The sequence below is a fragment of the Bactrocera tryoni genome, unplaced genomic scaffold (genome assembly GCF_016617805.1).
Source record: "Bactrocera tryoni isolate S06 unplaced genomic scaffold, CSIRO_BtryS06_freeze2 scaffold_120, whole genome shotgun sequence".
In the NCBI taxonomy this organism is placed as follows: domain Eukaryota; kingdom Metazoa; phylum Arthropoda; class Insecta; order Diptera; family Tephritidae; genus Bactrocera; species Bactrocera tryoni.
The window spans coordinates 1,547,208-1,619,296 of NW_024395835.1; the positions used below are offsets into that span (position 1 = coordinate 1,547,208).

The window sequence follows — 72,089 nt, forward strand, 5'->3', positions numbered from 1 at the left end:
GTGGAACAGTGAACTCAAAAATTTGAGAACACAACTAAGGAAGGCTTTCAATGAGAGTTTTAGAACCAAAATCTGGCAGCCATATAAAGACAGTATGAAAGAATACAAAAAAGCAGTCAGGAAAGCTAACAAGGACTCATGGCGATCTTTCTGCACATCGATAGAAAGTTGCACAGAAGCCGCCAGGCTGAGTAAAATGCAATCCAAAGATCATATTAATACTGCCTACAGTAGGGCGGAGGGAAGTGATTGGACCTCCTCGGCAAAAGAGTCTCTTGAGGTACTAATCACAACGCACTTCCCCAGGAGTCAGCAAACACCTTCAACGAGGGTTCAACCAGAACCACCGCTGAACGCAGCTGACTATCGAAGCCAAATAGTAGGCAAAAAAAAATCAAATACGCCATAAATAGTTTTGCATCATATAAAGCGGCAGGTCCTGACGGGATTATGCCCATAATGCTGCAAAAACTGGTAGAACCAATGGTTCTAAGGGTAGAAAATATATACAAAGCTAGCATACAACTATCTTACATCCCAAGAAGTTGGAAAAGAAGTAAAGTTGTGTTCCTCCCAAAACCAGGCAGAAGAACACACGAGAATGCCAAGGATTTTAGACCTATAAGCCTTACCTCCTTTATGCTGAAGGTACTAGAAAGGCTAATAGATCTACACGTAAGAACAATAATGGCGGAGAAGTTATCGAAGTCCCAACATGCGTACATGAAGGGCCGATCAACCGAAACCGCCCTTCACGAGGTGATAAGTGTAATTGAAAAATCACTACATCACAAACAATACACAATGGCTGCTTTTCTAGACATAGAGGGCGCCTTCAACAACATAGAATTAAATGCGATAATTAATTCTCTGGCACATGGTGGCATAGATGACACTGTGTGCAGATGGATACTAGCGATGCTTGAGAATAGGAAGATTATAGCTTCAAACGGCGCTGCAACACAAACAAGCTATGTGAGTAGAGGAACGCCTCAAGGGAGGGTCCTCTCTCCGCTTCTATGGGTTGCAGCGCTGAACGAAATACTACTCCAACTAAACGGTGGAGGAGCGAAAGCAGTAGCGTATGCAGGCGATATAGTGTTGTTGCTTTCAGGCATGTTTCCTTCAACAGTCAGCGAGATTATGGAAAGAGCACTTTGTAGGTTAAACCTATGGGCTAAAAACAATGGTCTAGGAGTTAACCCGAACAAAACAGAACTGATGCTATTCACTAGCAGAACCAAAATATCTCAGTTTCAACTTCCGGTACTAAACGGTACAACACTCACTCTATCCCCCACAGCTAAATACTTGGGGGTGGAGATTGACACCAAACCGTCCTGGAAAATAAATATAGAAAAAATAATAAACAAAGCATACATGGCCTACTATACTTGTAAGAAAATCGTCAACAAGAATTGGGGCCCTAAACAAAGTATAATCATGTGAATGTATACGGCTGTCATAAGACCTATACTTACATATGGAGCTGTGGTATGGTGGCCAGCGCTAAACAAACAATACAATATTAGAAAATTAAATGGAATACAAAGAGCAGCATGTGCGGGTGTTTCTGGTGCAATCAGGTCATGTCCGACTGATGCGCTCAATGTGATACTGCATCAACTACCAATGGACTTTTTTATTCACAAAACAGCAGCTATTGCGGCGACAAGAATAAAAGAATTGGGAGGTTGGAACCAGCAGAACTACGGACATATGTAATTCTAAACAAGTTCACTATTAACAAATCAGACTACATTCTCCCAAAGCTGGATTTCAATAGACACTTCCAGGTGAGGATACCACCTAAACGAGAATGGAGAAGAGGTTCAATGGTAGAGGAAGATACCACCTCAGTCTATACCGACGGGTCCAAAATGGACTGCGGAGTAGGCACGGGGGTATTCTCCGCTGATCTAGACATATCTCTCTATACGTCTACCGAACTAGAAAAAGCCTGCGAAGTTCTATTAGAAAACCACGGGAATATACATAAAGCAACTATATTTACGGACAGCCAGGCGGCGCTCCTGGTTTTGTCTTCACCCATGACAAATTCCAGCGTAGTTAACAACTGCAAGGGGGCACTAAGCTCAATAAAAGACAAGCTCCAACTAAACTTGATTTGGGTTCCCGGCCACAGGAACATTTTCGGTAACGAAAAAGCAGACGAGTTGAAAAAGGCAGGAGCTTTCCTCAACGAATCCGAGGCGGAGCTAATACCAAGCCTGCTATGATCGATCAAAGGAGAGATCAATAGACAATTTCAACAAGTTGCAAATAACAGGTGGAAAAACATTACAAAATGCGTCATAACTAAACAATTATGGCCAACATATGACAGGAAAAGAACCAACGACTTACTAAACAGGTCAGCTACCACAACAGGGCACTGACCATTTGGGGAACATGCGTCCAAAATGGGATTGCCCTACAACGACATCTGCCGTGGCTGCGGAGTAGCAGGGAACAAGGAAACAATCTTCCACTTTCTCTGCGAATGCCCAGCTCTAGCACAGATCCGACACAAAACACTTGGAATCCACCAAGCACCAAACCTTGAATGGATTTCCACCAAAAGCATATCGGACATAAGTAGTTTCATCGAAACCTCAAAATGGTTTGAGAGAGAAGGTGAAACGTTATAGCAGATACAGGAGGTTTTACGAATAGTGTATCAAAATGGCACATCAAGTGCTAATTGAGCCCGATAGGGCTGCACTTCTACCTACCTACCTAATGTTTTATCAAAATATATTGCATATAAATTATTTACATACCTTTCTCCAGCATCTTTAACTGGTGGTCCCACGGCATTAAGCTGCTTTGCCAGTTCCTCCCATTATTTATTGGACGCAATTCTTCCTTGCGCAGAATTTGGAAAGATATTTTTTGCCAAGCATGGATGGCTTGACATGAATTCCGCCATTACATCTTTTTGTATAGGATTTAGTTTATTATAATTTGTCCTAAAATAAATTTATTATTAAAATTTTTCTAAAATAATAAATTATTTACATTCTACTCACATTTTTAAATAAATTGGTCTGTTACGATCGGTAGTTTGTGTTCGAATGACGGTTCGAACGAACGGATACGTTTATATACTCGCTCACGTATGTCATCATACCAGATTACGATATAAACGTTACGATAACGTATATAAGCGCTACGATCACGTATGTCATAATACGAAATACAGACTTTTACGTGACGAGTGATACGTTCACGGATGTAACGATTCGACCCTTGGATAGATTAGCTTACGGGAGAGCTTTCGCTATTACACCAAAGTAGTGCGCAAGCACAAAAGTGGTAGCGGTGGTGGGGAAACGCTGGAGGAGCTTTTTTTCAGATACGATTTTTTGGGAGTTTGCATGAAGAAATGTCATTTTTGCCAAATATATCACACAAAAGAAAGTAAGTCTATTAAATATTATTTTAAAATTTCATGAATTTTTGTTGTGCTTTCGCAGAACTTTCACAATACCAACATTTGCAGATTTTGATTCATCTTCCCCCATAAATATAGCAAATGTTGAGGTGTTAAGTGTTCCGCAATATGATTATGTAAGTGAATATAATGTGCATGTTTTATTTTTTGTTTGTGTATTTTGCAGAATCCAACACCCACCACAAGTATTCGGACGTTTAGCGGAAGCCAAAATGACGAGGAATGGAATCAATTCAACATTTTAAAAAGCAAGAAAATTTGGCAGTAGCTGAGAACAACTCACCATATGCACAAGTCCTTGCTAGTTTTGACTGGTTCTTGAATAAACTTCCACGGTCAGTTGGTGATGATATGTGTATGGAATTTAACAATATGCTGTTACTGAAGGTTAATGAACTTAAATCAAACAAGGAAAAACGTTAACTTCGACTGCACCGAAGCTAATATACCCTTCACAGGTGTATTTCTTTTAGTGACTATGTGTCCACTTTGCATGGAAGCTATATGCTATAGTAATCCGATCTGAACAAGTTTTTCGGAGATTATGTTATTACCTTAAGAAGTAATCCATGTCAAATTTCGTGAAGATGCCACGTCAAATGCGAAAGTTTTCCATACAAGCCCTTGATTCCGATCGTTCGGTTTGTATGGCAGCTATATGCCATAGTTAACCGATCTATACAATTTCTTCGTATGTTACATAATTATCTTAGAAAATGCTAACTTTTGTGAAGAAACGTTGTCAAATGTGAAGGTTTTCCATGCAAGCCCTTGATTCCGATCGTTCGGTTTGTATGGCAGCTATATGCCATAGTTAACCGATCTGAACAATTTCTTCGTATATTACATTATTATCTTAGAAGATGCCAACTTTTGTGAAGAAACGTTGGTAAATGTGAAGGTTTTCCATACAAGAACTTGATTCCGATCATTCAGTTTGTAAGGCAGCTTTATGTACAATGATATACATAAAATAAATAGTAATTATTGTTTTTATAAAGAAACATAAATATTGGAAAATTCCAAGAAATGCTGCATTAGTTTGTCATGGAACAGATCGAGATGTATAATTTACATTATATTTTAATCATATTTTCCATAATCTGATGCTCTTCCCCAGTAGGCACCTAAATCATTTTAAACCTTCTTGTTGTTGTATAGTTTCCCATTCTCCTGATTCCCAGAGTCCGTCGATGCCCTCGAATCTAGAATCCGCTCGCTTAAATAGCTTTTTTGGTTGATTAGTTTTTCACCTGACCACCCGAAAAATAAATAATAATAATTAATCATGATATTTTTGAATAAATTTAAGTATACAGAATGGGAAGCTTACCAATTACTCTTGCTTAAATATCCTTTCTGTTTGATTCGTTTTTCACACTCTTCTTCTTCTTATGTTTAACATTCACGGTGCGATATGAAATGTCAAAATTTCTTGCTAACTACTATTTCACACAAAAGAAATAATACTGATAATTTCTTGAGCATTTACTGGAGAGCTGGAACCTAATCTTTACACACACAAGTATATTTTCTTTCTTTATTTTCTCTTGCTCTTCTAATGTGCATCATTCACAATGCGTAACCTGCTGTCAATTTTACTTGGCTACAGCTCAAGAAATAAGGAATTCTTTTCTTGAGGATTTACTGGAGAGCTGGAACCTAACCTTTAGTTCGAAATATTAAAATAACTAGATTTCCGAGTTAACAACAGCTCGCCAGTCGTTTCTTCTTTTCGCTACGTGGCGCCAATTGGATAATCCAAGCGAAGCCAGGTCCTTCTCCACTTGATCCTTCCAACGGAGTGGATGTCTTCCTTTTCCTCTGCTTCCCCCGGCGGGAATACAATAAGCATTGCATTAAAAAGCGATATATGGGCGACTTTCCCCACCGAGCATTGAAATCCTCCCTCTGCAAGAACATTATGAATAATGCTCTGATAATCAGCTTTATTTATCCTGTAAAGTGTAGTTTCCAACTCTCAAGAAATGTAAAAACTTCATATAAAAAAAACGCTTAAGAAACGGTCAAGAAAATTTCCTGCCGTTAATTTTATTTTGTTTTGTTTGCTCTAAGAAAATCTAGTACTAATTTTGCGAAAAGAAACATGAAATCAACAATTGTTTCTTGAAGGAAATTCAAATTAATCGTTAAATTCATCCTAAATTAGTTAAAATCATTATTATGATGTATATGTAGTTCATTTTGAAATGTTGTATAAAGCTTATCAATCATCGAACTTTTTCATGCACTTCCCATTCTTTCTGCCTCGATAAATATACAGCAATCAAAAATACGCTCAATTTATTTAATTCTTTGAAAGAAAATTTATTTTTAATTTCTTAATCAACCTCACAATACAAAATCGGTTTTGTTTGTTTTGATAATTTCAATATTTTTAAAGAAATTTGCAATTATTTTATTGAAATAGAATGGAGGAACTATTCTTCCAAAGGCGTTATCTATTATAAATGTAAGTATTTGCCTATTACAATAAATATGTAACTTACGGTGTTTGCACATTTTACTTCCTTCCAAGTGTGAATAAAAAGGCATATACATATAATTGTTTAAATAATTTGCACAAAATTTTATTTGTATATATGTATGTATTTAATACATGTGCTGATACAGATATTTATGTTGAAATAATACTCTGTACTGCTGCAGCTGCTCCTGAGTTGTTCTTTCTAAATCCTAAACTGAAATGAAACTACTATGTTTATATGCACCAAATTTAATAGATTTGCAGAATTACTCACTTTTCTTGGTTGTTAATGTCTTTATTTTGTCTTATTTGTTTTTTGTAAAATAGCTGGTTCACAGCAAAGTGCTTTTCGCCTCTTGTGGTGCGTGTTTTGTGCTTTATTCTTGTGAAGTTTGAGCAAGAATAACCGCACAAAATACACCTCACACAAACCAGTTGCTTTCTCAGAATAGTGCTGAAAGACGCATTTCTAATGGTGTTAATGCCATAGAACCACATTTAAAGCCCGGTTTATTGCATTTCGCAAATCCCTTTATGATGCCTGGATTTTTTTCCAAAAACTCAATTATCATGGTATTTTGTATTGTGTTCTTATGTTTTGCCCTATAAAAATAAAGTTAATTAATTCGTAACAATAAAATAAATAATGAGAGAGTTTTGCATCAGGGGACTCGAAAATAGCATGACTGGGCATTTTCAATGTTAAATGAGAAAAATAATGATGATTCCAATGTTAAGAAATGTACGCTTACAGATTCTCTTATTTACTATGCGCAAACGACTCTGCATATAATTTATTGATCGGTATTCATATATTTGTTATGAAAGCACATAAGTATGCACTTTAAAATGTAGGTATTTTACGATGTATTCCATAAAACCTTTTTAAATATATAATAGTCGAGTACGATTTGCATTACTACCTAACTGTGCGATTCTGTAATGTGATACAGTTAGAGAGTTAGAGATAATTTTTGAGACTAGAGAGGATTTTGCTATTCTGTAATTGACAGTCACAAAATCTATTACATTTCATTATTCAGAGATGTATGTATTATAAATATGTCGATAACAAATATTAAATTTTCTATAACATAGTCAAAAAACACAATTATCAATAAAAATAAAAATAAAAATATATGTTGACTTTGTTTCATAATATTTACTAAATTTATGTAAAAATTCATTTATTTTTAATCTTTTCGTGTTTGAGCTGCTTACAAAATATAAAAAACGACAATCGATTAATATCTATGATGATCTCTATTCAGTATATTCAAAATGGCAGACAAGAACTCTTTTTAGTTTTGTGACCTTCTAACAATCACGTCTCAAATTTGAGGCAATGTTTTGGGCCTAACGTTAGTGACTGTTTAGTGAATAGTAACTAGTCACAAATTGAGACTTTGCCTCAAAATGTCTCAAATAGAGACTGGTTACAGAATACCGCTATAAATATACACCTATATATATAAAAAGAAGTTACATTTCCTTGGTAATCTTATAACTCAAGAACCGCCGAATCGATTGACACAAAAATTTTAGAGTTCGTTCCTATCTATAAGGAGGTGGTTTGTGTGAAGTTTGTTTGGAATCGGTGCAGCCGTTCCTAAGTTTGACATTTTTTGTGAGTAAATACACTGTACCAAAATCAAGTATTTTATCAATTTTACATCGTGCTCTCATTGCGTACAGAATATTAATTTGCTGTCATTGGAATTCAGTTGACAGTTTTCTTATGTGCTTTGAGTTCTTTTATATCTTGCTCTCATTTTGAACAAACATACTTTTGGTGAGTGTTAACCATGTGTTTCTTTTTAATTGTATTTTAATTGCTTCATTTTTATATATATAGTTCAATTGCCAAGCGTTACTTAATTTTCACAATTTTAATTTGATATCGGTGAGTGTTTTCTTTATTTGCACAATTGAGGTTATGTCCAGTGTGAGTGTATGTGAATTCATATTTCCACGCACACACATTGAAGTTTGAATTAAATGTATAATTTTTTCTAGAAATAATTTTCAATGTATTTCTTTTACATTCAATTAGTCATACACTGTACTGAAAGAATGCCACGTTCAAGACGACCAAACATTGCAGACGTTCACGTCAGTCAAATGCTACAGCGTTAAATCGATGATCACAAAGTGAAGAAGATCGTGTTCGACGAAATGAAATGGAAACACAACGACACAGACGGAGAACTCACTTGGATAAGAGTGAAGCACCAAGAAACCGTCGTGGGCGTACGTCCGTTTATGATATACGTCAAATGGAACACGCGGCTTTCAATTACGATGCCACCATTGATTACAGCATGTATGCCTACATTGGCCAGATGAATATAGAATGTACATATACATTGCAAAGCATTTAAATTCATAAACGAAACGCCTGGCATGTGTTGTGCTGGTGGAAAAGTCAAATTACCGGTGCTAGGACTTCCGCCAGAACCTTTGCATTCATTGGTTTTTGGTAATTCGCCAACGTCAAAGCATTTCCTCTTAAATATTCAAAAATACAATTCATGCTTTCAAATGACATCTTTTGGAGCTACAAATATCATAAAAGATGGATTTATGCCGACGTTTAAGGTGATTTCTTCGTGTGGAATTAGCAATATCATTTTTAATTTTATGTGCCGTCCCTGTGTTCGATGTTTTTAGAAATTAAGATCCGTTATCATCTATATATATTTCTCGACCGTTACCGATTCAAGGTCAATTATACCATGAGGCTGGGTCTTTGCTACCATTCCCAGATGATGATCATAAATTTTTGCAAATATATTTCATTGATGGTGAGAATCGTGAATTAAATAAGCGCTGTGCAATTTCGACGAATACGAGAAGATCAATCGTGAATGAATTGCAAACATTTTTTCATCAACACAATGATTTGGTGAAATTGTTTAAAGTGGCACTCGAACGGATGCCCTCCGATGGCCACAAAATCATAATAAAAGCCGATAAAACACCAATTGGGGAGCACACCAGACGATTCAATGCACCAACGATTGATGAAGTAGCCATTGTTGTGGTTGGCGAACAGTTTCAGTCACGAGGCATTGTTTTGTATCGTAGAAATGAGAATTTACAACGTATTTCAGAACTCCATCGCTGTTATGATGCATTGCAATACCCCATTTTGTTTTGGAGAGGGGACGATGGCTATCACATCAACATACCAATGATAAATCCAACAACTGGTACATATACATTTTATTTTGTTTAACACGTTCGCGTTCATTTGAATTTAGCGGGTGGCTGCCAGATAATCACTTAATTTTTCCATACAAAATTGAAGAGCGGGAATTCCCGCTTTTTTTCTACAGGTTAATTTTTTTAAATAGTCTGAACAAATTAGGGAATTCCCGCCATTACCACATGAATTTCCTATGCACTTTTGTCGGGATTTCCCGCATTTTGTTTTATTGAAACTTCCCCTCAACAAACCCCAAATGACTGGCACGTTAACCTTGAATGGGGATTCCCCAAATTAAATTTGTTTGAATTGCGGTTGGCCTGTTCACGACTTTACCAACACTAAAAATGTGAAGTGATAAGAAGTGAACCATTTTTGACGGTAGAAAAGCCTATCAATAGCTATTCAAATAGCGCGGGAATTCCCGCAATTGTTTTATTGAAGGAAACATGAATGACGGGAATTCCCGCAATTTACGCGAATGTGCTAAATATGATTTATAAATCATTTTCATTCGCTACTTAATTTTTGCAATACAGGTCAAGAATCAACAGAAAAAGTCAGTGCGATGAATTTTTATTCGTACCGATTGATGATTCGCCCTCAGAAACAAATTTTATTTTGCGATGCAATCAACTTTCGCATCAATATATCATCGATATGTACGCCAAAATTGAAAGTGAGCGATTAAATTTCATCCGTTACAATCAAGCCCGCGATTAAGATCAGAGGAATACATATATTTGCGTGACGCAATAATCAATGATGTAAAATGTGAATGATATCGGCCGTTTAACAATTTTACCATAATCATATGTTGGTAGCCCACGTCATATGCATGAACATGTACGAAATTATGGACGACCGGATCTATTCATAACATTTACGTGCAACCCGAAGTGGGTCGATGTGTCTGATTGTTTACTTGATGGTCAGGTGCCAAAAGATCGGCATGACATAACTGCCCGTGTATTCCAACAAAATTGAAAAAATTAATGGATCTGATTGTCAAACTCCGTGTATTTGGAGAAGTGCGGTGCTTTATGTATACCATAGAGTGGCAAAAAAGAGGCTTACCTCAGGCACATATTTTGATTTGGTGCGTAAGCAAAATAACCCATGATATGATTGATACCGTCATATCGGCCGAAATTCCAGATCAAACCATCGCCAGGATTATTCGAAGTTGTCACAAAAAATATGATTCACGGTCTCTGTGGTGATATTAATCGAAATCTACTTTGTATGATTGATGGTAAATGTTCGAAACGTTTTCCAAAGCAATTGATTGCTGAAACAATTACAGGAGATGATGGATATCAGTATCACAGTATCGTCGACGATCAACTGAAGACAACGGTAAATCAACTGTAATTAAAATTAAAAATCAAGATGTTGAAATCGATAACCGGTGGATAGTTCCGTACTCACCGATGCTGTCAAAAATGTTCAACGCTCACAACAATGTAGAATATTGCAATTCTGTAAAATCAATCAAATATATTTGCAAGTATGTGAATAAGGGCAGCAATATGGCTGTTTTTGGAGTGGCTCCTGAGAATAATCTCGACGAAATTTTGCAGTACCAAATGGGGCGCTATATTAGTACGAATGAAGCTGTATGGCGTATTTTATCGTTTCCAATTCATGACAGACATCCGGTTGTTGTACATTTGGCAGTTCATCTTGAAAACGACCAACGTGTTTACTACACCTCGCTGCAAAAGCCGAACAAAGAGTAGTAGAGCCACCAGTAACTACACTGACAGCTTATTTCCAGTTATGTGAAACTGATGAATTTTCCAGGACTTTACTATATTCGGAAGTGTTCTACTATTTCACATGGAATGCATCAACAAAAATTTCAACATCGCAAACAAGGCACAACTCGTTGATGGTTATCCAGGTATTTTTCGAACAGATGCTTTGGGACGCATTTTTACAGTTAGTCCAGCTAATGTTGAATGTTTTTACTTGCGAATTTTGTTGGTGAACGTACATGGACCTCAATCATTCCAACATTTACGAACTGTTACTAGTCAATTGTGCGCAACATACCGTGAAGCATGTCAACACTTGCATTTGCTGGAAGATGATACGCATTGGGATGCTACGCTTCGTGATGCATCAATTGTTTCTCCACCAATTCAAACTCGTATGTTATTTGTGATCATAATATCAACATGTTTTTCCATCAAATCTACTGGAATTGTGGAATAAATACAAAGATTTCATGGCTGAAGACATTTTGATTCGACTTTCGACATCGTTCCAATGATCCTGCATTGCTGCTGACATTGGAAATGTATAATGAAGCCTTGATAATGATCGAAGATTTGTGCCTTACGATTGCAAATAAGGCATTAGGGCAATTAGGATTGACTCCACCGAATCGTCCAATGCATGATTTATTTGAACGAGAATTGCAACGCGAACTCATTGATCGCGTTTTTCCAAATATTGCTCAAAATTATAATAACCATGATTGGTTATGAGAACGTGCAATTTTAGCACCAAAAAATGTCAATGTCAATGAAATCAATTTCCACATCCAGGAAAAAAAAAATTGTCAGTAATTCGGAAACGTATAAACTTTTGATACTGCTATGAATGATGAAGACGCAGTCAATTATCCGGTTGAATTTTTAAATCTTTGGAACCACCAGGCATGCCACCGCATAATTTGAAGTTGAAAGTTGGTTCATCGATTATACTTCTTCGAAATCTTAATGCACCGAAACTTTGTAATGGGACGAGACTTTCAGTGAAGAAATTGATGCCAAATTTAATTCAAGCAACAATTCTCACTGGCAAAGCAAAAGGTGAAATTGTACTAATACCGCGCATCCCATTAATACCAACGGACATGCCATCTCGAATTTAAACGTCTTCAACTTCCTGTTCGGCTATCTTTTGCTATGACCGTCAACAAAGCTCAAGGGCAAACGCTCCAGGTGTGTGGAGTTAATTTAGAGGAAGCTTGCTTTTCTCACGGTCAACTGTACGTTGCATTCGAGAGTTGGAGCCACGAAAAATTTGTTTATTTATGCACCACAAAATAAAACAAAAAATGTTGTGTATACAATTGTATTAAATTGAACATTGCTTTGCTTTTTCATTATTGTGTTAAGAAATCATCTTTTAAGCAATCAATTTTTTGCGTAGAGAAGCGCGCCGGGTAACGCTAGTATAAGTATATTTTGAAATATCTATATTACTCTAAACGGTATTTCGGCTTTTACCGTGTTTGGTAAAATTATATTATCTTTGGGCATATATCAATTAAATAAAGGACATAATACCCTCACTGCGTTTTCCCATAAGGGGTTTTTTGGATAATATGGCTGTATATGTACATACATATATGTATGTGCATTTAGTAAAATGCCTTTGCTCCTCTGTTGTTGGTTTGCCTGTTCGCCTTGTTCTAATTCCTGTTCTCCGCCTGGCCACCTGCTTGCGCTGTTAGGTTGTTTGTATGTTTGTATATTTGTTTTAGTTCGCGCCCGTTTGTTTCGTTTCGTGTTTGTTTTATTGTTTAAGTATTTTTGCTTTTCGCGCCCGGTTTATTTTATTGCTTTTTGTTTCTTTCGCCCGATGTGTGGGTTTTTGTTTGTTTAAATCTTTCAAATTATTTCTGAGGTATGTTTATACATACATATGTATGTATATGCGTTAGGCCGGGTCGATTTGTGGGGAGGCAAAAAAATCGCCCATTGCTCTATGAAAATCATATTCTAGGGATCAAAATAAGATACTTTGCTGAAGGAACCATTCCTCTGAAACGAATTTTGATGTTCCCCAATTTGGGTCGAACCTTTGGGTAGGAGCAAATTCTGAAAAATCCCACTTTGACCCATTTAGACTGCTCCAATCGAGTCCAAATGTATGACCGACCCCCACTAACTTTGGACAGCCGATCCACCCATGCCAGTGGCACACCCCCTGGAACTCCCCTGGGGGGTTCCCCATACAATCATTTCAAAAAACATGAAAAAATCAGGTAAATTGCTATGTTTTTTCTGTATTTTTATTTATTTATTTATAATAATATCTATTTTTTCTCTTAAGAAATTTATTTAGTCAGAACATATGTAAATGAAAAAAATTAATTTAAGTGATGATCTTAAACTAACAATAGACAATTGTGTTTGCTCTTGAGATCGCAAATGATCCTAAACTAACAATAGACAAGAAACAATTGTGTTTGCCCTTGAAAACACTTATGCTTAAGATATGTGTACATACTGTCGGTATGTACAGTAGATTAGTGTTAAGATGTGTGTATGCACTCAGCATGTGGTGCATACATAAATTAGGATAAGGAATGCTATAAATAAACCAACCAACCAGGGCAACCAGAGCTGAGTTCTATTTAACAACCGAAACCCTACGCGTCTTACTTTACAATTACCATTTCATTCTTATTACCTCAAAAAGATTATAGAAAAAGAAAATAAATAAAGAAAAAACATAGCAATTTAGCTGATTTTTTCATGTAAATCACCAAAAATGGTGATTTTTTTGAAATGATTGTATGGTGAACCCCTCCAGGAGAGTTCCAGGGGGTGTGCCACTGGCATGGGTGGATCGGCCGTCCAAAGTTAGTGGGGGTCTGTCATACATTTGGACTCGATTGGATAACTCTAAATGGGTCAAAGTGGGATTTTTCAAAATTTCCCCCTACCCAAAGGTTCGACTCAAATTGGGGGACATCAAAATTCGTTTTAGAGGTATGGTTCCTTCGGCAAAGTATCTTATTTTGATCCCTAGAATATGATTATCATAGAGCAATGGGCGATTTTTAAATCGACCCGCCCTAATATGCGTATATATTGTCACTGCATTTTTGTTTTTTTTTTTAGATTTTTGATATTGTTTTGTTAGGTTCACTGCACTTTTTTAGTGATTTAAACTTTCTCGTTTCTGTAGTATTTCGTCTCCACTTTTGGTTATGTAATACATATATGTTTATCTAAGAATGTACATTTATGTACCACTAAATTAAATAAATTTATACATATGTATATATACACTGCACTGTTTCGCTTTTTGTTTTTTGTATTTAGTCCACTCTTTCCACTGTTCTTATTTTCCTTACGAATTTATGTATGTTTTATTTGTCAGTATAATGTGCATTTTTTTGTTTTTTTTGCATAGATATATATGTGGCTGTTAATATATAGTGCCTGTCTTTGAGGCTCGAAGGACCATGTTTAATCTTCTAACCAGTAGATACAATGTCGCGCACATCGGGAATAAAAGTACCGGGTTATTTGAGTAGTATGATAAAAGATATAATATATTAGGTATTTATATGTATTTTTACAAAGTTTATTTTGTTATCAATAACTTTTCCACTATTTGGGTAACCAACATAAAACGAGCGTATGTAGATATCGCGCCAGATCGCTATTGACCAAAGCTTCCTGTAGCGCGCGGGACGGGTGTTGTCAGCGGAGAGTTGATGTTCGCAGTATATGTGACGAGTTGTTAGCGAATGTTGATCGTCGAATTATGAGGAGCGAATTATGTTGAACGGTGTCGACGCGGCGCAGTGTAGAAACAGGAATTGTGTCAACGAATGTATCTGCTTTCCCGTTGTCAATCCTTTTTGATTAGTGGGTAGGAGCACAGGTGTGGTGAGCTGCGTAAAGTGTCATCAGCTGTGGTGAATTGCGCTGTCGTATTAGGGTGCGCCAGTTTTTTCCCAGGTTGTGTGAGGGAGAGGCTTAACTCATTTAAACAGACGCTCTTTCTAGAATTAAAATTATGGAATGCCTTTTTAATGAAGAATCTGAATCTAGCGTAGACACTGTTCATTCTGCCGATGAAGATTCTGAAAGTTTTATTAAGATAACAGAGCGACCATTAAATGTATTCAAAAATCAAATTAAATTAATAAGAGATGGTAAAGACTCAACTACAATAACGAAAGTTTTTTTAATAACCTAATTGTAATTACATACAAAGAATTAACTACAGATTATATTAAACATATAATTAAAACCCATTTATTAAAAAGTAATACCACAAGTTTTATACCCAATGGTACTGATTTTATACAATTTCAAAACGTTTGTAAGACACTAATAACAACAAGTCGCAACAAGATTTATCGGTGTATAAAAGAATTAGAAAACATTACAGATTTTGCAAATTTTAAAAGTAAAGTAGTTCAAATCCATTTAAGTGGACTTCATCAAGGTATAGATAAGGTTGCAAAATGATTTAAATTACAGTATTATTACCCAAATTATCTTAAGGAAATCACCAAAATAATAAATTAATGTGAACTGTGTAATCAGTGTAAGAAAAATCACATTTCTAACAAAATGCCGTTCAAAATTACACCACCAATTTACAAAGTAAGAGAAAAATATGTTGCAGATTTTTGGAAATGGAATAATGAATATTATTTAACATGTACAGGTCCGTATCCAGCTCTCAAGTAATTGCTCAAGAAAAAAATACATTATTTCTTAAAGTAATTTTGACAGCTGGTTACGCATTGTGAATGATCGACATTAGAAGAACAAGAGAGAATAAACAAAGAAAATAAACTTTGTGCGTAATATGTACGTATATATGTGTGTAGTAATATAAATATTTTCCTAGCGATTTAGTCTTGTTGATGATATTAAGTTTTATACAACATTTCAAAATGAACAATACTTCATAATAATGATTTTAACTAATTTACGATGAATTTTACGATTACTTTGAATTTCCTTCAAGAAATAATTGTTGATTTCATGTTTCTTCGCAAAACCAGGTTTGCCATATTCGCATTTTATTGAAAAAATGTATTAAAAATTAGTACTAGACTTCTTTAGAGCTGCACACTAGCACAAGAAATTTTACCGCAGGAGATCCTCTTCACCATTTCTTAAGCGTTTTTTTATATGAAGTTTTTACATTTCTTGAGAGCTGGATACTAAGCTTATCGATTTATACTCTAAATTAGCTATGATAGAAAAAGTTAAAGCATTGAACTGGCTGGAATTCAAAAAAGCATTGCTAAAATTTTTAATTGTATGGGTCCTCCAAAAACTTTAAAAATTGACCAAGACCAAGATAATATAAAAAGATATTGACACAAACTTTGTAAATGCAGAAGTTTCGAGGAAGAGATTAGACAAACTAAGTAATCCATACAAAAAAGTTAGTCTTATTAAAACTGAAGAAGATGGCGAACATCATATTGTAAAATTTAAAAGTCAAAATGTAAGAAAATATAAAAACCAATTTAAAAGAAAAAAGAAAACCAACTCAAAATAAATCTAAGAATTGAAAATTGTATCTTATAATTCCTTTTTACTTATCCACTATTACTTATTCATTTTTATATGCTAAAAATATCTTTAAATATTGTAAGAATTCTATTTAAGAACTTTAACTTGTAGATAAAGAAAAATTGCAATGAGGACATTGCATTATTTCCAGATGGGAGGAGTGACATATCCTTATGTTGCATTGGAGACTTTTGCCTTTATTCAGAGAACGTATATTTATAGAGAATGTTCACGATGTCGAGAATTTAGGGATATTTCAATTTTGGAATATTTACTGTTTTGGATGAGCGTGTTTCACCACAGAAAATTATTAGCGTGTTTCACCACTTAACATCAGGGGACACGAAAATAGCAGAATTGAGCATTTTCGGTGTTAAAAGAGAAATATAATGATAATTTCAATGTAAAGAAATGTACGCTTACAGATTCGGTTATTTTCTATGCGCAACTGACTCGGCATATAATTTATAGATGATCGGTATATATTTGGTATCAAAGCATATACTTAGAATATAAGTATGAATATATGTACTAGCGTTACCCGGCGCGATTCTCTACGCAAAAAATTGATTGCTTAAAAGATGATTTCTTAACACAATAATGAAAAAGAAAAGCAATGTTCAATTTAATACAATTGTATACACAACATTTTTGTTTTATTTTGTGGTGCATAAATAAACAAATTTTTCGTGGCTCAACTCTCGAATGCAACGTACAGTTGACCGTGAGAAAAGCAAGCTTCCTCTAAATTAACTCCACACACCTGGAGCGTTTGCCCTTGAGCTTTGTTGACGGTCATAGCAAAAGATAGCCGAACAGGAAATTGAAGACGTTTAAATTGAATGGCATGTCCGTTGGTATTAATGGGATGCGCGGTATTAGTGAGAATTGTTGCTTGAATTAAATTTGGCATCAATTTCTTCACTGAAAGTCTCGTCCCATTACAAAGTTTCGGTGCATTAAGATTTCGAAGAAGTATAATCGATGAACCAACTTTCAACTTCAAATTATGCGGTGGCATGCCTGGTGGTTCCAAAGAATTTAAAATTCAACCGGATAATTGACTGCGTCTTCATCATTCATAGCAGTATCAAAGGATTTATACGTTTCCGAATTACCTGACAATTTTTCCTGGATGTGGAAATTGATTTCATTGACATTGACATTTTTTGGTGCTAAAATTGCACGTTCTCATAACCAATCATGGTTATTATAATTTTGAGCAATATTTGGAAAAACGCGATCAATGAGTTCGCGTTGCAATTCTCGTTCAAATAAATCATGCATTGGACGATTCGGTGGAGTCAATCCTAATTGCCCTAATGCCTTATTTGCAATCGTAAGGCACAAATCTTCGATCATTATCAAGGCTTCATTATACATTTCCAATGTCAGCAGCAATGCAGGATCATTGGAACGATGTCGAAGTCGAATCAAAATGTCTTCAGCCATGAAATCTTTGTATTTATTCCACAATTCCGGTGGATTTGATGGAAAACATGTTGATATTATGATCACAAATAACATACGAGTTTGAATTGGTGGAGAAACAATTGATGCATCACGAAGCGTAGCATCCCAATGCGTATCATCTTCCAGCAAATGCAAGTGTTGACATGCTTCACGGTATGTTGCGCACAATTGACTAGTAACAGTTCGTAAATGTTGGAATGATTGAGGTCCATGTACGTTCACCAACAAAATTCGCAAGTAAAAACATTCAACATTAGCTGGACTAACTGTAAAAATGCGTCCCAAAGCATCTGTTCGAAAAATACCTGGATAACCATCAACAGGTGTGCCTTGTTTGCGATGTTGAAATTTTTTTGTTGATGCATTCCATGTGAAATAGTGAGACACTTCCGAATATAGCAAAGTCTGGAAAATTCATCAGTTTCACATAACTGGAAATAAGCTGTCAGTGTAGTTACTGGTGGCTCTACTACTCTTTGTTCGGCTTTTGCAGCAGTGTAGTAAACACGTTGGTCGTTTTCAAGATGAACTGCCAAATGTACAACAACCGGATGTCTGTCATGAATTGGAAACGATAAAATACGCCATACAGCTTCATTCGTACTAATATAGCGCCCCATTTGGTACTGCAAAATTTCGTCGAGATTATTCTCAGGAGCCACTCCAAAAACAGCCATATTGCTGCCCTTATTCACATACTTGCAAATATATTTGATTGATTTTACAGAATTGCAATATTCTACATTGTTGTGAGCGTTGAACATTTTTGACAGCATCGGTGAGTACGGAACTATCCACCGGTTATCGATTTCAACATCTTGATTTTTAATTTTAATTACAGTTGATTTACCGTTGTCTTCAGTTGATCGTCGACGATACTGTGATACTGATATCCATCATCTCCTGTAATTGTTTCAGCAATCAATTGCTTTGGAAAACGTTTCGAACATTTACCATCAATCATACAAAGTAGATTTTGATTAATATCACCACAGAGACCGTGAATCATATTTTTGTGACAACTTCGAATAATCCTGGCGATGGTTTGATCTGGAATTTCGGCCGATATGACGGTATCAATCATATCATGGGTTATTTTGCTTACGCACCAAATCAAAATATGTGCCTGAGGTAAGCCTCTTTTTTGCCACTCTATGGTATACATAAAGCACCGCACTTCTCCAAATACACGGAGTTTGACAATCAGATCCATTAATTTTTTCAATTTTTGTTGGAATACACGGGCAGTTATGTCATGCCGATCTTTTGGCAACCTGACCATCAAGTAAACAATCAGACACATCGACCCACTTCGGGTTGCACGTAAATGTTATGAATAGATCCGGTCGTCCATAATTTCGCACATGTTCATGCATATGACGTGGGCTACCAACATATGATTATGGTAAAATTGTTAAACGGCCGATATCATTCACATTTACATCATTGATTATTGCGTCACGCAAATATATGTATTCCTCTGATCTTAATCGGGCTTGATTGTAACGGATGAAATTTAATCGCTCACTTTCAATTTTGGCGTACATATCGATGATATATTGATGCGAAAGTTGATTGCATCGCAAAATAAAATTTGTTTCTGAGGGCGAATCATCAATCGGTACGAATAAAAATTCATCGCACTGACTTTTTCTGTTGATTCTTGACCTGTATTGCAAAAATTAAGTAGCGAATGAAAATGATTTATAAATCATATTTAGCACATTCGCGTAAATTGCGGGAATTCCCGTCATTCATGTTTCCTTCAATAAAACAATTGCGGGAATTCCCGCGCTATTTGAATAGCTATTGATAGGCTTTTCTACCGTCAAAAATGGTTCACTTCTTATCACTTCACATTTTTAGTGTTGGTAAAGTCGTGAACAGGCCAACCGCAATTCAAACAAATTTAATTTGGGGAATCCCCATTCAAGGTTAACGTGCCAGTCATTTGGAGTTTGTTGAGGGGAAGTTTCAATAAAACGGAATGCGGGAAATCCCGACAAAAGTGCATAGGAAATTCATGTGGTAATGGCGGGAATTCCCTAATTTGTTCAGACTATTTAAAAAAATTAACCTGTAGAAAAAAAGCGGGAATTCCCGCTCTTCAATTTTTATGGAAAAATTAAGTGATTATCTGGCAGCCACCCGCTCAAATTCAAATGAACGCGAACGTGTTAAACAAAATAAAATGTATATGTATGTACCAGTTGTTGGATTTATCATTGGTATGTTGATGTGATAGCCATCGTCCCATCTCCAAAACAAAATGGGGTATTGCAATGCATCATAACAGCGATGGAGTTCTGAAATACGTTGTAAATTCTCATTTCTACGATACAAAACAATGTCTCGTGACTGAAACTGTTCGCCAACCACAACAATGGCTACTTCATCAATCGTTGGTGCATTGAATCGTCTGGTGTGCTCCCCAATTGGTGTTTTATCGGCTTTTATTATGATTTGTGGCCATCGGAGGGCATCCGTTCGAAGTGCCACTTTAAACAATTTCACCAATTCATTGTGTTGATGAAAAAATGTTTGCAATTCATTCACGATTGATCTTCTCGTATTCGTCGAAATTGCACAGCACTTATTTAATTCACGATTCTCACCATCAATGAAATATATTTGCAAAAATTTATGATCATCATCTGGGAATGGTAGCAAAGACCCAGCCTCATGGTATAATTGACCTTGAATCGGTAACGGTCGAGAAATATATATAGATGATAACGGATCTTAATTTCTAAAAACATCGAACACAGGGACGGCACATAAATTAAAAATGATATTGCTAATTCCACACGAAGAAATCACCTTAAACGTCGGCATAAATCCATATTTTATGATATTTGTAGCTCCAAAAGATGTCATTTGAAAGCATGAATTGTATTTTTGAATATTTAAGAGGAAATGCTTTGACGTTGGCGAATTACCAAAAACCAATGAATGCAAAGGTTCTGGCGGAAGTCCTAGCACCGGTAATTTGACTTTTCCACCAGCACAACACATGCCAGGCGTTTCGTTTATGAATTTAAATGCTTTGCAATGTATACGTACATTCTATATTCATCTGGCCAATGTAGGCATACATGCTGTAATCAATGGTGGCATCGTAATTGAAAGCCGCGTGTTCCATTTGACGTATATCATAAACGGACGTACGCCCACGACGGTTTCTTGGTGCTTCACTCTTATCCAAGTGAGTTCTCCGTCTGTGTCGTTGTGTTTCCATTTCATTTCGTCGAACACGATCTTCTTCACTTTGTGATCATCGATTTAACGCTGTAGCATTTGACTGACGTGAACGTCTGCAATGTTTGGTCGTCTTGAACGTGGCATTCTTTCAGTACAGTGTATGACTAATTGAATGTAAAAGAAATACATTGAAAATTATTTCTAGAAAAAATTATACATTTAATTCAAACTTCAATGTGTGTGCGTGGAAATATGAATTCACATACACTCACACTGGACATAACCTCAATTGTGCAAATAAAGAAAACACTCACCGATATCAAATTAAAATTGTGAAAATTAAGTAACGCTTGGCAATTGAACTATATATATATAAAATGAAAGCAATTAAAATACAATTAAAAAAGAAACACATGGTTAACACTCACCAAAAGTATGTTTGTTCAAAATGAGAGCAAGATATAAAAGAACTCAAAGCACATACAAGAAAACTGTCAACTGAATTCCAATGACAGCAAATTAATATTCTGTACGCAATGAGAGCACGATGTAAAATTGATAAATCGTATTGAAAATACTTGATTTTGGTACAGTGTATTTACTCACAAAAAATGTCAAACTCAGGAACGGCTGCACCGATTCCAAACAAACTTCACACAAACCACCTCCTTATAGATAGGAACGAACTCTAAAATTTTTGTGTCAATCGATTCGGCGGTTCTTGAGTTATAAGATTACCAAGGAAATGTAACTTCTTTTTATATATATAGATGTATAGACTTACTTTTTCGTAATTGAAACACAACAAATTACCAAAAATAAAGAAAAATTCAATTATTTTCCGGTTACAAAGTTCCGTCAGTACCCTTATGCTTAATAAAGTAATAAGCAGGACTGCAGTGCATATTTACTTACGTATAAACATATGTACATATGTACATACATAAGAGCACAAAGGAAAGTAGCGTTTTTCAATTCCATTTCGTGTTCTCCTTTTATTGCAAAATATAGAAGCGTACCTTATGCTTACATACGGCAAAGAATTTGCATTTCTTTATATAAGTTAACGCAACATACGCCGAAATTGGCTTACATAGCTTTTACAAATAACCAACCACTAAAAGCTTACGTAAGCATGCGACTTGGACAGCGTTCGCTATCCCACGGTTAAACGACACCACACGCGCATCCGGAGTAAATGACGATACAGCGCCGCCGCTACTTGAGAACGTCAGTGCTGCTTTTCAACAACAACAACGACTTCAATGCACCTGTACGTGCAACGTAACTTGCTAGCATAAATTAGGCGTAAGAAGATTTTTGTAATTAATTCTAAGTTTGGTTTTCAACAATAAACACACGGCTCGCTGCCAAATAATAATTGTGTTTTAAATGTGAACAAATAAATAAATAACTGGCGCCCAACTAGTCGCGACTGAATAAGTTAATCGAGTAAAAGCCCTTAAGAAGTGCCTTGCGCTGCGGCTCAAACTACTAAACAGGACGTGACAGCCGAATCAAAAAGGGATAACTTCGGTGGAAGAAAGCCCGCACCCAACGAAGAGTGCGCAGCGTTGGACCCCAAGTACGATCACATTGAAAGTCGGGCAGAACACCTGCGCTGAACGGAGCGGAAATATTTTCCGTTAGGAACAGGTAAAAAAATATGATTTTTAATCGAGCAAATTTTAGTTGAAATCAAGGTTTGAAGAAAGTAACATTTCACAAATATTCGGTTCTCCTGGTTTTGAAATGTCACGTAAAATAAAACAGTCAATGATCGAAGAGCGAAAAAATTGGTCATTTATCACCATTCAAAAGGTAAAACTGAACGAGAAATTGGGGCAGCTAAAAGAAAGTTAAGTTCGAGAGATGAAAGTATTTTAAAAAGAAATTCAAAAGGATCCGTATCTCCGCCGCCCCAAAACTTGGCTACATCTCTCAAAGAAAATTTTGGGATTAGTGTTTGTGCGGAAACTGTAAGAAGAGTGTTACGGAAAAACAACTTAAATGGACGAGTGGCGCGAAAAAAGCCCTGGATTAGTGCAAAAAATAAAAAGGATCGGCTTGATTTTGCACGCGAATATTAAACGAAAGACTTCTCATTTTCGAGTCAGGTAAATTGTAATTGCGATTATGTTTGAACATTTCCTAATAAGTAAGTTATATAATTTTAGGGTTCTTTTCACAGATGAGAGCAAATTTAGTTTGTTCGGATCTGACGGCAGGCGTTTTGTGTGGCGTAAACGAAACGAAGAATATAAAAATAAAAACACGAAAAAGACCGTTAAGCACGGAGGAGTTTCCGTAATGGTCTGGGGATGCATGGCCGCCTCTGGTGTGGGCAAACTCCATTTTATTGAAGGAATAATGGATAAAAATATTTATTTGAATATACTGAAGGCAAATGTGAAGGAAAGTGCGCGTATGTTGGGTATTGCTGATAATTTCAAGTTTTATCAGGACAATGACCCGAAGTACTCCTCGTTGTTGGTGAAGACTTGGTTGCTCTATAACTGCCCCAAGGTCATAAAAACTCCAGCGCAAAGCCCGATCTTAATGTGATAGAGCATATGTGGGATGAGCTAGGTCGCAGGGTTCAAAATAGGAGGTGCACCAACAGGAATCAACTTAAAGGTGTGCTCCAAGAGGAATGGACGAAAATAACTCCAGATGTTTGTCGTAAACTGGTTGAAAGTATTCCTTATATACTCCAAGAAGTGGAAAAGCAAAATGGATACCTAACAAGATACTTAACATCGCACTTATTACAAACACACGCCAAAAGGAAGTGTGTTGCTCGATTTACAATGTGGCCATATTTTTACTGAATTTTTACATTTTTGTTTTTGAGCGTCGTTATGTTAATAAAATAGAACTAGTACTAGCTGTGAAATATTGCTGAATAAATAAGCTTTTAAAACCATTTCTGGTTTTTTGAAAACAGTTTACATTTCTTTAAAAAAATATCACTTCAACCTATTGCATACTTTGCCCGACTTTGGATGTGAGCCACTGTATGTGTTTTTTACCTACTAAAGTGAATTCCGAAGTATAAGTACATTGATCTACTAGATAGTGTGCTCATCCCTTTAGCTGAGAATTTTCATGACGACAATTGGATATTTCAGCTAGACAACGCCCCCATTCATGTGTCTCGCGCTACGAAAGTATTTTTCCAGTCCCGGAATGTCCAATTATTGGATTGGCCAGCTTTGAGTCCTGATCTTAACCCCATAGAGAGCCTTTGGGGTATACTTACTGCTAAAATATATGCACATGCCAAGCAGTATGATACTATTAAGCAGCTTAAAAGTGCCATTGTACCAGAGTGAAAGAAAATAGAGCAAACTACTCTGCAAAACTTAGTAGGGTCCATGCCACGAAGACTGTGCATGGTAAAACTGCAAAAAGGTAATACTATTACATACTAAAAATATTTAAAACATCAATTACTTAAAGTTTTTTTTTTATTAGGCGTGTGTTATTTGACCATCATAAGCTAATAGCTAAACCATGGACAAATAAAACGCATTTAGCTTATTTCTAATTTTCGCTTAAATATGTATTATGTTGGCAACGCGGGCAATAACAATCAGCTGATATTCAATTTATTGCAACGAAATTTTTGACATGGACAAAAGGTAAATTTGAATTTTTAAATTTGTAAACAAACTTTTCACAAACTAAATAATTATTTATTTCGTTTATATACAGCAAATGAAAAGTTTGGACGAAGGCCGAGACACTTACATATATTCCTGAAGCGCTACACTGAGAGGAAGGATGAGTTCCTGCATGCGCGGAAGAAAAAGTTCGCATATGAAAACGTCTTGGAGGTTATGGTATATCAAGGATTTACAGTAAGAATATTTTAAAGCTATTTTGCAAAAATTTATTACATTTGGGAACGCTTTTGAATGCCTACAAAACAGCGAAAGACAACGAGAAGTAGACTGGCACTTCTCCGTGCACAGTACCTTATATGCGCGAAATGGACGAAATTTTTGGCGAAAGTTGCTTGGTGTCCAACAACCACACCATAAATATTGGGACAGACCTGAAGAGGCATTGGTTGAGTCTAGTGGTTAGTTAAAATTTAATGTTCATTAGGTATTGCTTATATTGCATTCGCTTTTTTATATTTTTAAACAGGTAAGGATTCGACTGATTTTCAAACAATGCTCGACGATATGCCGAGTACTTCAAGGCAGAGCTAGTCTGTACTAAGCCGAAGCATATGCATACCGAATGCAGTGTATTCACAGGAGCCGAACGCAGCAAATCCTGTTCCAAATCGTCGTTATCGAAAAAGCGCTATAGAACGATATTTTGATAAAAAAATCGAACAAAAAAGGAAAAGTGCTGAAGTGAAGGCGAAGTTTTACGCGAATATAGAAAAACAAATACAGGATATGGCCGAAAAACAAGATATTCTAATAGAAATTGAACAAAAAAAACTCAAAATAGAAGAAAAATTAAAAATTTTACAGCAGTCTTTTGTGAATAAAAATTGTTTTATTAACGCAAATATAAAATCAAGCTTATCTTAAAATGAACATTTTTTACATACAAATCTGCAAATGCATACGTATGTATATGTACGTGATTATATAAAACAAATATGTATGTCGAAAAATTATAAATAATTTTATTATTTGAGATTGAAAATGGAAAATGTTGCTCTAAAAGTGCATTTTAAAATTAAAATAATTAAAATTTATTAATTTCTTCATGTTAAAACTGTAAGCAACTGATTCCGACGATCTCCACTTGCTTCTCCCGCCAGCTAATTAGCAGGTTCTGGCTCCGGTTCGGCACTTTCAATTTGAGGGTCAATAATTGTATCGTCGTTTGTGATAATACATATATTGTGCATAATGCATGCACTTGCAACTAAATTCGAAGATGCACATAAATTTCTGTGCTCCGTAAATTTAAGAAGCCTTCGAAAACGTCCTTTCAGTGCTCCAAATGCATTTTCAACAACAATTGATTGGGCGTTAACGAACCATAATCTTTAAACATCGGTATGAGGTAATTTCTGCAAGGATATGCCGAGTCCCCGAGAATAAAAGTAGAATTTGGAAATAAACTTTCCATATTATTTTCCGCTTTTCTATAAAATGCTGACCTTTTTAGCACTCCAGGGTCATGATATGATCCGGGTTCACCACAATAAATATCAATAAATTTTTTATCAGCATCGACAATGTCCTGCAAAACAACACTATAATTACGTTTACGATCAAAATATATATATATGTTTGTCTTTTATAGGTGCATTAATTGTTATGTGGGTGCAATCAATAGCACCAATAACAATTGGTATTGGTTTCCTTTGTAAAAACTTGCGAGTTGTTTCTTCCAACGCATCTCCAGTTGGCCACTTAACATACTCATGGCCTATTGAGATAACCCACGCGACAACCAACAATCGCCCATGCTGTGGACTTCGTTACACCAAACAATACGGCTAGTTGTCTGTAGGTAATTGTGCATTACTTGCGCCATACATCATACATCATTGTTTTAGCAGGAATTTTGGCTTTTCCGGACTTCGTAGCAAAACGGGTTTGTTCACTTTCTTCATATCTTCCTGCAAAAAACACTCATACAGAAAAGTCTCATAACAAAAACAAAGCATACCTATTAAGTAATCTAAAGTGGTGCGGCTCAAACGAAAGTGTGATTTGAAATCCTCATCTCCAAAATTATCTATGGTGTCCACAAAATTAGAGCATTTTGGATGCTCTATCTGCTCTTGTTCTGAATCCTCCGATGACGAACTTGATTCAGCAGCTAAACCAGCAAGGATGGTGAATATTTCCTTAACGACTTCATTATTTGAATTTGTGCACATAGTACCAAGCAACTGGAAAACACACAAATTTAATTTTGTCTTAATTTTAATTTAAAATCCCTACTTACCGCATCTTTTATAAAATTTTCCATTTCGTGCACTTCTATACTTTTCATTTATATATTTTTCATTTGTTTACATTTTTATCTGTCAAAATAAGGGTTGTCGCTATTGCCAACTACTTTTTTTGGGAAAAATCATAGCTATTGTGAATGAACAAAGCATTTTAACTGGCAATGCCTCTAGCCCAATATACATAGTTAATTGTAGTGTCTTTACTTGCCGCCACAAATTTGATGATTTTAGATATGCGTTTATTTCCCGTCAGCAACAGTCGATCGAGGAATTACTGGACACCTGACAACAGTATCATAGCTCCACCAAAAAATGTTTTGCTTATCACGTAAATCTTTTAACGTCCTATCTAGTGCCTCCAGCGACCTCTTGTGGGCCATTGTGCATTCGTCCCAAATTATCAATTTGCATACTTGGAGAGTCTTCGCCATAGCGCTAGTTTTGGCAATGTTGAAAACTGGCGTTTCGTTGATATGCATGTTTAATGGTAATTTTAAGGCTGAATGTGCAGTTCGTCCGCCTTCTAATAAAGTTGCTGCTATTCCAGATGAAGCCAACGCTAGGGCTACCTCATTTTGCGATCGGATCTTTGCTAATAGCAATGAAATTAGAAACGTTTTCACAGTACCCCCAAGATAATCAAGAAAGTAAATCCCCACAGACCCACTGTTTACAGCTTGTGTTAAACGATCGTACGCAATCCTTTGTTCTTCGTTCAATTGCGGAATAGTTGTGCGAACTGCTTCGGTCATAGCTTGAGTATCGTACTGGAGTTCTCTTTGCAACTATTGGTTTAATGCATCTTGCATAGCACCATTGGGTATGCCAGGCCCAAACACGACAATACTTTATTTGCCATCAACAAACACATATCTTCTATTATGATCAACGTGTCATTGTAAATCTCTGCCGTAATTTCCAATGTAGGATTCAAAGTTTTACAACGCACGCGATGCAACACTTCCTCAGACATGTCATCCCTATATTTCATCCACAAATCATTCGGATTTGAGGGAAAACATGTCGATATTATAATCGCAAACAGTGTGCGAATTTGATGCGGCGATGAAGATATCACGGAATCCTTGAACGTATCATACCAATGCGAATCGTTTTCAAGCAACCGTAATAATTGACGCGCCTCACGGTAAGTCGCACACAGATGTCCATCAACTGTTCGCAATTGTTGAAAAGATGTCGGACCAGGAACATTCACCAATAACAATCTAAGATAATAACATTCATCGTTATTGGAAAATACATTTTCATATCCTTCAAGTGGTGTTCCTTGTTTCCGACGCTGAAAAGACTTTGATGATGCGTTCCATGTGTAGTAGCGCGGCATATCAGCATACAGCAAAGTGCGAGCGAATTGATCAGTTGCACAAATTGAGAAGAAACCTGTCAATGTGGTCACAGGTGGACGTGCCGCTCTATCCACAGCGTTGTTTGTCTAAATGAACTGCCAAATGCAATACAGTGGGATGTCTTTCAAGAAGTTCAAACGAAAATATGCGCCAAATAGCCTCATTGCTGCTTACATAGCGACCCATCTGATAGTGAGACACTTCATCATTTGTGTTTGTTACTGCGAACATGGCCATGTCGCTACTTTGTTAACATATTTACATATGTACTTCATGGATTTCACAGAGTTACAAAATTCCACGTTGATGTGAGCTTCAAAAGTTTTGGACAATATGGGCGAGAACGGCACAATCCAACGTTTGTCTACATGAAAATCTTGTCCTTTTATCTTGACATCTACAGATCGTCCACCGTCCTCAACTGATCGCCGACGATACAATGGGTAACCATCGATTCCCGAGATGGTTTCAGTAAGCAAAAGTTTCGGTACCGTTTGCATCTTGCCGTGGTGAGCATACAGGGTGAGCTGTTGTTGAAAACTCCGCAAGGTCCATGTATCATGTGTTTAGCAGATTTCGTATGAAATTTCAGTCAACTGTTTCACCAGGAATTTCGGCTGAAATAATGGAATCAATTTCTTTCTGTAGTAGTGTTTGGTTGTGTAGCAGTTCTTTTTTTATTTCAATCCATTGTGGGTTACAGGTGAATGTAATAAATGGGTCTGGACGGCCATACTTTCGAACATAAGACATCGCATCTTGAGGCTTCCGATGTAAGTGGTCGGTAAAATTGTCATTCTTCCTACATTATTTACATTGCCGTCAGCATTGATTGCATCGCGAAGATGAATGTACTCTTCAGATCGAAGCTGCTGTTGGCTACGACGGATGTATGTCAATCTTTCAGTCTTAATTTTGACGTACATATCCACTGCGATAACAGATGAAAGAGCCGCTGACACATCAAAAATGTGATTTACTGCACCTTCTCACGGATCATGAGTCTGCATGCATAATAATTCATGGCACTGACTTTTGTGTGTGTATCAGCACCTGAAGTACATATGATAAAAAATACATTTATATATTGAACATATAAAATATTTTATTTTGTATAATCTAATTACCTGTTGTTGGATTAAGCATTTTGATATTAAAATGGTACCCATCTTCTCCCTGCCAGAAAATTAATGGGTATTGTAAAGCATCATAAGCTCTATGCGTTTCATATACACGTTTCAATTCATTGTTCCGTCGATGAAGTACAATATCTCTTGATTGCAAATTCTCTCCAACAACGACAACAGCCACTCATCTATTGTCGGTGAATTAAACCTCCTTGCATGCTCTCCAGCAGGTGTTTTGTCGGCTCTTATTCCAATTCTATGGCTGTCTGATGGCATCCGATCCAGTGCCATTTTCAACATCTTCACTAATTCATTATTCTCGTGAAGAAATGTTTGCAGTTGTTGGACAATGATTCGCTTGACGGTTGGATTATGACCACAAAGTGTATCAACTTCCACATCTTGATATCCCCGTAAAATAAATTTGCAAAAATTTATGATCTGCATCTGGCACTGGCAGCATTGCCCCCAGTAGGTGATGAATTTGTCCTTGTATCTGTAATTGTTTAAGAACTGGTTAAATTAATTGTGATACAAATACAAATTAGAATTTCACTAAAACAATTATGGTATACTACCTTGAAAGTAGGCATGAACCCGTCTTGTACTATATGCGTTGCAAGAAACGATGTCATTTGGAAGCAATTATTATATTTTTGGATGTTAGCCAAGAAGTGTTTAAACTCACTTTCCATCCCATTAACTAATGAGTGGAACGGTTCAAATGGTAGAACCAATTGAATCAATTGTACATTGCCACCAGCACAATATAATCCTGCAGGTTCACTACTGTACTTTAATGCTTTACAATGTTGACAAATGATTGACATTTCTCCAATCGTCACAGATTTGTCGGCACTATAATCAAATTCCGGATCGTAGGAAAATGCTCCTCGTTCGAGGTTTACAGGAGCATTGCGTCTGCGGAATCGATTAAATTCGTTCCATTCTCCCCCTATCCACTTGATAGTTATTTACTCTTGAACGTAATTCTCCCATACTTGTACGACTGTTATCATTATCAGCATCTCGCTGGTCATCAGTACGGTTGGAGCGTAAAGTAGCTCGTTGCACATTTACACGACTTCGAAGACCTATGTCAGGTCGTTTTCTTTTCTTCGGCATTGTAAGCAGAGAGAAGAAAATCACTTTTAGCAGTATTTCAATATTTCTCCAATTAAATGTTTCTTTTTTTTAACATGAGATGACAAAACCAAGGATGTGAAAGTAGGAGCGCAGCAAAAGGTCTCTAAATTTATGGACAAAACAATGTAACGTTTGGATACACGTGCTTTTTACATGAGATGACAAAACAATGGAACGTTCGGATACACTTATTACAGGGCATCTCGACAGGATAGAATTTATAGAATACTAACTGTTATTGCCATTGCCAAATCTGTATGTGGGCATTTGCTATCATGATATAATCATTTGCGCAAAAGCGTAGGGTAGGTAGGTTCGAGATGATGTAGCGTATGCTTTGAGCTCTTGAAAAATTTATTTTATCATTTGCGAAATGCCGTCGGGTAGGTAGCTGATGTAGGGCTCTTGAATTCCTTAAATCTTTTGTGTGGAACATAAAAAAAGAATAAATATCCCTTTGTTTACAAATGCATTTTTGGAAAAAATAAGATAATAACAAAGGATAAAGATCCTTTTTTTACAAATGTATTTCTGGGAAAAATAAGAATTTATATTTCTGGACTACTATATAATAATTGTGGCATAACTTTTATATACCAATTAAAATAATACATTTAAAACGAGATATGATATTTTGATTTATGCTTCTATAAGTTTATTAAATTTAAGACTTCCCAACCCAATTTGCATAATATTTCTATAAATTAACAATATTATACTAAATATTAAATGTTATTTTGAAAATGTACTTTATTTTTATAATATAACACAACCGTTTTAACTCGCTCTTCTAATTTTCATATTACCGAAATTAAAATGCCGTCGGCATATGTGGAAATGGAATATGTTGCCTCTTCGAAATTTTCATATAAATGAAAACTGCGCTGTTAAATTGCTGAAGAGACAGCTTCTAGCTTACGATATATGGCAAACTATGTAGTATTCTATATCTAGTAAGCAATGAGCAATGTGGAGTCTGCACAGGCAGAGATGCCCCGTTATTATAATTAAAGTATTTTTGAGAGTTGGTAACACTGTAAGGTTGGCACCATCAAACATGTCAACACATTAATTATATTTATATATTTCGAAATTTGATATTGAAATTTAAATACACGATGTTATAAGCAAAGTTGATATTATATTGTCGACTCAAAAGTCTTGTTTTAATGCGTTCTTCAATTCGAGTGGAATTGAGAGTACAAATTCCGTCAAATGTTTGACAGTAAGTAAGTGGTCAACTTTTATATGGGAAAATGGAATTGTCGTTTTACTCTATCTTACTCTTAATTTTTCCTTATTTGCTCACCGTTTAGACCTACCCTGGACTACGACAAACATTTTAAAATCAAAGTCAGCTCAATCTGCCCAGCCGTTCTCGAGTTTTAATCGGACTAACGAACAACAATTCATTTTTATTTATATAGATGTATGTAATTGCTTACGCGTTCTTTTGTTTTTCTTGCATATCTTTAATTTTTATTATTTTTTCCTGTTTAGTTCACGAGTAAAAATACTGATTCACGAAACTTTACAATTCGCCAAGAAGAATACAAATACAACAAATTTAACAGTTGATAATATCATTTTCCTATGTAAACGGGTAGATTATTGAACAAGCTTATAACGAGATTAAGTTCATATGTAAACGCATTTTAAGCACTTAAATAATGCTATAATTAAAGTAAGGGTTCCTCGTCAAACTAATGGCATGCCAAAACGTATTGCAAAAAAAATGTATAAAGGTGTGAAATGTAATTAAGGCATCCAACTGCTCAATGCTCTAAACCAGTGGTCGGCATGAGAGGATCTGTCACTGTGTTGGTGAGCACGAAAAAAAAAGTAGCCTAGTGAGAAATTGAAATTAAAATTATTAATTAATTAATAGTATAATGAAAATTAACAAAATGTCTTTTAAGGATATATTCCCTATTATCTTTAAAAGACTTGGAACATAAAAGGCATTGCATGGCACCAAAGGCATTTAGAATCATAAAATATTTCTCACAGGGCATAATTGGTTTTGCGCTGTAGTCCCGCGCGATGTTAATTCGTTGCTGGCTCGACAACGACTGAACGATAGAGCGTAAGCGTACATGTGAAGTTGGTTTGCACAATTGTGCTATGAAATGCCGACCACTGCTCTAAACCCAAAGATACATTACTTACATGTGTACATTGCTTGCAAAACCATACAGCGAATTAAAAAGGCTGCGCTATATATCAAAAGTCCTCCAAAATAAACCGGTTTATGCACACAATAGAAAAGAGAAAAATCATATAGACCCAAAAACTTCCCTAATACCATGTTCAGACCGACACTTATTCACACGATTTCGGCTGCTGAGTAGTTTATCCCACTAATTTATAAATTTATCAAGATTTCGCCATACAAAAATTACAGTTCAAAATCACTTCTTCGATGAAGTGATTTGAAACAGATCCACGCTAAATCTCTCTGTGCGACTCTGTTTTTGTGCCATATGTTACCACATTTGTTTAATCACATCGAAAACTGTCGAAATTTAAAATTTAACAGACAAAAAGACAAACCAAAAATTGTCTGTTATTATAAATAAAAAATACAAAAAATGGAAAAAAATCTCAAAAGAAGAGGGTTATGTGGAGTGGGGGCCGCTGAGGCCGACGTAATAGATATGGCAATAGAAAATGCCAGAGCTGCGTTCCTACGATAAAGAATATGCACTTTATGAGGAAATGTCGTGCAATGCTGTTGGTCGGACCAGAGAACATAAAACATAGAGAAGGCGCAAATTGAATTCTGTATGATGTCTTTCGATTGGACGGTTAACAGAGCTTTATAAAATTGCGACACGGAATTTCACTCATTCTCGCTGCTACTTAGCAGAAATTGAGCATGTGCAATGGCAGAAATATATGTAAAGCGACTGAATTCATACGAAAAATGAATAAAGAGAATTGCTTTGAATTGCACAAAAAACTTTTAAAAAACATTCACATTACTTCTTCTTAACTCCGTATTGAACTTACGCACTTTTTTTACAGTAAAACTGCACTAAAATTAATAATTCTAATCTTTTATATAGTAATAACAATAATCCTCAACCGACTTCCAACGAATTTTAACAACGAACTGATTTTGGCAGTTCGTTTTACCGCTTTATTCTGGCACCCCGCCTTTTGACTAACTGCTGATTGACGGGACCCTGATTGTGTTTTGTTGCCAGCTCAGAAAACAGATCAGCTGCAAGCGAGAGAGCAAGAAAAGAGATTCTAATCAAGTTATCTATGACAATAAGAGAATGACGAATATTACAAATTACAAATGTTTACTTTGGCATGTGCACTGGTACATACATACATATGCATGCGCTAAGGCGCTATCTACGATTTGACATCCGCTCTCTTCTATCTTGCACGAATATGTATGTACGAGCTAAGGAACACTGCGCTTTGACATGCGCACTCTACTTTGTTTTATATTCACACATACATACTTACAAACATATGTATGTATATACATATGTATGGGCGAAGACGCAAGTGCAAAATCTAACAGAAATATTGTTGTCGGCGTTATTTTGATTAGAAGTGTTATTGCGTTAGGTAAGCTTTGAGTCAGTTCAGTTTTCTTCCAAAAGTCAAGGCGGCTATTACCAGCGAATACATACATACTACATCGAATTTCAGTTCAGATTCAGATTAATTATTAAAAATAAAATGCCAAACCAAAGGCGAATTGGACGAAAAAGGAGTTTAACAGGTCGAAGAGAAGAGGTGAATGTTAAGATAAAAAGGAATTTTTAATTGTTAATGTATGTATGTATATGAATTGACCTGTTTTATTAGAGCCGTAGTCATGCAGGATCTATGACAAGTTATTTCAAAGCTGCCCTAAACTCCGTAGTTCTTCCGGAGTATAGTTCGCTTGGGGGTTTGACTAACATATGTTTACATTGTAAAGCAAAACATTTCGGAAGTGAAAAGGTACCTGTATTTTTCATTGTTCTATATTCGTAATATATGTATATACATACTCACACCCCTATTCTGTGCACTTGACAAATTCAACATATTTCTAATTTGTCAAAGTTTTACATTTATCAAGCATTTGGTATTCTGTGTCTGAAATAAAAAAGCTCTTTTCTTTATAAGTTGTTAAGATGTCAAATGCTCTTGACAGCAGTGCTCGTTATGAATTAAATATTTGATTGTGCATCTTGTTGTGAAAATGGAAGATATTTTACTTTTTTTATTATTGTTAAACGAAGATGAAAATTGTGATAATAGGAATCGCGCGCTGCATTTAAAAAGTTTACGCGACGATAGCAATCCATTTTCTTTGAGCGAGAATACCTTTGTGCAAAATTTTAGATTAACTCGTGAAATTTGCCGCCGCCTAATTGATGAACTAGCCCCACATGATAATCAGAAAACGTCACTACCTTTAACTGTAAGGGTTCTAGCAGCTTTGAACTTCTTTGGACACTGCTCATATCAGAAATGTGTAGGTAACAACGTCAACTTGCCCATGAGTCAGTCATCCCTTTCGAGAAGTGTGCCAGCTGTAGCAAAACTTATTGTGAAGGTGAAGGGAGGAGAAATAAAGTTTCCCAGTTCAATAGAGGAAGAAGCTTTTATAAAAACGGGGCAAGTATTATTGTAATACAAATAATAATATGCTAATTTATTTGAAATACATATATTCCAGATTTTTTAGAAAATTTGGAATAAAAAGCACCATAGGAGCAATTGACTGCACGCATATTGCTATCATTGCTCCACCATCAAATAATGTCGAACGTCCTCTTAATTTATATTTAAATAGAAAAGGATTCTACAGTATCAATGTTGAAGCAGTAAGTTTTGTTTTTGCATGCACATACATACATACATATATGCCAATGCAATTTTTGAATGTATCGTTTTTTAGGTTTGCGATCACCGATTATGTTTTACATTTGTAAATGCTAAATTTCCAGGTGCAACACATGACTCTGGAATTTGGGCAACTTCTGACCTACGAGAACATCTCATTCGTCAGCATACTAATACGTCTGAGCAACAACGGAGAGAATCTTGGTTTCTTGGCGATCAAGGTTATCCTCTAGAACCGTGGCTTTTAGCACCAGTGGGAACACCTAATACCCATAAAGATGAAAGCAGGCATTACGTTCAACGACATAGATGACGGGGTCGCAGAAGACTTTGATTCTCCAATTAATGATTATAACTCTTCACAGTACGTGCGCGATGGTGAAAGAACAAGATCAAGATATATATCAACTCTTTAGTTATATATATACAGAAGCCAATCCATATTCTTATATACATATATAAATGTTCTCACAATTCGACTTTCGAAATACACTACTTACTTCCATTGTTTGTTTATTTATTTATCCTTTTTGTTAAAAGAAAACAAATTGAAATTTCCATTCCATTTTTTTTATTCTATTATAAAACAAAAAACCAAACTTAATTAATTCAATAAATATTAATTAAATAAAAATATTACACATACGTTATTTCAATTTTAATTAAACTTTAGATATTATTTTTTATTACTAGTAAACGATTTTATAAGTTCTGTTATAGAACTAGTTAGGCCTTGAATGGCCTGCATCATTTCCCGATGCTCCCGTCGCCTCTCTTCCTCAGCAGCATACCTTTTTGGAATATCAGCTTGTTTCGTGCACTTCGTGATAGCACCGAAGTTGAAGCATCCTTAAAAGAAAAAAACGTAATAAGAAATTGCAAAAAAAATTATACATATATGTATTTTGTAATTATATCATAATGAAAACTTACCTGGTTTTCCAAGCTAGGATACGTAGATGGTGACGATGGACTTGCTGTATGGTGTTCGGGATTTGGGCTTGCATCTACCTGACTGCATAATTGGTGAGGACTACCCGTGGGTGATGAAATTGCGCATTCATCTGTTTGCCAAATTGGCGTTAAACCTAGGCTTTGCACATTTTGCATCCCATCTACAGCGGCCGAGCCAAATGTCGACAAAGCCATTTCTTCGAAGTCCGTCATCGGCTTGGAACTTGGACCTCCACCTGTGAGCCTTTGAGTCATTTTCAACCGCCTTGCTCGAGTGCGCAGTTGGCTTTTCCAAACGCCTAACGTCTATAAATTAACACAATATAATAAATAAACGAAAAATAAACTAAAATTTTACCTCTTTCCATTTTGCAGCACTTCGTATTGGTCCTCTGCACGAATTAAGTTGCTCTGCCAGCTGTTGCCACAACTCCTTCATCCGTTGAGGCGTCTTTGGGCAATTTTTCCCCGTACTAATTTCTGGGTGTGCTTGGCAAAACAACACATATGCCTCCAGCTGCTCGTGCGTAGCTCTATCGTGCTTGGGTTTACTATAAAGTAAAAGTTAAATTATAAATTTTGTTAATAATTAAAATTTGGAAACTTACGTTGCAGAATTGTCCATTTTAACGAATAATTTGAATATAAATCAGCTGTTTTCTATTTACATTATTTTTCCACCATACGTGTGGGGAAAGCTTTACGAATTGAAGCTTTTACTTTTATCAAGATTGCCACAGAATACCAAAATATTTCTCGCTTGTTAAATATTTGAGTTAATTGTCAATATTTTATTAATTTGTCAAAAGCACAGAATAGGGGTGTTATTGTCTTAATATTTGGTTGAAATTGTTACTAGGTAAGAAATGGCTTTACGACATGTTGTCATGGCGGAAAAGTTAAACTTCAAGAATTACGTGTACCTGAGTTTTTGAAAGCTGTGTTAGAAAATGATTTGAGCTCTTGGCGGGGACACTATTTGGAGAATATTCGGCAGCTAAATAGTTCGTTTGCTTTTGCATCATTCGAAGCGAAAATTGCGGAGCCTACAGGGCGCGAACCATATTGCTTCCGAATACATGGATCAATATATCATAGGGTAGGTCCATTGCATGCAGATCATCCTTCAGGATCCTCCTACGCCCAGCTGTTTATTCTTGACACCGATCAAGCAACTGATATAAGGGCACAACATAATTCAAACTGCGATAGGTATTTGCTGAGAGAAATCCACGAAATGCTTTCAAATATTAACCTTGGCAAATGAGTATAAGCATATGGCGCAGGTTGAACGCGAAGAGGAACAGAGGGCCAGAGAAGAAAATCGCAATGCTCGCCGAATTAGCATGCTACTTTTGCTTAGATCGATTATTACGTGATATTCACCAAAATGAAATACCTTTTGGTGGAAAGGTTATTTTATTAGGTGGTGATTTCAGGCAAGTTCTTCCTGTGGTGCCCAATAGCTCACGCGCCGCTATAGTTGGTAATTGTTTGAAACGGTGCTCACTTTGGAAATTTTTTAGGTGTCTCAAACTCTCAACGAATATGCGTTCTAAAGAATCCTTATACAACAGTTTTCTTTTGCGTGTTGGAGAAGGTCGAGAGCTCTCCCCAGAGTCGAAAATCAATATACCAGAGGAGATAATTTTGCTAAATGAAAATTTAGTGGATTTGGTATTTCAGCCTCAGGCTGGTGTTATTAGTCAAAACCATTTGAGGGATCGGGCAATTTTGTGTCCAAAAAATGATCACTGTACGATAATAAATAGCGAAATAGTAAATATGTTTCCCGGTGAAGAAAGGGTATATTATAGCGTGGATACTGTCGTTTCTGAAGATCCTCAAGAGCATGTCGGATTCCCTACAGAATTTCTAAACTCCCTTAATTTCAGTGGAGTAGCGCCTCATGAGTTAAGGCTTAAGGTTGGAACAGTTGTGATGTTAATCCGCAATCTTAATACATATGAAGGGTTGGTCAGTAGGACTCGCTTGATAGTAAAAGCACTACATTATGGTAAGTGTTTGGAGGTCGAAATTTTAACCGGTGAATCACAAGGGAAACAAATTTTATTGCCCCGTATAAATTTACAGCCCAGCGAATCAACACTTCCTTTTATTTTTAAAAGCGTCGCTTAATTTCCAATAATTGTAGCATTCGCAATAACAATAAAAAACAAATCTCAAGGGCAGACTCTAGCAAGAGTTGGTGTTTTCCTCAAGGAGGATTGTTTTACGCATGGCCAGCTGTACTGTATGTCGCATTGAGGAGTCGAGTACGATCTTCTCAAGATATCAAAGTTAAGACTTACGACCGAAATAAAACCACTACGAATGTAGTTTTCCATGAAGTACTTGAATAAGTCTGTCATATAAGTGACTATCTATAAGACTAGTAAAAGCTTATTTTTCATAAAATCTACCCGTTTTAAAGGCTTTTGTCCAACTTTAAACATATTTGTGTGTAAATAACATACGAATTTATAAAAGAAATGTTCAGCATACCGAAAAATTGGCACAATGGCCACCTGTTCGTTTTTCTTGAACAACTCATTGCGCTGCACATCTGATCCAGGGTGTCTACTTCCCCTTTGGTTCCGTTGTAAAACTCAATCATGGTTGGCTTCTTTGAAACGGGGTTAATAGGTAGGTAGGTAGGAGTGCAGCCCTATCGGGCTCAATTAACACTTGATGTGCCATTTGGATGCACTGTTCGTAGAACCTCCTGTATCTGCTATTACGTTTCTCCTTCTCTTTCAAACCATTTTGAGGTTTCGATGAAACTACTTATGTCCGCTATGCTTTTAGTGGAAATCCCTTCAAGATTTGTTGCTTGATAGATTCCAAGTGTTTTGTGTCGGATCTGTGCTAGAGCTGGGCATTCACAGAGAAAGTGGAAGATTGTTTCCTTGTTCCCTGCTACTCCGCAGCCACGGCAGATGTCATTGTAGGGCATACCCATTTTGGATACGTGTTCCCCAAATATCCAGTGCCCTGTTGTGGTAGCTGTTACTCTGTAAATACTTTTCCTTGACCTATTTAGTAAGTCGTTGGTTCTTTTCCTGTCATATGTTGGCCATAATTGTTTAGTTATGACGCATTTTGTGATGTTTTTCCACCTGTTATTTGCAATTTGTTGAAATTGTCCATTGATCTCGTACTTTTGATTGATCCTAGCGGACTTGGTATTATCTCCGCCTCGATTCGTTGAGGAAAGCTCCTGCCTTTGCCAACTCGTCTGCTTTTCCGTTACCGAAAATGGGTGTCCATGTCCGGGAACTTAGATCAAGTTTAGCTGGAGCTTGTCTTTATTGAGTTTCAGTGCTCTCTTGCAGTTGTGAACTATACTGGAATTTGTCATGGGTGAAGACAAGGCCAGGAGCGCTGCCTGGCTATCCGTAAATATAGTTGCCTTATGTATATTCTCGTGGATTTTTAATAGAACTTCGCAGGCTTTTTTCTATGCCTAGTACTTCTGCTTGGAAGATGCTAGCCGAGTTCGGTAAACGTATAGAGAGAGATATGCCCAGATCAGTGGAGAATACCCCCTTACCTACTCCGCAGTCCATTTTGGACCCGTCGGTGTAGACTGAGATGGTATCCTCCTCTCCTATTGAACCTCTTCTCCATTCTTGACTAGATGGTATCCTCACCTGGAAGTGTCTACTGAAATCCAGCTTTGGGAGAATGTAGTCTGATTTGTTAATAGTGAGCTTTTTTAGCATTACACTATGTCCGTAGTTCTGCTGTTTCCAACCTCCCAATCTCTTTTATTCTTGTCGCCGCAATAGCTGCTGTTTTTTGAATAAAAATGTCCATTGGTAGTTGATGCAGGATCACGTTGAGCGCATCAGTCGGACATGACCTGATTGCCCCAGTAACACCCGCACATGCTGCTCTTTTTGTATTCCATTTAATTTTCTAATCATTGTATTGTTTGTTTAGCGCTGGCCACCATACCAGAGCTCCATATGTAAGTATAGGTCTTATGACCGCCGTATACATCCACATGACTATACTTGGTTTGAGGCCCCAATTCTTGTTGACGATTCTCTTACAAGTATAGTAAGCCATGTATGCTTTGTTTATTATTTTTTCTATATTTATTTTCCAGGACAATTTGGTGTCAATCTCCACCCCCAAGTATTTAGCTGTGGGGGATAGACTGAGTGTTGTACCGTTTAGTACCGGAAGTTGAAATTGAGGTATTTTGGTTCTGCTTGTGAATAGCATCAGTTCTGTTTTGTTCAAGTTAACTCCTAGTCCATTGTTTTTAGCCCATAGGTTTAACCTTCTGAAGTGCTCTTTCCATAATCTCGCTGACTGTTGAAGGAAACATGCCTGATACCAACAACACTATATCGTCTGCATACGCCATTGCTTTCACCTCCACCGTTTAGTTGGAGGAGTATTTCTGTTCAGCGCTACAACCCATAGGAGCGGAGAGAGGACCCCTCCTTGAGGCGTCCCTCTACTCACATAGCTTGTTTGTATATATTATCGTTTGAAGCTATAATCTTCCTATTCTCAGGCATCGATAGTATCCATCTGCACGTCAGTGTCATCTATGCCACCATGTGCCAGAGAGTTAATTACTCGCATTTACTTATGTTATTGAAGGCGCCGTCTATGTCTAGAAAAGCAGCCATGGTGTATTGTTTGTGGTGTAGTGATTTTTCAATTACACTTATCACCTCGTGAAGGGCAGTTTCGGTTGATCGGCCCTTATGTACGCATGTTGGGACTTCGATAACTTCTCCGCCATTATTGTTCTTAAGTGTAGATCTATTAGCCTTTCTAGTACCTTCAGCATAAAGGAGGTAAGGCTTATAGGCCTAAAGTCCTTGGCATTTTCGTGTGTTCTTCTGCCAGGTTTTGGAAGGAACACAACTTTACTTCTTTTCCAACTTCTTGGGATGTAGGATAATAGAATGCTAGCTTTGTATATATTTTCAAGTCTTTGAACCATTGGTTCTACCAGTTTTTGCAACATTATGGGTATAATCCCGTCAGGACCTGCCGCTTTAAATGGTGCAAAACTATTTATGAAATATTTGATTTTGCTTTTGTCTACTATTTGGCTTCGATAGTCAGCTGCGTTCAGCGGTGGTTCTGGTTGAACCCTCGTTGAAGGTGTTTGCTTACTCCCGGGGAAGTGCGTGGTGATTAGTACCTCCAGAGACTCTTTTGCCGAGGAGGTCCAATCACTTCCCTCAGCCCTAATGTAGGCAGTATTAATATGATCTTTGGATAGCATTTTGCTCAGCCTAGCGGTTTCTCTGCAACTTTCTATCGATGTGCAGAAAGATCGCCAAGAGTCGTTTTTTGCTTTCCTGACTGCTTTTTTGTATCTTTTCATAATATCTTTATATGGCTGCCATATTTTGGTTTTAAAACTCTCATTGAAAGCTCTCCTTAGTTGTGTTCTCAAATTCTTGAGTTCACTGTTCCACCAGGGGAGAGACTTTCTCTTTTTCAAAACTGTTAGCGGAGTAGATTTATTGAAAGTTGTGGTTAAGATTTTTTCCAACTTCTCTACTTCGGAATCTAGTTCTTGAGGATTAATAGTACCTATTTCATTGCAAGATGACTGAAGGAATACTTACTATTTTGCTAGGTTTTGGTTTATAGGATAATAGAGTTAAATTTTTGTCGTAGCAAAACATTGACGTTCTGCACTTACGTCCCTTTTTGTTTTTTAATTCAGAAGGTATTTCCGCTTTGTTTGATCTGAGTGTGCCAACTATTGTTAAATTGTACGGGTGATTTCCTAACGACTGAGCCAAAGGTATGGATGTAAACCAGTTGTCCATCGTAATACTTCTATTCGAGCCATGTACTGATTTTGTTAGCTCTTTAACGTAGAACTCTCCAAGAGGCAGTTTCGTGGTATTGGAGCCTTTACCTAAATACGGCATTGCATTCACCATGTAATTAGTTCCACTATAACACATCATTATAATTTTAATGCCATATTTGGCATACGGAAACGGCATTTACCTCTAAATTCCATTCTCATCAATTCTTAGGTATGGACCAGGATTATAATTTTCGCTGCACTTTTTGGACAAACATTTCCCCATATTTTCCTTATAGGAGCGAATTTGTCCTTTACTAGTTGAATGCGTACAGACTTATCGTCGAACCGTAAGCAAGCCATTAGGAACTTGAATCTTGCTTTTGTGGTTACGCTTATGTACTGGGTTCCACTGTATGACCGATCGAATAATTCATCAGCAGATAAATGCTGATCCTTTCTAACAGCCGTCATTACTAGTACTCCTAAAAGAGCGTTTATTTCCGTTTCAGAAGTGATCCGTCTTTGTGCCATATCTGTATCTCCAATCATGGTTGATTGCCGTTGAATTATTTCTTGGTTTGTCCACTGCACGATTTCGCTAATAATATCCTTTGTAATAAACATTTGGAAACATTCTAGTGGGTCAGTTATGTTTTTGCATTCACGCGCTGGACCTCGATTTTGATGTATGATGTTCAAACCATATCGATGTGTTTTACCTTTTACCGATGACCATTTATGGCCGTTTTTGCCACGCAGTATTACTTTAGAGCATGATATAATATTAGAATTTGATTTTAAAATATTAAGGGGAACGTCGTCTTCATCCACCTCGGTTTCTTGATCTGAACAGCTTGAATTATGAGCATAATCGCATTGATCCACACTAATTTCTTCACCTCACGAGCTTGTATTTTGAGTGCATTCCTCTTGATCCACTTCCGTGTCAAGACTTAGTTCACTAGTTTCGCTTTTCAACTCATCGTCATCGATTAAGGAGGAAAACTTCTCGATTTCCTGATCGTTTAACGGTAGCTTAGTAGTCATGGCAAACGAAATAAACCCCTAATCGATCAAGAAAATAATACCACAAAAACCTGAAAGTTACATAAACGTCATCCTTCGTCAATTTGACTACGCCATAAAACATAACCGAAAAAAAAATCTACTTACGATTTGCGTGCTCCTCTGTATGTGTGCATTCAAAGAGAGTAAACAACCGACTATCGCTGTACGAAAGCGGAGATCAACACGAACAATTAAAAACATATTTACAGTGAAAATAAAATAGTTCATAGTCATTTTGACGAAGGAGGACCGTCTAGGGTTAAAAAGTTAATTTCTGAACTACTATCTAAAGTAATGGATCTAACAATCGAGTGTTCGGGCCGCAGTAAACCCTGGAAATCCTGCCAAGAAAGGTCACTTAAATTGGAATCATTGCACACGTTAAGAAGAACATTAGGCTATATTCTGAAACAACTGTGGCTTCGGATTCTAAAGGCAGCTCACAGTTACCTTTTGTTACGATATTTACGTAACGTAAGACCCACGACTTCCTACATAAACTAGAGAAAATGAAAGGTGTAACTCTAGTACCTCCCCTACTTCTAATCAGACCAAAAAATGCTCTAAGCTGTCCTGATATAGTCATCTTGTCTTTGTGTCTGCGAGTCAACCACGTCAATATTAAGGTAGGTGTCTGTGAGACAATCACATCAGTATTTTTTTTATATTTTCATAATGTCTCCTAAGCAACACGTCAGTAAAATTGTTATTTTTATACTCTATGGTATTAACCCTTTCTTGTGACTGATGTGGTAGTCTAGTTAGACACCAACAGACACATAAAAGAGTATTTTGTTAAATCGTTATTTTCCATACATCTACTCTCTCTCTTGTTCTCTGTACCTTCTTATTGTATACTCATGCCTATGTTAGTTTGTTCAGATCGATTGATGTAAGTACACGTCCCATTTTAAGCGAAAAGTGTCTGCGAGTCAACCACGTCAATATTAAGGTAGGTGTCTGTGAGACAATCACATCAGTATTTTTTTTATATTTTCATAATGTCTCCTAAGCAACACGTCAGTAAAATTGTTATTTTTATACTCTCGCAACAATGTTGCTAAGGAGAGTATTATAGTTTTGTTCACATAACGGTTGTTTGTAAGTCCTAAAACTAAAAGAGTCAGATATAGGGTTATATATACCAAAGTGATCAGGGTGACGAGTAGAGTCGAAATCCGGATGTCTGTCTGTCCGTCCGTCCGTCTGTCCGTCCGTGCAAGCTGTAACTTGAGTAAAAATTGAGATATCATGATGAAACTTAATACACGTATTCCTTGCCTCCATAAGAAGGTTAAGTTCGAAGATGGGCGAAATCGGCCCACTGCCACGCACACAAAATGGCGAAAACCGAAAAGCTATAAAGTGTCATAACTAAACCATAAATAAAGATATTAAAGTGAAATTTGGGACAAAGGATCGCATTAGGGAGGGGCATATTTGAACGCAATTTTTTTGGAAAAGTGGGCGTGGCCCCGCCCCCTACTAAGCTTTTTGTACATATCTTGGAAACTACTATAGCTATGTCAACCAAACTCTACAGAGTCATTTTCTTCAGGCATTTCCATATACAGTTCAAAAATGGAAGAAATCGGATAATAACCACGCCCACCTCCCATACAAAGGTTATGTTGAAAATCACTAAAAGTGCGTTAACCGACTAACAAAAAACGTCAGAAACACTAAATTTTACGGAAGAAATTGCAGAAGGAAGCTGCACCCAGCTTTCTTTCTTTAAATTAAAAACGGGCGTGGCGTCGCCCACTTATGGACCAAAAACTCTTCACTCATATCTCAGGAACTACTCTACCGATTTCAATGAAATTCGGTATATAATATTTTTCACCCTAATGAAATGTACGAAATATGGGTGAAATCGGTTTACAACCACGCCTTCTTCCAATATAACGCTATTTTGAATTCCATCTGATGCCTTCTCTGCATAATATATAGTACATTAGGAACCAATGATGATAGCGGAATAAAACTTTACAAAAATACGGTATTTGAAAAATATGTAAATGACGTATAAAGAAATCTCGATTATCACTTTATCATGCGAGAGTATACAATGTTCGGTGACACCCGAACTTGTTGTTACGTGGTTTTGAATAATAAAAACATATTTATAAATATCAAATATTTATTACACAAGAACAAAAAAGAGAATATAAAGAAATAAATTAGATACCCTCACTGGTCTTTGCTTTTTTCGCTTTCACTTGTAGGCCGTTTAGAAAAAAAACATGTCCAAGAGGTTTGTTTCTTCCTCCCTCTCATAATGTTCCAGAAATGAGTTAGGCAAGTGCCATTAAAAAGGTCGGATGCACGATCTGTTGCAACTTTTTCTGGGTGTTTTTTTTTCACGAACTGTGAAACTCTCTCCCACATTCCTAAGATCTCCTTTATCTCACTTGTAGAAATAACCTCTTCCTCTGACTCCTCAAAACCAATTTCTTGCATAACCTCAGTATGCTGCTGTGACTGTAACTCTTGTATCTACTCAGTCTTGGTCTTGGGTGTGCTCCTCGATGAGCTCGTTCACGTCTCTTTCTTCCATCTCTACACCCATGGATTTCCCCAGAGATACAATCTCCTCCTCTACTGAAACACCGGGTTCCAATTCTTCATAGATCCTTTCCACCGCACAACTTATCACAGCGGAAGCACGCTGCTAACTGATCGTGATTGCGCGACCGGACTCCTATCTCGAATTTCGCTCGTAACTAAAAGCAAAAAATCACTTGCTCGTCGGCTCGTATCTCGAAAAACTCGTATGTTGGGGCGCTCGTATGTCGAGGTACCACTGTATACATAAACAGATATTTTTTTTTTAATTTCAGAGATCAATCCTTCACTACTGGATTAAATAAGCATTGCAGACAATAAATCATATACTCTTTGTTTAAAATCATAATAATATGGTTTGATGTGATAGAAATATAGACGGTACATACCCATAACCTAAACTTTTACTAACTTCGTTGCTATCACCTTCAAATAGGCTCTTTAATCAAAAAATCTTCATGCGCGGTTAGAGAAAAATAAAATCTACTCATAAAATCCACAAAATTATAAAATCATTTTGGTCACCGAGAGATAACAAAAAAAATCCACAAAATTAGAAAATCAATTTGGTCACTGAGAGACCCCAGTCACCTTGCAAACTCTCCTCAACTTATCCCACTTTTTGTTGATAACTGAAAGTTCCAAGGACCAGCATTGTATTTTCAACATTTGGAAATTTCAAACATTTCCGGCTCGCCTATAATTTTCGGCTCTTGTGAATTGCATTGTGTCCCCTTTGTGTTGTGTTCGAAAAACATTCCGCTCTATTGTAATACTTTATGTAATTCGATTTGTATTTCTCTTTTTTGTTGCAGCCTCCTGCCTTTATCTTGCAATGCATTTTTTCGCCCCATTTGATTTTGTACTCAAATATATTTATTTTTTGTTGATACCAACCGGCGCTGTGAATGTTACACAATACCTTGACCAGGCCACACATACAACCAAATATGGCTACCTGAATCCGTGAATACTGTGGCACACAGAGGAGCACATATTTGGAGACTTTCGATTGTAAAAATATTCATTTGTGTGTCTGAATATGGATGTATTTTAGTATCTACATGGGCGTGTTTTTAGTTGGGCGAATCGGCATTAAAGGATGTAAAAATCTGAATTAATTTACTCGTAAGATTCGCATCTCGTAACTTTCTGAAAGAGTAGAAATATAATGTTGTTTTGCATTTAGTTTAAGAAAGTTTATCTAATTATAATCAGTTATTTAACCTTTCTATTTATATTTGCCTTGATGACTCTTTCAACTACTCTAGAACTTCATGAATATGCTTCGCCGTACATTCTTTATCATATTTTACTCGTAATAGGATTCGTTGCGAGCTCTAGAAATTAAGACTAAGTCAGTGCACGACATTTCGTAGAACAAACGTACACGCTGACTTCACACATACACTTACGTACTATCGTTCAATCTTTGTTGAGGCAGTTCCGATATAACATCGCACAATGCTTCTTTGTTGAGACAGTTCCGAAATCACATCGCACAAGGCCGTGCTGCTAAAGCAAATGCGCCCTGCGCGAAATTATTTATTATAACGATTTCTTTCCATAGAACAACTTACTTTTGTCCATTCATTTTGTGTGGTAACTATATGATTAACTGGTCTGATCTGGAAATCTACCTTTATTTTCCCTTTGATCGAGTTCCAAAAATATATTTCCAGCATCGGTAGGCTGCAAAATAAGCAATAACGCATAAACTAGCATTGCATACTAGAATAGAAATCAACAAAAAAGGTGTTAAATAATGCCAGCAGGTAGTAGATAGACTAGCAGCTTCTAGCTGCAGGATTGGCGGTCTCCCTATTATACACTTATGATCTAGACATCCGAAATACTGCTAAAGAAAAGTTGTCGCAAAAAATATCGAAATAATCGCTCTGTGAACTTCAAATCCTACCCACGTATGTGAGGATTTGTACTAGTATGTTGTCTGCATGTGTGCAAACGCTTTAAATATTCTTTCATACTTTGCAACAATGTCAATGGGCTTTTTTGGGGGCAGGCAAACATGCGAGAACACACAACACAGGCATTAAACTGTAAAAGCGCTGAAAGCAGAGGGAAAATTTAACAATCCTCTTGAGCTACTCAGACGATTAAAGCTGTACCGAATGCAGCTGCTGACATACATTTCACATGTGTTGCAACAGAAGTGCCAAAAAGCAAGTGAAAAAGCGAGAAAGCCGATAATACCTCGAGAGCCAACGGGTTAATGCCATACATGCAGTCACATGAGCCTTATCGGAGTCAAGAGTACATATATGTAGTGTATGTAGATTTATATATAAAGCCCTGTTCAAATAGAGATAAAGCTGGCAACAGAGTAAATATAAAGACACCGCCCACATTTACGGCCAGATATAAGTATTTACTTGTATATTTAGTGGGTTATAAAAATGGTAGCCTGAATTTCTTTGTAAATATTTTGTAACCTCTGTCATCTACTGGTTTGTCTGGCTGCTCATTCGGAACACCCACTGTGAGTTGTGTACGGAGTTCAAGTGGTTTGTTGCCGCTGAAGTGCAGTGAATTGCATTGTGACTCTCTGGTGCTTTCGACAGACCTGCTAAAGTGTTGAAGGTCTTGTAAGAAAAACTGGAAGTTTAAAGAGCATGTAAACCATTTTCTTTTATATTAAACCATCTTCAACTCGTTTAAGTATGAGTAATAGTAAATGTTCGAGATAATTTATTTTTAAAGGAGTACTATATCGAAAGAGCAAAAAGCGAATAGAGATAAAGCGGCACGTAGTGTTCATGAAAAGATCAAAGCGCTCTCAAAAGCAAAGATGACTTCAAATTTTATACACTGTAATGTGGTATTAAAAAGCCTAATATTGACGCTTAGCTATAACAAAATGTGTGAGAAAATATTCCTCAAAACTGGTAATGTTGATATAAAAACCTTACGTGACCTTTTATATCATACAACATTCGACATTCAAAATATCACTTAATTTGAGACTAAAAGTCGTTTATCTAGAATCTAGATTCTAGATATAGCCTTAAGATCATCATATTTGAATGTACATATGTAGCTTTCGCATATTTATCCATCTATGTAGAAATAAAGAGTAAAAGTTTAAAAGCGCAAGGTTAGAAATTAAATTCCTGTTCCTACGATGTACGTGGCTTAAGTAATAGAACGAACCTGGAATTATTTTCGCTATGACCTCAACTCTGAATACGACGGCTCTTGAATTATTTGATATAAGCGACGCTACAACAACATATTAAATGTCATATAATATTATGTAGTTTACCAAAAGCAGTGCCATCATTTGGCCTTTCAACGCCATAATCTATAATGTTTTAAGCCTGTCAATCTGCTGGTTCGGGTTGACGGTTGTCGTTCTAGAACTAAAAGATTGATATAAAGTTATATACCGTGCGATCAGGGTGACGACAGGTTGAAATCCGGATAAAATCGTTCAGGTCTGTCCGTCCGTCTGTCCGTCCGTCCGTCCACAGTGCAAGTTGTAATCCTTGAGTAAAAATTGAGATATCAGTGATGAAACTTGGTATCACGTATCTTGGCTCCATAAGAAGGTTAAGTTCGAAGATGGGCAAAATCGGCCCACCGCCACGCCCACAAAATGGCGGAAACCGAAAAGCTATAAAGTATCATAACCAAGCCATAAATAAAGATACAGCGAAATTTGACACAAAGGACGCATTAGGAAGGGGCAGCTATGGGACGCAATTACTTTTGGGAAAGTGGGCATGGCCCTCCCTACCAAGTTTGTACATACTGAACACTATAACTATCTCAACCAAAGTCACAGAGTCGTTTCCTTCAGGCATTTCCATATACAGTTCAAAAATGGAAGAAATCGGATAATAACCACGCCCACCTCCCATACAAAGGTTATGTTGAAAATCACTTAAAGTGCGTTAACCGACCAACAAAAAACGTCAGAAACACTAAATTTTACGGAACAAATGGCAGAAGGAAGCTGCACCCAGGCTTTTTTAAAAATTGAAAATGGGCGTGGCGCCGCCCACTTATGGACCAAAAACCATATCTCAGGAACTACTAGACCGATTTCAATGAAATTCGGTATATAATATTTTCTTAACACCCTGATGACACGTACGAAATATGGGTGAAATCGGTTCACAACCACGCCTTCTTCCAATATAACGCTATTTCGAATTTTATCTGATGCCTTCTGTAATATATATAATAGGAACTATTGCTGATAGCGGAACAAACTTAAAAAAATACGGTATTTGCAATATAAATGACGGCACGAAATTGATTATCACTTTATCATGCGAGAGAGCAAATGTTCAGACACCCGAACTTAGCCCTTTCCTTATTTGTTTATTTTACGTTTTAAAGAGTCACTTTCCGTTTGTTGTTCTAGTTAAATTTATCGTCAATAATACACTAGACACCACTAATTGCCTTATTGTGTCAGTTATTTCAAAACAGTCAGAGTTTGAATTATTGAAATTCGTTAGCGACTCGAATTTTCAATTTCAATTTCTTGAAAATAATGAACAAGAACGCACGTAAGGTTTTAGATCTATTTATGCTGAATAAAACACTACTTGAGTAATTAGTGAATTGCTTCATTATAGTTACAATTGAGAACAATTAGGTGCTAATGCCATGAATCATTAGCTTCCATTTGCAATTTGTGTCGATTTAAACTACAGAAAAGCTTTAGAAGATTTAAATCAGAAGAAAGCAAGGGTCATTATCTATAAAACATTAGGTGATTAAAAAAAAATCGATTACAGCGTTTACGATATTCATCGTCAAACATCACATAAGGTGGATCAAAAAATTTTTTTTTTTCGTTTGGTACTCTGAAAAAAAGGTTCCTAGACACCTCGAAGTAAGCCTCTCCAAAAATCTATTCATAATGATTTTTTTTTTTCATTGAGTTATAAAATTCATAAGAAATAAAAAATTTTCCCAGAAAATAATCAAACTTCAACTATTCATATCTTTTAAACGTTTGGGTTTGTGAAAAAATCATGATGGACCTTTTGGGTAGAGCATTCAATTTCTACAAAATCTAAGGAACAAGATATTTTTTCAAGTGAAGTTGAAGTGATGAGATAAATTTTTCTATCTGATAATAAGAAAAAATAGAAAACTGAATATGTAGGAGGACCTTCCTGTTACAATTAAGAACTCATGCTTGGAGAGGCTTTCTTAGAGTTGTCTAGGGATCTATTTTTCCGAGTACCAAACGCAAAAAAAAAAAAAATTTTGAATCACCCTAATAACCATAATACTTTTGACTTGCAAATATTTCCTACTACCGATTTTATTCAGTCCCTGACACATATTTCGTTAATGACCATGCAACACATTATAGAGTTTACTTCTGCTGTGGCATATATGAGCATTGATATCCTTGCGTTTAAATATATGAAAATATGCCCAATATTATTAAAATTTATGGTACTCAGAATTCATAAAATTATAAATGCAATTGCCATAATGTACTATATATATTTTGTATATACGTATGCACATATATATGTAGTATATACAATTCTACACAGTTGCTCTTCACAAGTAGTGGAAAATAATTAATTAATTTTTCCGCAAGCAAAAGAGCGACAAGTGTGTGAACACTCTGCTGGTGTTGACGGCAAGATTGCCCATAAATATTGTAATTATATGCAAACATATAGGCGAGACAATACACTGTAATTAATAGGCTTTTATGCGAAAAAGTGCATTCATTAAATGGTTACTTGCAGCTTTTGAGCGGATGAGAGTGCTTTAAAAGTTATTAATGCATGAATACTTATGCAAATGCTTGCACAGAGATGGCAAGGGACATTACCACATACATTTGCGTATACATAAATATGAAATATGTAAATATAAATTTTCCACACAGCACTGTGAAAGGTTAAGGCCGAGTTTTCGAAGATATTCATATGTTGCGCGGTGAAATTGAAATTCAATACAAGCACTTTTAAAGTTTTTGCCGAATCGAAAGATTCATACAAATAGGTGGCGCGCAGTCACAACAGCTCAGCCGCAAATCGATACTGATTTCACTGTATATGGCCGCCGTCGGCGCCTGTTCTCGTCTCAAGGTACCCCGCTGAAATAAAGCGAGCGCCGATACCAAGTTCTGTTTTACAGCAAAATGCCAATTGGATTACTTCTTTCCCTCTGAAATATTTCAACTTGACTTGAGTTTGAACCCACGTGCCATCGCATGACAGTAACTCATACAATGTATTCAGTTGCGACAGCAAAAAGCTTGGGTAAGGCACTACTATATTAACCACAAACTAAGTATTGTGATGGAAAATGTTTATATACTTAAATACATAAAAGTATATATTCATTGTTTTCGCAAATAATAATTTTTGAACACGGAAAACTGCAACTGTAAATATAATTGTATCAACTTAAAGTAAGTGGCTTAATATGGTCTCAAAGATTAAAATTCACGATTAAAAAGATATAATACAGAAAGGAAATATAAACTTTAGACGTATTCTTGAATATCCTATGTAATTTTGTCGGGTATTGTTGTTGCCATAACTGTATAAGAACGAGGAATTAGGCTTGGCTCGTTTATTTGTGGTCATGCTGCCACAGCGCAAAGATAGCAGGCTCATTGTGGTCCCGGATGTCAACCAAATTATGATTTTTCCCATTTTCTGCAGGTAAGATCTTAAGGGTAGATGCCCTGTGACGACCACTCCGACATTACTTAGTTCCCTTTTGCCTAGAAGTAGAAGCTTTGTCCACCATCAACACACCTCAAAGTAACTTCGTGGCATGCGCTGTTTTGCTATCCTGAGGTAGATCTCTACGGTCCATAGCTTCAAACAACTCTTGAAGGAGCTGAATGGTCTGAAGCGAAGTAAAAGAATTGAGTTACTAGCAGCTTTTAGCTGGCAAAATCGCAAGCCTTTCCTTCTATTCCTATATGACTACAAAGCCAGCTGATATTTAACGAGTTACTAAGAACCTAGTTATTGCCCGCTTACATAACCTAACGCAGTAAGACTTAGTATAGGCGCTTCGGATAGCCTTAATTGTCGCTTCGTTTTCCAATAGAAGGCTTATGCACTTACTGGGTAGAGCCAAATTGGCACCTTCTCTTATGTCCACAAGTTCGAACTGCAGGATTAAATTGTAGTCATTTAGTATGAATGTAGAAGAAACCTGTTCATGCTCATATTTCGGTCACTAATCAGTTGGTGAATATGTCAAACTACTGGTGAATGAATCAAGTTTCTTTAAATCATCATTGATCTTTTTTCTAGATCGCATTGCCAATTTAGCCTGGTGTCATTAACAAGGTCTACTCTAATACTACTACAATAGTTCTACCCCTTAAAAAAGGATTGCGAAATTTTTGCCGTTCTTGCAAAAAGCAAGATTTCTATTTTTTGGGAATCAACAGTTGGATCGTGACTCGCTATCTATGGGACGGGATAGGCGTTTAAGGTTCATAATAAGAAAATTAACATCGATGTTGTTCACAAAGCAGACGATTTTAAAGTTCTCTCTGCTGAATAGAATTATTAATTAATTGATCAAGGTGACCCAAACCAAGTGGGATACTATGTTTTCTTGCCCTGCAACCTTGGTAAGTGAACTGTTGAGCGCATTTTACCAACTACCTCTTGTTGTTGTTGTAGCGGCAGAAAACTGTCGAGCTCACAGTCCTTGGCCGGATAAAAATATATTTATATATATTGTACATTTCATCAGCTTCGGCAACTATTTAAGCAATTGAATTTCCAGTTGTGGACTGACTAGTTTTCAGTTCCCTTCCACTATTACTCATTACCAAGCCAAGTTCCTGATAAATCGGTATAAAGTGCTACAAAATCGCCTCTCAACAAACACACACTTGTCTTACTACACTGCTGAAATCTTTCGTAATTAAGGTAGAACGAGCTCTTGATTTATATTCTGCCCACAATCTTCACTGCAAATCACAAATAAGTTGGAAAATAACAAATGCATGCAATCAACTAACCTAACATTTTCATATCACTTTTTAAAATGCAAACAATGCGAGAGATTAAACTAACCAACTGGGAGCTGCGAAATGAAGTTGTAAGCGAAGCTGTGGAATGCCGACTTGGTAATAAATATTTTTTATGTCATGTGTGGCTTATATCTTCATACAGTCTAATGGAAATCATTTCATAAATAAATGAATAAATAAGTAGTTATGCAGATTTATAAGCTTTGCGGTTACCCAGTGCTGCTAAGCTGGGGATATTGTGGCGTGAAACAGTGTTCAAAATCCCAACAGTGCGAAAATGTAAATTTTTTATTTGCTGCAAAAATAGCGTTGAGAAATTTTATATTTATACGTAAACAACAAGAGTTTCTTTTGAACCGGCCAATCGATCATTTTTAACTCAACTTCTTTGTTCTGCTGGTATACAAACTCAGGAGGCGCACTGGAATTCGGTTTGCCTCAGGACTGGTTCTCAAAAATGGCCTTATTCATTCTTGGTCGCCAAACCGCAGTCCTTTTGGGGCGAATACACAAGTTTCCAAGAAATGGGGATATGTTATAGCAACAAATGGCCAATACGTTGAATAATACATTGTGGACGTTTTCTGAATTCGAAATTTGAAAACAAAAACATAGTTACACTTAGATTAAATAATAGGTTGTCAAAAAAGTCTTGCGGTATTTTCGCTAGTTGGCGCTGAAAGCGCGTAGTTCTAGTTTTATTCGTCGCATCGGGTCATGCTACACCTTTTTGGAAAGCTCATTTCACGCGCTAACACGTGTTCGATTGATTGTCGTTTCTTTTAAGTCGTTCGTGAGTTATAGCGTCGCAAACATGGAGCAATATAAAAAGAAAATACGGCATATTTTACAGTACTACTACGATAAAGGCAAAAATGCATCTCAAGCCGCCAATAAAATTTGTGCAGTTTATAGACCCGATACAGTTTCCATTTCCACCGCACAACGATGGTTTCAACGTTTTCGTTCTGGTGTAGAGGTGGTCGAAGATGCGCCACGCTCCGGCAGGCCAGTCGTCGAAAATTGCGATAAAATCGCTGAATTGGTCGAAAGAGACCGGCATAGTAGCAGCCGTAGCATCGGTCAAGAGCTGGGCATGAGTCATCAAAAATTCATTTCAGTTTCAATAAAAAAAAAATTCAATAAAAATACCGCAAGACTTTTTTGACAACCCATTATATAGAAAATGAGAAAGATGTTAGTACCAAAAGCATACGAAAGATTAAAAGATTTAGAAAGATTAAAAGAACCTGACGTCCCTAAACTAAGCATCTTCGGAACATTTCGAAAGATATGTAAAAAACTACTGATTGAGTCCATCCTGCTGAAGAAGAATCGCTAATGAAGCGATGAAGCTTATTAAAAATTATCTATTGCAATATACAAGTATTTAAACTTTATGATCGAGTAGCAAAACTAAACCGGTCCTTGCTGCGGATGAATGCAATATCTTATACGAACGATATGCTATAAATTTTAAAAAGATTTATGTTTTATGACACCTTGGTTCCAATTTCATTAGAATGTTTGTGAAATTCAGTGTCTTCTTCAGTTGTTTGTCTTCTATACAGTCGAACGAAGGTACAGATTTTGTTCACTGCTATATGATTGTTGGGTACGCTGTATAAAGCCTATATTCAAGGCCAAGTGGATGTTAATATGAGCTGAAGCTTTGTTTTTGCAAGTTTAATTGAGACTTGTTATCTGATTATGTTACTATAACCATTCTTTTGAACACCGAAGATCTCAGATTTCTAAACCAAATACTAGATAAGACCGGAAAGAAGCAGAGGAGGCTCTCTCATACCTACCATACTACTCTGCTCTTTCTTAAGATTGATCCATTTCAAGGTTACCTACTACAAAAAACATAGAAACTTCAAATTTAATGCGGAATGTTTATTATAATTCGAAATATCAGTATTTGGCATGTATTTTTTGAATATTATCTCCTTCAAATGTTGAAAGCGGCTACGTCTTAGATGGTGCATCCGTTGTGTGCAATTTTCGATGACTCGTTCGAGCTTTACGACAGACAACTGGCGAATGACACGCGTGTTGTTTTGCTCCAAGGCGCCAATCGAAGCAGCATTGTCTGCATAGACTTTAGACTTTACATACACAACACGATCTTCTACCAGCCCAAAACGTGAAATTATCTGCTCACCGTTCTCTGCTGTTCTCTCAATAAATCTATTGACTGTTGCGATGTGTGGGAAGTGGCGCCGTCTTGTTGAAACCAAATGTCGCTGAGATCACAAGCTTTAGTTTCAGGCAGCTAATAGTCAATAGTAACATAGCAGTTATCATGGCGATAGTCGCTATTGATAATATGTTTCAACAAAGATAATTTTTCGTAGGAGCAATGATTCCACCGGCTCAAACCACACCAAACTGTTGTTGGACAAGACAGCTCTTGAATATTTTGTTGTTTCAACACAAATGCGTGTTTGTTGATATACCCACGAGCCGAACTGGGCAAAATTTGGTCTAAAACTGGATTTTCTTGGTGATGTCATTGAAAGGTCGAGGGTTTCAGTTCTGCACACACGCTGTATTTCCTCGCTTTAATTAAGATCTTCGATGAAATGGTATGAATGTCCGTCACGCCGTCGTTCCAGGATAGAACGAATCGACTCTCCATTTGCCCTCATGTGTTCTTTCAGCCACTGCCGTTATACTTTTGCGTGGTGACGATTTATTTGATCGGCTATTATCCACACGAATGCTTAATCCTGATACAGGCAGGAATAGTGTCGCAGGCCTACTATGCAATATCTGTTGAGGAGCGCGAAACACTTCACACACAACGTGAATTTCGTTGAACGATTTGATAATGTTGTTTCGGCGTAAATCTTTTCGTGTTGAAATGCCAAACAATACTGAACAAAATATTGATACGACTCATGATTCGTCAAAATGGTCACGGATAGTGCCCGTACGACTGAGTTTGTCTGCACTAGTTAAAAAATTCTTCAGCAGTCTTTTTCAGATGGTGTGCGTAAAAAGTATGCGCGTTTCCTTCCATGCCATTGCGCATGATCCTTTGGCTCTGCATGTCTTTAAGGGAATTCCATCTGTTCTTTATCCGTTAGCCCTGTTAGCCCTTTCGTAAATTTCATCACTTTCAATTTGTTGTTCACTAAAGCCATGGAGGTTTCATAGTTTCACTTATTGTTTCCCAAAAATGTTTCAGAATTGTCGTGACGCAGAAATGATATTGACTGAATCTCGATGTTTTTTTTAGGTTCGTATTCACCAGATTTGGCTTCGTTGATTTTTTCTTGTTCGCGAACTGAAATTGTCGCTGATGCAGCTAATTTTCCGCTCCCAGATTTATTCATCCAACATTGTTATTTCCGGTTTTTATCGGTGAGTTGAAAGTTAATTTTGTTATTTTGTGCCTACCATGAACCCACAGTGCGGTGCAGTTTCTGAGAAGTGTCTACAAATTTGCTTTAGTATAGCTATGCTATATACGGTAGTTGTGTTTGTGTTCGTTTGCATGTGTGCAGTGTGTACAGACACTGGCGATGTTTGATTGTTGCACTTATTGTTGCTGGCATTTTAATGGTGTCATTTGTAGCCATAACTCGTGCGTGCTCGCATGGGTGTGTTGAATGTGTGCCACCGTCACGCATATTTCACAGAGCGAATTATACAGGCAAACATACAATTTTCATCGGCGAAGTTCCGCTTTTGCCGCTTATCAATAATATTTGCATATGGCAAGCGACTGCCTGCTTTGAATACATTTTATGTGAAAGAAATAATTTTGCTTTGCTTTGCATTTGGTTTTCATGCTCCCACTTGCCTTTGCGCCTTTCTCTGCAGCTTTCACTTTGCTTTCACATTTCACACTTTACTTCAATTCATTCTTTCTACTTTTGATTTCCCTCTTGCTTAGCGCTGATTTTTAAATTTCCCAAGTTCCATGTTCAGTGAAGCAGTCTTTACAGTTTTATTAGAAAATAATTGGTGCTGTTGTAAGAGAGGCATTGTTGTGAGTTAAAAAACACAATTCTTCAATTGCTTTGAGTTAAAAATCATAAAGGGCTTCCTTTATTGTGGTAAAGTAATTGGTGAGATTTTTTTATTGAAGCTCAATAAAATTGAGGTTTTACAAGAAATGTAAACAAACAAGCAATATTTTTTTCAATTTGTAAGGTAAACAATGTGCTTTCAAGCTTTTTAACTAGACTTGTTTTTAAACCTGTTATATTTACTTTCAAAGAATATAGTTGTTTTAGTTTCTTGTCGCGCCATGATTTTGTTACCTTGTGGCATGTTTCGATGCCATCGAATGACCTCCCGAAACATTTTTATGTAAAGATCACGATGTAGACTTGAATTGCGTATGCACCACGTGGCATTAAAAATTTTTCGCAGAACTTTATTTTGGAAACTTTGCACGGCTTCGATGTATGAGGGTGCAGCACATCCCCATAGTTGAATTCCGTATGTCCAAAATGTCATAAATGTTTGATTGTAGACTGTTGACTTTTTGATGTTGCTAAGGGTGATTGATTAACCAGTTTATTTTATGTATTTTATTTAGTTTGCATTTTTTTTTTATACCTGTATACTATCCAGCGTTATTCAAGATCGTTCGCTGTAAGCATGACATTCCTAATATATATATGATCAATGTTAGTGTTCAAATTTTAAATTTTAAATCGGTTCATTAGTTTAGAGTCCACAGGACAAACCAACGTGACACGCACTCTTTCATATATAAAGATATACGCTAAGAAGTTATAGGATAGATCAACTCGCCCAGTAATGCACCATTTATGTCTACCTTACAATGGATTCAGATTGAAGATTGCATTCTGTTCGACGACTCAGCTTCATTTTTGCCGGTCGTAATGACGCAGTTATCATCTGCAAATATAACGATTATGCAGTTTGGTACACTTGTTTTGATTGGTTGTAACGTAGTATAAGATTGTTCCTGCTTGATTCTGAAGGAATTTACATACGTATTGCGATATTTCTAGCTGCGGTTATGTACCATGAAACATAAAAAGACTAAACGTTTTGGTTAGTTTCTCTGAATTGAAGGATAAGTCGGTAACGGAGCTCCTCCCAGAACGTTTTGAGAAAAAAGCACTTTGCGGTGTTCAACAAAACTCGGTTGGAAATTATACGGAAATAAAAAACCCAGACAAATTAGTCATAATTATAATCAAATTTCTCCCCATCTCTAACGATCTGATAATCTTTTTGCGATACAAAATTTTGGGCAGCAATTTAAAAGTGAAACTGTTATTTTCCACTAAAAACAGTTCCCTACCATTTTGTGGGCTACCAAAATATGAACCTAAAAAGCGACGAAAAAAAATTGCCTTAATATTGTCAAAAGTGTGCTCAATAATATACAAAGATCCTAATAAAAGCAATCCATATTTAATGAAATAAAGTTCCCAATTAAGTCAGTCTGTTTTAATATTTGTAAAACCTAGCCCCTCCTTAATGATCTGCATTTTGTTTGGTGTTAATTTGCCAATCAAGGTTAGAAATGTTTACATTTGCAATATACAAGAAAATTTGGTGCTGAGAAGCTTAGTTAATTGCTGAGATGAGAGAGTTTTTTCTTTTTAAAATTTATTTGATTTGTTTAACGATTTGAATTTCTATTTTATGGATTTATTACTCTGAAGTTTGTACTATACGGAGTTACAATTCATGAACTAAAACCGTAAATACACTCAAAAGCATTCCTTTATCTTACTTTAAATTCAACATTAAACAATTTTGTTTACATATAAGTGCAGTAGGTACAGTACTCGAAGCACCCACCTTAGTAAATCTGAATCTGTAAATTAAAGGTCCATATTCAACATTTGTAAGCAAATTAAGTTCAGCCTCTAGCAGTTGCAGGCAAATTTGGAAGTTACACAAAGATTGATTAAGATATACTGGACCCAACCTATTACTAAATGAATCCTAGTGATCCACATATGATTAAGGTTTTATTCAATAAGCGTGTTTTCCAACATGATTAATATGATTTATTGAAGCGTTAAAAAAAAGCGACTCAAAAGGAAAATTTGCCGTTAGGTACTACACACTAAGATCTTGAATATATTATCAAGATGAAATAGTCTACACGCCTACATCAGAAAGTGAATTCGATCTAAGTCAATCAGTATTACTCCACTAAATCTCTAGCATAACTTAAAAGCTAGTCTAGTCATTGAACTTGATAAGCTTAAAGTATGATAGCCGGTTGGAGAAAACCATTTTTTACCGCATTGGACGTACTGTCAGTCTCAAGGTATGGCGAAATTCTCATGTTTAAAATTTTATTGTCATATTATTTTGATGCATGAAGTTTTTGATAAATGCTTTACATTGTTCAATATGCGTATTTTCCAATATGTAATGATACGCTTTAGAAAAACACAATGAAAAAAAACTAATTTTATGAAATTCAAATTGATACTTACTTATCATATCATCCCTATTGGACACATATTATTAGTTTCTGAATGATATCATATCCAATGAAAAATGCTCTACACTTCAATGGAGTGGACAATGGTATCAAATGGAAGTAGGCGGCAGTGGGCACGCTCTTGTGTTACACCTACACCTATTCTACGTTTTATGGCTTTTTTAAACGCGTTAATCGTTTTTGGCTTATCTACGTAGGCAAGCAACTTCACATAACCCCATAAAAAATAGTCCAGCGCTTTTAAGCCGAACAATAATCTCGGAGGCCCCCCGAAGGCCCATGACGTAATGGTCTCAACAAAAGTTTCTTTCAATAAATCGACTGTTTCGTGAGCTCTATGGCAGGCAGCGTCGTCTTGTAGCATTCAATTGTCATCTCCAGCAACATCTTCAATTCGGGTACGAAAGAGTCAGCAATCATGGCTCTATAGCATTACCCATTGAGGGTATCATCATTCAAAATGCGACAACTTCGTGTATTAACAAACCCATTAAACCAAAATTGATGTTCATCGCTGAAAAAAAGATTTTTTTGAAAATCGGAATCGGTAGGCATATCATGTTGGGCCGATTCCCCAAACTTGCGATGCGATTGAGTGTCATTTGATTTCAATTCTTGCACGAAATATGAAATATAATCTTTCATAGACACATTCATAATAATTTTTTTTCATTGAGTTATAAAATTAATAAAAAAAAAAAAATCTTCCCAAACATAATCAAACTTTAACTGTTAATATCTTTTAAACGTTTGGGTTTACGAAAAAATCATTATAGACCTTTTTTGTAAAGCAATCAATTTCCTACAAAATCTAAGGAACAAGATATGTTTTCAAGTAGTTGGAAGCGAGATATAAATTTTTCTATCTGATAATAAGAAAAAATAGAAAACTGTATGTAGGAGGAGCTTCCCGTTACAATTAAAAACTCATGTTTGGAGAGACTTTCTTAGAGGTGTTTAGGAACCTACTTTCCGAGTACCAATCGAAAAAACAAAAATTTTTTTGAATCACTCTAATGTATATATTGGATATTATGTAGAAATAAATGCGACCACAGCCGGTTGGTGTTGTGAGAACCCAAGGAAGAAATTAACAGTTTTAAAGAGTAGTTTTTTTTTATTCTATTACAACTTGACTATATCAGTTTGTAAGATCAGTTCTCCGCAATCCACATTTTAGTCAGTTAAAATAAGATAGCCTTAATAATTATTCTGTTAGCCACAAACGGTTGCTACATGAAAGGTTATAGGTTTTAGGCAGCAATTTGAATTTGTCAAAAACCAACATTGCAAAGAATGAAAAAAAATCCGACAGACCTCCAGTTTAGTTCTACTTAATACTAATATCTAAGTATCGCCTTTTCAACTCTTTACTCCTCCTCAAATATGATATTTCTATCACAATCCTTCATCAATTCGCATTCATCTACACACACAAACACATATTCGCAATAACTGTACTTCCGATTAGTGTCCACACCGCTTCGTGTGATACGTGCATTATGCATTGCCGACAGGTATTACTCACTGTCGGCAAAATCAACAACCGTTGTGATTTTATTGCATTGGGAGTGCAGCGTGACCAGCTCACTTTGTGGAAAGCGCCACACCAAGTACTAGATCAACAAGGAGTAGCCAACGGCCTTCGGCTCTCCACCGGCTGGGGCTCATGCATAAATGAGTGTGCTTGTGAAATTTCACACCCGATTTGTTTGTGTTGATAATTCATTGTCATCGACTGTTGATAATGATAAACAACAACAATGACTCGCTTATGTGACAATATTCAACATTCAAGGAAGGATAATTGACAACAGCAAATGTTAAGAATGTGTCCAACAGATTGTGATGACTTCCATGATTTCGTGACTGAGTAAAAAAAGAAGCCGTTGTAGTCGGATAATGAATCGTAGTGCCGTTCTTTTTTAGAGCAAAGAGGCTATTATTTATTTATTGCAAATACACAACAGCATATGTCAGAAACTTCTTTGAAAACTTAATATAATATGTGCATATACTATAAGCAAGATATTCCACTTTCTCTGGTTAGTTTATCTCTTGTAAGAACTGTGAATAATCAGAATATTTTAGAACGTATTTATATGTGAATATTTTCCATAAAAACAAATGCCTAATATTTTATTCTTGTTTCGAGGAAAGCAACAAAAATAAGGTATGTATAACCAGTACTCAAATGTGCGGTTGACCATTTTATTTGTAGGGACTTTTTGATGATTTAATCATTCATTTTACTACAATCAATAAATCGACATAGTTATAAAACGATACGTCCGTCCGTTCATGAAAGTTATAACTTTTGTAAATGGTAGAATGTATATATTTTCGAAATCTTTCAAACTTAATCAACCAAACTTGCTGAGAAGAAGTCTCTTTAACACTTTTTCTCGCGAAATGGACGAATTCGCACAACAGCTACGCCTACTTTTCACATTCCCGTTTTGCACTCTACAAGCTCCGAGTTTGGTTACAACAGAACTTAGTGCTACCTTACTCATTTATAACACCATTCGTCTCCATTTCTTTCCAGTGAAAAATTCTCTCGAAATCTGAGTACAGGATATAATCGGCCAGATATACATGGAGTAGTTCGTTGAATGCAGAAAAAGATCGAAGCAAATTTGTAGAATTTGTAACTCTTTTGTCTGTCAGAGTTCTACTGAAATACAAAAGTCTGCGACACTCAAATGACATATCTCATGAGCATACTCAAACACGAACGAGTACTTATACTGCCACTGGGTAACCCATAGCCGATTCTCGAAACAATTTATGTCAAGAGTGATTTTGACAAAAAATTGTAAGATTTTTCTATTTAAATGGATGAAATGTGGAAATGTGACATTTTAAGCTTCATTTAAAAACTCATTATGTATATATTACATATGTTCAAAAAATATGTGAAAATAATGATGAAATTCGCTATATGTATTTTGTAATTTTTGTATAAAAAAGGGGAGAATACCACGCATGCCACCAATGAAATTTGTGAAGTTTACGGAGACGATTTTTTCGACTATCCAATATAAAAAGTAGGGTCGGTACTACACCAACTCCCATATACTACATAAAAAAATTTTTGTTTTTCTAACAACTTTTATGCCGAATTTGTCAGTCATTGTATGAGTGCTATAGATTCCGATCCTCTGGTGGACCTTTTACATATTAAGGTATTTCGTTGGCTTTGATTCTTGCAAGTTGCAATAGTTTAAAATATTCGGTTGCGCCCAAACTTAGCCCTTTCTTACTTGTATGTATATACTTGACTTTCTAAAGTAAATAAAGTGAATTTGGCGATTTTTACGCTGAGGGAAATTGTTCAACAAAGAAGTGACATTTAATTTAGTGCGTGAAATCAAATTTTTGTTGCCAAAACATTCATCGTTTTGGAAAAAGTCTTCGACAGTATTTGTTTGTCGCAAGCAAATATTTTTGATTATTAAGTCAAGAACGCGTTAACGATGAGTCATCTCCAGGACGGCCATCAACATTAACTATTGATCACTGTCAATAAAATAAAGAAATATAGGATTAAGAATCGACGATTAGCAGTCAGAGCTATTACTGGCATCGTTGGAATATCGGTAGGACCAGTGAAAATCACTTTTAATGATTATTTGAGCCTTAGAAAAGTGAAAGCACGATTGGATTCAAAAACAATCAACTTTTTCAAAAAACAGTGTCGTGTTAAAGTTTGCGAGACAATGCTTTTCGACTACCAGGATCTCATGAAAAGCTGAAAAAACCACATTAAAGCAGGACAAAAATCAAGTTAATATCGACGGTTTTCTGCGATTATCGAGGTGTGGTGCAACAAGGAGTGTTATACGTCGTTTTCGCTTAGCTATTCTTTAAAAGACTTACAACTCTTGGTTTCTACACCACGATAAAGCACCTTCACATACTGCAATGATTCTTCATGAATTTTTCGACAAATTTGCAACCAATATCGTGCCGAAACAATCATAGTTGCCTGAGACTTCTGGCTATTCAGCAAACTTGAACGAATGCTCCGAAGAAACCGTTGTGAGTCAATTGAAGACCTGAAACGTTAATTCCGAAAACTGACTTTAACAATTGTTTCGAGAGCTGGGAAAAACGTTGGCACAAGTGTATTGGGCCTAAGTGGGATTACTTTGAGAGAAACGATATAGATTTGAAAAAACAAATTAAGAATTTCAAAACTATAAACAAAGTCTTTCTATTTTTTGGTCATAGTATGTAGTATAACTTCTGATTTGGCGGTAACTCTTTCGCACAGAATATTTTAATATTGTTTTTTTACTTAAGTAACAGAAAATCAAAGTTCGGATATTGTAATATATTGCTTTCATTATGACATTGGGTCCCCATAAACAGATGTTTCCACTGGTGTAAATTAATAAATTTTTTGTTTGCAAATCAACTTCATTGTAATTGAGTGTGGTAGATATATACATATACATATGCTCAGCACTATCTAACGCGCTATTAGCAGTGGTAGAAATGGGCCAACATATATAAAATCACGCTTAGCTCAATACAGGCCAGAGCTTTTCAAACTCGCAGATGTGGAATATATGGACCTGTGGCTTACTTTTTGCCAAAAATTGTAATTCTGGAATTCGTAAAGGAATCGATAAGATATACTATATATATACATATGTATATAGTATATGAACTCCGCGAAAGCTTCTAAAACAGACGAAAAATAAATATATACCTGTGCCCAAAAAATAAGGTGACATTGTATTTATTTTGAAAATTCTTTATTTATTCTTCCAAATCAATTTCATCCCTTTCAAAGTAATCCCCTCCCGATGCAATGCACTTATGCCAACGGATTTTCCAATCTTCGAAACACTGGTTGTAGTCACTTTCCGGGATGGCCTTCAGTTCCGTCTTCGCTGCGGCTTGAATCTCCTCTATCGTATAAAAACGGTGTCCCCTGGAGCGGTCTTTTGAGCTTGGTGAACAGCCAGAAGTCGCACGGCGCCAGATCAGGTGAATACGGTGGTTGCGGAACGATATGGGTTGAGTTTTGGCGAGATGATCACGAATTACGAGGGCAGTATGGGATGGTGCATTATCGTGGTGTAAAAACCAAGAATTGTCTTTCCACAATTCCGGCCTTTTAGGCGGATAGCGTTACGCAAACGACGCATAACGTTCAAATAATATTCCTTGTTGACTGTTTGACCGGTTGGAAGGAATTCATAATGCACAACACCACGATAATCGAAGAAAACAGTCAACATGACCTTGATTTTTGAGCGACTTTGGCGCGATTTTTTTGGTCTCGGCTCTCTTTTGGCACGATATTCGCTAGATTGATCGGTTGTTTCGGGGTCGTAAGCATAGATCCAAGTCTCATCGCTAGTTATAATGCGTTTCATGACACCCTGGTAGTCGGAAAGCATCGTTTCACACACTTCAACGCGACGCCTTTTTTCCAAAAAATTCAATGTTTTCGGTACCAGTCGAGATTTGACGCGCTTGAGGCCCAAAACATCCTTTAAAATGGTATTGGCTGAGCCTTTCGATATGCCAACTTCATCAGCAAGGTCTCTAATTGTTAATCGACGGTTTTTCAACACCAAATATTTGATTTGTTGAACGTGAGCTTTGTCGGTTGAGGTTGATGGTCGCCCTGGACGCTCTTCGTCTTCGACACGTTCACGGCTGGCTTGGAACTCACTATACCACTTGTAAACATTTTTTTTAGACCTAGCCTCATCACCAAAGGCTTTCTGCATCATCCTCAACGTATCCGCAACAGAAAATTGATTCCGTAAACAAAATTTAATGCAAATTCCTTGCTCAACAACGAAAAACTCACTTTTAGCAGCTCACAAAAGGACACGTATCTCAAACACTAATGAATATTTTGACATGAAATTAGACATAAATGTGACTGACAGTACTACCAACCTAAAAAAAAAATAATTCTCCAAATCCTTCGACGCGCGCAGTTTAAATTCAAATGTCACCTTATTTTTTGGGCACATTGATAAATATAAATAAATATATTAAATAGATTACCTTAAAAATACTACAGTTTTTAAAGTGATATGCAATCAACAATTTTTGTTGGGCTTTCGCTGCAATATTTAGTGAGCTTTCACGATTTTAAATAGATGCTTGTAAAGCTTTCGCCTGGAGGGAAAGTTTTTGAGGAATACTCAGGTCTCTCCAGCTTTTCAATGCACATTTATGCAGAGAAAATTAACCTTTAACCTTAACCTTTAATACACAGCTTTTTATGTACTTTGTTCCAAGAATTGGTCCAGCACAAAACCATAAAAATTAGTTTAAATTCCTCTACTCGATTTTTCTCTTCGCATACATTTTTAAAACTTTGTTGCTACAACCAAATTCAGCTCAACACAATTTCGCAGAAATATTTCTACCAACAGGAGTTTTTTGAAAATGTTTCACAGAAAAATTACTTTATTTGGTTGCTAGCCTATATGGTAACAAGAAGGAATATTGCAAAGCAAATCTCACAACACAGAATTTTAAATGAAAAGATTTGCTTTTGATTGCAGCAGCTAACATTCTGTTGCTCGAAACTGTTATAGCATATGAGAATTAAGAAATTGCAATTGTTAGATGACTATGATTATTAGGGTGGTTTTTTATATGACCAATTTAAGAAGATTGTGTTTGTACCCTGATTAGGGTATATTAAGCTTGACACGATATTTGTAATACGCAAAGGAAACGACGGCGATCTTATAAAGCATGATCAGCATGACGAACTAAGTCGATTAAGCCATGAGTGTCAAAATATATACTAATTAATCTCTCAATTTTGGAGAAATTTATCTAAAACACTCGTTAAAACTTGTCGACCAACATAGGCTTTGGATAACTTTCATCAGACAACAAGCAATTAGCGAACTGCCGATTGGACTCAATAAGGAGGGGGATTTTTTCTAGCGCGATCCCTCAGTCGGGTCTTGCACTTTACAGAACATGTTTAAAGTAAAAGAAGGCATACAGTTTAATATTACCCTCTGATTGACACAAAAATATTAAAAAATGCTTGTGTCACTGCTAAATTGCGCTTTATTTTTTTCTTCATTATCAGAGTTTCAAGCCCCGATTCACAATTGTGTGCTGGTACAAAATATATTTTATGCAGCCGTTCATTAAATGAAAGCACCGTTAAAATTTAGAATATGATTGTCATATAACGCCGATCTCACATTTTGGACCAGTCCCTCAGATATTCCTGCTTTTTGTTGCACAAAACTCTCACTTGTTGCACAAGGGTTTCTTGACAAAATCTCGAAGGTTGCACAAATAAATCTTTTTGTACTGTAGAATAAACAAAATTACGATTTGACGATTTTGGTCGTGGTCTGACATCTACTCTCCCTACCTACCCTTATATTAGGTTGTCAAAAAAGTCTTGCGGTATTTTCGCTAGTTGGCGCTGAAAGCGCGTAGTTTTAGTTTTATTCGTCGCATCGGGTCATGTGCTATACCTTTTTGGAAAGCTCATTGCACGCGCTAACACGTGTTTGATTGATTGTCGTTTCTTTTAAGTCGTTCGTGAGTTATAGCGTCGCAAACATGGAGCAAAATAAAGAGAAAATATGGCATATTTTACAGTACTACTACGATAAAGGCAAAAATGCATCTCAAGCCGCCAATAAAATTTGTGCAGTTTATGGACCCAATACAGTTTCCATTTCCACCGCACAATGATGGTTTCAACGTTTTCGTTCTGGTGTGGAGGTGGTCGAAGATGCGCCACGCTCCGGCAGGCCTGTCGTCGAAAATTGCGATAAAATCGCTGAATTGGTCGAAAGAGACCGTAGCATCGGTCAAGAGCTGGGCATGAGTCATTAAAAATTCATTTCAATTTCAATAAAAAAAAAAATCAATAAAAATACCGCAAGACTTTTTTGACAACCCATATATTTCAAGACATAATATAGTCCTAGGTCATACAATAATTTTAGTTTAAACTATGGAACCCCGAGAGATAAGTTATTGCCATCTTAAAGTTAGTTTTTGAACTTTCGGAAAGACTTGTATTTTTCTAAAAGATCTAAAGTAAAAATACATCCAATATTTTTTTATAAATGTGAAGAGTGTAATGTGTAAGTGAAATAAGTATGAAATAAGTACTACTTTGTTTTAAAACTTTTTGTTATTTTGATCGTAGTCCCTATTGGCACACAGCTGAGGTAGTCTACATTTACAAGCTTCTCATATTACAAATTTTTTCAGCAGTAAAATCATTCGCCAACGACATGAACAGTTAGTAATCACTTGGCGTTAAGCTCGGGCTATGAGGTGGATGCTTAAGAATCTCGCAGCCAAGCTCTCTGTGCTATTAGCGAGTCACTTTATACGTGTGTGACTTGACACTATTCTCATTGAACATAATTAATCTCCTATTTGATAAAGTGCCTTCCGCAGGATTGCATCTTTCAAACGGTCTATGGTTGTTGACAGAATATCCATATAGTATTTCCGTGTGAAATCATTGTTCACTTACACAAAAACTGTAACCACCCTAAAGTGTAAAAGAACAAAATTGGCGTACTAAAAATATCTCTAAATAATGCACACATACACCCACGTGCGTAGGCATTTTCAGCATGTAGCTACAAAAACAAGTTGATAACTCAACTGTGGCCAGCTTAGCATCCATTTCCATGTACGACTAGAACTACATACAAATAAATCGTAGCATACACTTAGGCGCTTGGTTATACATGCAAATGTATCTAGCGGCAAACTGGAAATATATACGCAAACTTAAATGTGCTGGCGCTTTCATCTGACCAAACATACGCATGCATTAACACATACATACCAGCAAGTATACATACTTGTTACAAATAGGCGAGCATGTAAATATTTGTAAACTCTAAGCTACCACCGAAGGCAAACAAATGTGCAGATTCTCTAAGGACACACTCCAGCAAACCATAGTGAATGCCAACCTAAAGGCATGTCTGCCTATATGTTCACACGTGTGTGTGAGTGCATGTCTAACAGCTGTGAGCCCAATCTAAATGTGTGGCTGTTAAGTGTGCGTGCCAACCCATTCACGCTATGAAATAAAAGCGTTGCGGCAATTAAATGTGCCTCCTTATGGATATATTTGTTTTTGTGTTTGCGTGTTACAGCTGGCGTTTCATACAGTTGCAATTATATTTGAATTGGAGGCAACATGAAAGGCTTCACTCAACACTTTTTACTGAATGCTCGAACACGCCGTCCGTGGTCAGTTGATTTAGTTGACTTAGGTTAAGGAAGGCTTGCTGAAGTTTATATTGAATACCAGATGTGTAGCTGCGGCAAGCATATGTATGCACAGTTATGCATGTCAGCTACTTAAGTATGAGGCATGGCTTGGAATTTGGGGTTATGTAAATACAAATTTCTGTATGAACACACACAAAAATTTGCAGAAATTCCTAAAAAAAACTGTGAATGAGTAAGTAATAATTATTTATTTCGGAGTTATACATTTTGGTATTTAAGACCTAATAAGCACGGCTTGTTTACTTGAATGTTTCGCATACGCCGTGTCGACTATAAATTGTAGAGCGTTATTGAAGATGAAGAGCTCAACTTGGTTTTCAAATGTACGTACAATTATTAACAAATAAATGGTTTCGTTGACGGATTGAATAATGCTTATGTCTCTCTGCACATTTATTTTTAGACTTAGCGCTTTTAGCCGGCTGATCTTTTTGCAAAAGGGTCAATTTTTTGGTTACGCGTGCACTTAGCCCTTCCTTACTTGTTTTTCAGAAAATTGATAATAATATTAATACTTTAAGAATTATTATGTGAATGTATGAATATATTTTAGTTACTTATTTAATGCATACCTCTCGGTAAATTTAAGGGGTGCTTGGGTTTCCTCGGGTAAAACACAGCCTTTTTTAACAATTTTTCTTTATATGAAAAATTAAATATTTTATTAGAACTTTTTATTGTAGCAAACATACACTATTCACAAAGAAATTGTGAAATTTTTGGAAAAGTATATTTCAAACTCGGCCATTGCGAAGCCATTTCTGCTGAACGCTCGGAAAAAAGATGCGCCACGTTGACAGGAAAACTCCTTACAAGATCATCTAATATGAAAAAATTTCTGTTTTAGTACACTTGAAACGTTAACTTAGAGCTTAGACGAAGAAAAAAAACTGAAAACTGGAGTTTTGGCAGAAATTTTTACAAAAAAATTAAAATTTCATTAAAAACTTTCGGGAAATTTTTTTCTTCAAATAGTTGTAATTAAAAAAAATTCTCATTCAAGTCTTCAAGAATTGTATCACAAAGACCAGTGTAAAATTCAATGAAGAGTACTTCTCGAGTTTTACCAAGCGACTTCAAAAACACAGTTCCGAAAAAACGCGTTTAAAGACGGCGCGCTTTGCCTAGCTAGCCTCGAGCGCTAAAGCTCTCATGGCTGTATCTCCAAAACTATTACTCAGATCAACTAAGGCCAATATTATAGAGGTGTTGTGGAGTGCTGAATTCAATTCAATAAAAAATCGATTTTTTGAAACCCGTAAACCCTTGTAGACCCTAAATTATTTCGATCATTTCATGAATCAAATTCGCAATTATGTGCAAACAAGAATGTTGCCCTTTATACGCAAAGCAGCTAAGCATCTCTTACACTCATAGCTTAGAAAACTGGCTGAGAAGCGGCTGATGTTATGTTTGTTATTATATAATTTTCCACCTACTTACTCTGCTTGTTTACTGCCTTAGCATGCCTGCCCTGCCTAAAGGTTTTAATTAGTTTACTAACCCAATATTTAATTATTAGTACATATGTAAGTGATTTATTTTCATAATAAGCAAAATCTAAGTAAACATTATGCAATTTACGCTTCATCAACCAAATAAATAGTTTGGCGACTGCAACTGAGAGTAGCAATAGCAGCTGCACTTGCACACAACAATTATAACACACACATGCAAAAATTATGCTAAATTAGTAATTTATATAAAAGCACATAAAATTCCGCAATTGATGGCATAATTACTTATTTGCTTAGCTGTGGTCGACTAACCAACATTTGTGGCTTGAAACGAGTGCGTGGGTCGTTTGTTGCTGTTGTTGCGGCTGTGGCTGTAAATACTAATTCGCAAAAACAATTAAAAAGTTTAACTATAATTTCTGCGGGAGAAATGTGGAAATTTAAATACACATATATATTAATGTGCTTAAGCGTATTTGTTGCACGCGCATGCTGCTTATTAAGTTGCTTAACAAACGCAATCCATATACAAGTACATACATATATACATAAATCCAACATCATCAGCTGCTGCCAATATTTTCAAAACAACATTGTACAACAATATAAAACGTTAATTTCGGTGAAACCGAATACCCTTCACAGTTGCATTTCTATACAGGGTCCGGCTCTCGAAGTGTTAAAAGCCATAAATTCGTTTTGGAAAATTAGTTTTATTTATTTTAAAGTACAAAATGTGTGAAAATAACCATAAATTCAGAACCAATTGCTTTTGCTCGATATGACCATCTTTTGCCTTAACTATAGCCTTGAGACGGTCAAAAAACGTATCGCAAGCTGCCCGAATGTAACTTGCCGGTATTTTGGTCCACTCACGGACAATGGCTTTCTTCAGCATCTCGAGACTGGTGTATTTTTTA

At 36.3% G+C, this 72,089-nt stretch overlaps 2 protein-coding genes and 2 pseudogenes across 2 annotated transcripts; 2 read left to right on the forward strand and 2 right to left on the reverse strand.

Moving 5' to 3' along the window:
- Nucleotides 1-3,388: 3,388 nt before the first annotated feature.
- LOC120779978 lies at nt 3,389-3,862 on the forward strand (annotated as a pseudogene).
- Nucleotides 3,863-8,666: 4,804 nt separating this feature from the next.
- LOC120779996 lies at nt 8,667-9,844 on the forward strand. The gene is made up of 2 exons (XM_040112283.1): nt 8,667-9,157; nt 9,693-9,844. The coding sequence occupies exons 1-2, from the start codon at nt 8,881-8,883 to the stop codon at nt 9,842-9,844; spliced, it is 429 nt and encodes a 142-aa protein (XP_039968217.1). The 5' UTR covers nt 8,667-8,880.
- A 16,010-nt stretch (nt 9,845-25,854) lies between these two features.
- On the reverse strand, nt 25,855-27,075 carry LOC120780021 (annotated as a pseudogene).
- Nucleotides 27,076-36,307: 9,232 nt separating this feature from the next.
- Nucleotides 36,308-37,139, reverse strand: LOC120780007. The gene is made up of 4 exons (XM_040112291.1): nt 37,123-37,139; nt 36,873-37,065; nt 36,494-36,820; nt 36,308-36,409 (listed from the first exon to the last, which is right to left on the reverse strand). Exons 1-4 carry the CDS (start codon nt 37,137-37,139, stop codon nt 36,308-36,310), a joined length of 639 nt encoding a protein of 212 aa, XP_039968225.1.
- Nucleotides 37,140-72,089: the final 34,950 nt, after the last annotated feature.

Coding starts and splice junctions, on each gene's coding strand:
- LOC120780007 (XM_040112291.1), bottom strand. Junction 36,821..36,872: donor GTGCTGCAAAATGGAAAGAG/GTAAAATTTTAG, acceptor GTTAATTTATAG/ACGTTAGGCGTTTGGAAAAG. Junction 36,410..36,493: donor ATCCTAGCTTGGAAAACCAG/GTAAGTTTTCAT, acceptor TTTTCTTTTAAG/GATGCTTCAACTTCGGTGCT.
- LOC120779996 (XM_040112283.1), top strand. CDS start 8,881: ATGCCCTCCGATGGCCACAAAATCATAATAAAAGCCGATAAAACACCA. Junction 9,158..9,692: donor AATGATAAATCCAACAACTG/GTACATATACAT, acceptor TTTGCAATACAG/GTCAAGAATCAACAGAAAAA.